The sequence below is a fragment of the Sorghum bicolor genome, chromosome 1 (genome assembly GCF_000003195.3).
Source record: "Sorghum bicolor cultivar BTx623 chromosome 1, Sorghum_bicolor_NCBIv3, whole genome shotgun sequence".
Classification (NCBI taxonomy): Eukaryota; Viridiplantae; Streptophyta; class Magnoliopsida; order Poales; family Poaceae; genus Sorghum; species Sorghum bicolor.
Genome location: NC_012870.2, coordinates 14,997,895 through 15,065,978, shown reverse-complemented (window position 1 = coordinate 15,065,978; position 68,084 = coordinate 14,997,895). Strand labels below are relative to the sequence as shown.

The 68,084-nt window shown below is 42.1% G+C and overlaps 9 protein-coding genes across 21 annotated transcripts; 4 read left to right on the top strand and 5 right to left on the bottom strand.

Moving 5' to 3' along the window:
• Positions 7,281–12,354, bottom strand: LOC8064542 (disease resistance protein RGA2). The gene is made up of 3 exons (XM_021451677.1): positions 12,003–12,354; positions 10,589–11,698; positions 7,281–10,306 (listed from the first exon to the last, which is right to left on the bottom strand). Exons 1-3 carry the CDS (start codon positions 12,279–12,281, stop codon positions 7,805–7,807), a joined length of 3,891 nt encoding a protein of 1,296 aa, XP_021307352.1. The 5' UTR covers positions 12,282–12,354; the 3' UTR covers positions 7,281–7,804.
• LOC8063005 lies at positions 12,942–25,249 on the bottom strand. The gene is made up of 19 exons (XM_002464233.2): positions 24,428–25,249; positions 23,344–23,475; positions 22,992–23,063; positions 22,419–22,489; positions 22,232–22,331; positions 22,061–22,159; positions 21,302–21,428; positions 20,928–21,061; positions 20,777–20,836; positions 20,453–20,688; positions 18,232–18,661; positions 17,438–17,761; positions 16,761–17,357; positions 16,508–16,681; positions 15,485–15,715; positions 15,134–15,417; positions 14,767–15,045; positions 14,485–14,619; positions 12,942–13,411 (listed from the first exon to the last, which is right to left on the bottom strand). Exons 1-19 carry the CDS (start codon positions 25,046–25,048, stop codon positions 13,279–13,281), a joined length of 4,239 nt encoding a protein of 1,412 aa, XP_002464278.2. The 5' UTR covers positions 25,049–25,249; the 3' UTR covers positions 12,942–13,278.
• On the top strand, positions 30,036–32,468 carry LOC8064541 (ribosomal protein S19, mitochondrial). Its single transcript, XM_002466828.2, has 4 exons — positions 30,036–30,269; positions 30,366–30,433; positions 30,563–30,866; positions 32,123–32,468. Exons 1-3 carry the CDS (start codon positions 30,186–30,188, stop codon positions 30,843–30,845), a joined length of 435 nt encoding a protein of 144 aa, XP_002466873.2. The 5' UTR covers positions 30,036–30,185; the 3' UTR covers positions 30,846–30,866; positions 32,123–32,468.
• LOC8063004 (lysine--tRNA ligase) lies at positions 34,850–42,708 on the bottom strand. Its single transcript, XM_002464232.2, has 17 exons — positions 42,456–42,708; positions 42,272–42,347; positions 41,974–42,045; positions 41,719–41,884; positions 41,540–41,633; positions 40,026–40,111; positions 39,540–39,622; positions 39,204–39,284; positions 38,254–38,379; positions 37,903–38,185; positions 37,702–37,798; positions 37,417–37,573; positions 36,953–37,096; positions 36,804–36,872; positions 36,352–36,495; positions 36,181–36,238; positions 34,850–35,104 (listed from the first exon to the last, which is right to left on the bottom strand). Exons 1-16 carry the CDS (start codon positions 42,578–42,580, stop codon positions 36,200–36,202), a joined length of 1,842 nt encoding a protein of 613 aa, XP_002464277.1. The 5' UTR covers positions 42,581–42,708; the 3' UTR covers positions 34,850–35,104; positions 36,181–36,199.
• On the top strand, positions 42,905–50,187 carry LOC8063003 (DNA-binding protein SMUBP-2). Of its 5 annotated transcripts, none has more exons than XM_002466827.2 (15): positions 42,905–43,064; positions 43,161–43,253; positions 43,391–43,459; positions 43,705–43,794; positions 43,883–43,966; positions 44,201–44,365; positions 45,695–45,882; positions 46,087–46,159; positions 46,640–46,693; positions 47,077–47,334; positions 47,695–47,901; positions 48,002–48,105; positions 48,436–48,580; positions 49,075–49,209; positions 49,686–50,187. In XM_002466827.2, exons 1-15 carry the CDS (start codon positions 42,954–42,956, stop codon positions 49,860–49,862), a joined length of 1,953 nt encoding a protein of 650 aa, XP_002466872.1. In that variant the 5' UTR covers positions 42,905–42,953; the 3' UTR covers positions 49,863–50,187. The 5 variants fall into 5 exon arrangements, with proteins under 5 accessions (XP_002466872.1, XP_021307072.1, XP_021307071.1 ...); XM_021451397.1 differs by having other exon boundaries at positions 43,386–43,459; XM_021451399.1 differs by having other exon boundaries at positions 42,923–43,064; positions 43,135–43,253.
• Positions 52,878–55,470, bottom strand: LOC110431695. Of its 9 annotated transcripts, none has more exons than XR_002449127.1 (6): positions 55,051–55,460; positions 54,869–54,935; positions 54,613–54,741; positions 54,273–54,408; positions 54,007–54,201; positions 52,878–53,576 (listed from the first exon to the last, which is right to left on the bottom strand). XR_002449127.1 is itself a non-coding variant. In XM_021451055.1 (5 exons), the coding sequence occupies exons 1-4, from the start codon at positions 55,329–55,331 to the stop codon at positions 54,298–54,300; spliced, it is 627 nt and encodes a 208-aa protein (XP_021306730.1). In that variant the 5' UTR covers positions 55,332–55,470; the 3' UTR covers positions 52,878–53,576; positions 54,273–54,297. The 9 variants fall into 9 exon arrangements, 1 of the variants encoding a protein (XP_021306730.1); XR_002449122.1 differs by having other exon boundaries at positions 54,830–54,895; positions 55,005–55,459; XR_002449125.1 differs by having other exon boundaries at positions 54,007–54,145; positions 54,830–54,895; positions 55,005–55,459.
• LOC8063002 (inositol monophosphatase 3) lies at positions 55,677–58,681 on the top strand. The gene is made up of 10 exons (XM_002466826.2): positions 55,677–55,875; positions 55,956–56,006; positions 56,161–56,348; positions 56,457–56,541; positions 56,917–56,971; positions 57,076–57,119; positions 57,784–57,852; positions 57,940–58,040; positions 58,129–58,185; positions 58,278–58,681. The coding sequence occupies exons 1-10, from the start codon at positions 55,819–55,821 to the stop codon at positions 58,372–58,374; spliced, it is 804 nt and encodes a 267-aa protein (XP_002466871.2). The 5' UTR covers positions 55,677–55,818; the 3' UTR covers positions 58,375–58,681.
• Positions 59,423–61,235, top strand: LOC8064540. Its single transcript, XM_002466825.2, has 4 exons — positions 59,423–59,851; positions 59,960–60,088; positions 60,372–60,556; positions 60,659–61,235. The coding sequence occupies exons 1-4, from the start codon at positions 59,579–59,581 to the stop codon at positions 61,059–61,061; spliced, it is 990 nt and encodes a 329-aa protein (XP_002466870.1). The 5' UTR covers positions 59,423–59,578; the 3' UTR covers positions 61,062–61,235.
• Positions 61,389–67,302, bottom strand: LOC8063001 (kinesin-like protein KIN-12C). Its single transcript, XM_002464231.2, has 15 exons — positions 66,872–67,302; positions 66,605–66,748; positions 66,426–66,509; positions 66,209–66,334; positions 65,990–66,049; positions 65,830–65,883; positions 65,655–65,747; positions 64,854–64,949; positions 64,542–64,687; positions 64,195–64,341; positions 63,989–64,118; positions 62,982–63,911; positions 62,807–62,905; positions 61,968–62,729; positions 61,389–61,873 (listed from the first exon to the last, which is right to left on the bottom strand). Exons 1-15 carry the CDS (start codon positions 67,130–67,132, stop codon positions 61,625–61,627), a joined length of 3,381 nt encoding a protein of 1,126 aa, XP_002464276.1. The 5' UTR covers positions 67,133–67,302; the 3' UTR covers positions 61,389–61,624.

Sequence of the window (68,084 nt, the reverse complement as noted above, 5' to 3'; positions counted from 1 at the left end):
ATAGGGGAATAATATTTTTTCATTAAATTAAAACTTATCATAGGATTTAGTAACATGTATGTGCACTCATGCTGGAGCATTTATATTTTTGTAATGTGTGACTTTGAGTAAAGTTCAAAAGTATTTCAAAACTGATTTTAAAAAGGGACTTGAAATAGCTTTTGAATAAAAGAAAAACAAAAGAGAAAAAAAAGAGAACCTGATCTTTGGCTAGTCTGGAGCCCAGCTCTTCCCCTTCTGCGCGGCCCAGCGCTCTCCCCTCCCCTCTCGGCCTTGGCCCAAGTCAGCAGAAGCCCAGCAAAAGCCGCTACCCATCTCCCAGCCCAGCAGCGCAGTTCCCTCTTCCTTCCTCTCACTGCCACTCTGGGCCCATATGTCAGCGTCACAATCTCCTTTCCTTCTTGTTCCCCAACTCGCGAGCAGCAGGGACTCTGCTCGGGACCGAGCCCCAACCCCGGTATTCACGGGATTTGTTGCAGGGAGCCCCAATCGGACCCCTATAAAGCATCCTGTAGCGCCCCGCATGTTCCTTTCGCATCCAAACCAACTAAAACCGTGCCCTAGCCACCTCTATCGACGTTTTCAGATCTCGCCGAGCTTCGAATCAAGCCGCCACCGTCGTGCATGCTCCATGATCCCTCTCGACCCAAGTGAAGTCCCTAGGCGGATTCGTAGTAAGCTCCTCCTCCGATTGGTGAACTTCTTTCAATTCCTAGTGCTCTGAATCGTGAATATATCAACTCCGGTGAGCTCTGTTCTTCCCCAGCCATGGCGCCGCCGGCCGGAGTACTGCTTCGGTGACCGGTCTCCTTCTCTCCCTCTCTCATAAAATCGGAGCCGTTCGTTTCAGATCCAATGGCTAAGATTAGCCCGTACCCCTTCGCCTGCGAATCTTGCTAAAGAGCCCCTGCTCTTTTTAAGAATAAACCCGCAGTCCAAAACGGATTTCAAAAATGCGCTCTCTTTCAGAAAACGGAAAAGCACCGGATTGACTCCAAAAATAAGCTTTCTGTAATTACAAGTTTGCCACCAAATTTGTTTTGGCCATAAAATATTCATTTTAACTCCGTTTTTGTCCATTCAAATTGCGTTGGATTCGTATCAATGAGCTCTACATGTTAGTAAAATTGTTTTCTCAGTTTGAAACTTTTTATTTTCGTAACCCTATTTAATTAATTATTTATCTATAGGAAATCTTAGAAAATTCATAACTTCTATGTTTTAATTCCGATTTTCGTGAACTTTACGTTTGTATGGTCGTAGCACTGCGTAGAATATTTTCATAAACTTTTATCTTTGATTTCTCACTGTTTGGTGTATTGTTCTAATTATAGCTTGTTTGCTTCGTGTATGATTGCCTACATTGGAATTGGATTGCGTGTTGTGATTGATGTTTGGGGATAGACGGTGAGCCGTACGTTGGTGAGCAAGATCGAGCTTTAGACGACCAGCAGCAGGCTCAGGAGAGCTTTGATCAAGGCAAGTATAACTGGGGACTATCCTTGTTACCTATACACAATTAATACAATATATATCATATGCATGTGTCCACCTTGATGACCCTAGTAAAATCATAGATGATTGTTATCCTGAATTCCTTGTTACCTATTTTGGATATGCATTTGGGTAGTTCTTGCTAGTGCTTGATTATAATCCATGATCTTGTGACATGAATATTTGAATATGCAATAAACAATAAAATAAGCTTTGTAGCAACTGGAATATAAAGGGTGGAAAGAACTCTGGCTTTTGCTGGATTGATCTTGACCCTCCATAAGGACTTATCCTTTGGCAAAAGCTGGGACAACTCATACAACCATGGGGGCTATATGGCTCTGGCTTTAGTCAAGTATGAGTAACTTTTATAGCTCGTTAGTGGTTACCCGTTGTGGCGTAATTGGGGAATAGCAGACCGTGGATTCCTGCGGGTGAATCACATGGTCTGACTAATGAAACCAAGCGGCCCTAACTTGTTAGACGAACCTTTGAAAGACTTCATAGTGAACCCTGCCGACCTTCCTTGGTAGTGGGTTAAGAGGTCGACGGGCCTCGGGCGAAAGGATAAATCATGACTCATGGGTAAAGATGTACAACCTCTGCAGAGTGTTAAATCTGGTATACTATTCGTGCCCACGGATACGGGCGGCCTGGAAAACTGACGGAATAGATGAACACTGTTGAACATGATTAATGATGATAAATGATGGTTTATTATGTTGTTTATATGTGTTATTCTTAATTCTTGTATACATTGATCATGTGGTTATGGGTTATGCTACCTTGATATTTGCTATCTAATGATTGAACATGCTATCCACCATTAAAAGCTAATCACAGTCAAACCAGTGTCAGCTATTTGAGCCTCATAAACCTCTGGTTATACTTGTTGAGTACGATATGTGCTCACTCTTGCAATTTCTCCCACACCTCAGGAGAAGTTTTGAGCTTGTGATCAACCAGTCAGTTGGATCCTGTAGAGAGAAGTCAATACCCGAAGTTTAGAGTTGTCTATCCGTTGTTTGCTATCAAAGGTTATCTCTTTTATACTATGTACGTTATATATTTATGCATTGTCTTTTGATATTACCCCTTATTTGTAGCTATATGTGAGATTTGACTTCTACGACTCACATATGGTGCATATCTGGTTTTATCCTTAAAATCAGGTATTACATTGGCCATGAGCACTTCATCTTACGCCATAAGGCAAAGGCCACGCTCCCCTTTTTCCTAGTTCCCACGCAGCCACGCTCCCTTCCCCGCCATGAGAGTCGTGAGGCGATGGCTCGGCTCTAGGCCTTTGTCATAGTCGTTGTGGTCGCCACAGTCCTCTCCATTGCAGACGCGGAAGCTGCTACGTCGATAGCGTGCGACGCCACCTTCCACACAACCCTCATCGTTCACGTGTGCCCGTGCCACCGCTTCCTCAGGGAGTGACTGTTGCCACGTTGTGTTGCCAGCAACTGAGCATGGAGGACTTCCATGCCTCTGCATGGTGGCCGCAACATCATTGATGCTCATGTGGCATCCGTCTAGAGGACGTCATCGCATGGCACTGGAGTTGTCAGGGCGAGGGGATGGCGACAAGGCAGCGGCGTGCTCAGTCGGATCACCATCACCAGCAATGAGAGGTACCACGTCTTCCTTGCCAGCATGCGGGTGCACACGCACACACGACACACGTTCACCACACGCACTGTGTCGCGATGAGCAGAGCACGAGCACGCACCACAACATCGTGCCCTCGAGGATCATGCGACTTCGTGGCATGGCTCGTGCTCCACGCATCATGTCGCACTGCACGTGCCAAGAAGATGTGAGACACACTGCACACACCCTACTCCAACTCCTACTTCTCGCTACAAGTTCTTCAATGAGACACTAACACGTGCCAAGTGCAATGGCGAAGCTAGAGCTAATATGAGGGGTGCAACACTTCCATACTACTTAGGGTGTGTAAGGTTGACATGAGAGGGGAGCAAATTTAGATGTCTCGTTCTAACAAGGAAAATTATGAAGAAACCTTTGTCACCACATACCCTAAGACTAGCTTGCTATCCAAACATATTTATAACCTTAGTTTCTCACTTAGTAAGGCCATGGAACCAAACACTCTTAGACTCTGTCAGCACGATAGATTTAGACTTCATTCGACACAACTCTGAATAGTTGTGCCTTCTTACTAGAGTACATGCAGAGTTGTGAAGCTAAAAATAATGTGGCTCCTTAATACAGTACACATAGGTGTTAGAGTTGTGAAGCTAAAAATAATAAAAATAATGGTTTTATTGGTGTTGGTTTTGGCCAACAAGAGTGGGAGCGAAGGGAGAGAAAGATGATGAGCTAAATAGTTGTCTAGCCTAGAAAGTCCCTTCTCCCCCTTCCCCTCTCCCCCTTTCATAGGGGAAGTGCGGGACAGGAGGTTCACTTTTATGCCCCTTGGTTGGTTTGCATTTACAAAAACACCACTATGGACTATAACTAGATCCTTGAAGAGTCGAGATGGTGGACTAGAGGGGGGATGAATAGTTTTTTCTAAAACATTAAAACTATTGGTATAGCCAAGACTATACCCCTCTATCTAAGTTCTCTAGCACCTTGTGAAAGATCCTAAACAAGAAAAAAAGGTGCTTCCTTAGCAAGATCTCACCTAACCAATTCTAGGAGCAAGGTCACACAAACCTATGCCACTAGTACTTTGAAAACCGTTGAGCTCCTACACAACTAGTAAGTAAAAGCACAAAGCTCCTAAGCTCACTAGTAATGCTCAATAATAAGGCAACCAATGCCAAATTAGAGAGCGCAAATTACTTAGTTACACAAACCAAATTAGCCACGCAAGGGAACTACTTCTAGCTACACAAGCAAGAAGGTAACTAGGAAGCTACATAAGCTAAACTAATTACAAGAGCAACTACACAAGCACAAGTATATAGAATGTACAAGCTTGTGTATGGCGAATGCAAACCACCCAGAAGAGTAGACAATGTTGACACGGTGATTTTTATCGAGGTTCACTCGGTTGCCACCAAGCTACATCCTCATTATGGCGATTCACCCACTTGATGGAACACGAGCTAATTGGCAATCCAAAGCCAAACCCTCAGCGGGTGCCGTACATCCACTCTCAAGATGGGGATCCTCCACGCCACAAGCAATCCACTAGAGTTGCTCTTCACGATCCCCGTGGGGTGAGCACCGTACCCCTCACAAATCCTCCTCTAGAGCACTGCTCAATCTTCTCGCGTGCTTCAGACGGAGTCACAATCCACCAAACCATCTAGGTGATGGAAATCACTAAGAGTAATAAGAAATCTCCAATCACAAAGGTTTCCTAGTGCCACCAAATGCAAATCCCGAATGCACACACTAGGCACTCACTCCCTCACTCAAAATAGCATCAAGCATGAGAGGGAGAGGAAGGGGAAATGGTGGATCTTCAACCTCTCATCCACACCCACAAAGGGCTCTCAATCTCTCTAAGAAATTTCACCTCAAATCCATGGGAGAGAGAGGAGAGGAGGAACCCTAACTTGCTTGCTCTCCAAATGGGGAGAGAGATAAGTAGGAAGAGGACAACAGCTCTCTCTATCACTCAGCTCATGCTCCCAACAGTATTTATAGTGTGGCACCGGAACTTTCGGTGCCTAGGACCGAAACTTCTGGTCCAAGGAGATCTGACCATTGGAGACTCAGTCCAAGCAGATCTGACCGTTGTAGACTTGGTCCAAGCAGATCTGACCATTATGGAGGCTCGGTCCCACCAGAACTTCCGATCAGATACTAGAAGTAAATCCTAATGCGCAAGGGTATGCGCAAAAGTTCCTAATCGAAACTTCTGGTCATGGACCGGAACTTCTGGTCAGAGACCAGAAGTGTTCTCTACAATGCGGGCGCACCTCTCTCAACCCAACCGGAACTTCCTGTCAGGCTGACTGAAACTTCCTGTCAGGCACCGGAACTTCCGGTCAGGCTGACCGAAACTTCCGGTCCTATATAGCACCATTTCAAGTCTTTTTAGGTTGCTAACTTCTAGCTCGAACCCTGAATTTGATGATCTTGGACATTTTGGAAAGCTTATTCAGAGGGCTACACAATCCATATGGATACTTGATACAAGTCATAATGGATCAAAGCAGTATTTCAATCCGAGAGCCATCCTAATGTCCGGAGAACACCGAAAAACCTCTCTCTCTCTTCACCAAGTTGATCAAAATCAACTCCAACACCTTCTCCTTTCCAAATGTGCCAACACCACCAAGTGTACCCCACTATGTGCATGTGTGAACATTTTTATAGGCTTTCTCGTGTAACTCACCACGTCACTAAGCGGTAGGTATATGCAAATGAGACTCACACTTAGTGGCACTAGATAACCATTGTAGTTAAAGATTTCCCCTCTTTATAATACAGTTATTCTCTACTCAACTTGGACCGGTGAAATGAAATGCCCTATAGGTTATACCTTTGCCTTGTGCATTCCATCCCATCTCGTTTGAAATGCCCTATAGGTTAAACAAGGCACTACAGTACATATAGAATTACCTTTAAAGTCTTTCTTTCCTATAAAATAGGGATTCTACAAAAATTCACCTTATCAACATCCTAGAGACCTATAAAATAGGGATTCTACAAAAAATGATTTTTTATCATGTAGCTAACAAGAAGGGGAGGATTTTGGGTGTGAACCCCCCGGATAACACATGAGGGCTTGTTTAGTTACACTCGTATCCACCTCAATCCACTGATTTAATTTTCACCCCAATCCATTCCAACACGTGGATTGAGGTGGATATGAGTGCAGCCAAACTAGGCCTAACATGGGTTATATTGTGAATTTCATGATAGTTTAGTCAGCCCACTCAACACGTGTTTAGTTATGGCTAGCTGACCGGTGGTTCTCTTGGCAACACAAGTACAGTCAAACCCTAAACTCTAAACTCTAAACCCTAAACCCTAAACCAAAGTGCTACAGTAACTAAATCTAAAAACTTTTTAGAACTAAACATGGCCTTTGTTTAACACAGATCCAGATACAACTTAACCCTTTCTCTTTGTTCGCTTTGCTTTCCTGAACGATTCATCAGTTATCAGTATGGTTCTCCTGAACACGGTCACAGCACGTGCTGATGGCGAATGCGGGTCTTGAAGGATGTGACCAATGTCAGGCATCCGTTTGACTTGCCCAAGCCATATTATTAGTTTTATTGGTTCGGCCGAGAAGCCATGGTAAAAAAAATTGTTCAAATGACTGGCAAACGAACAGGCTGATTATGTCTTTTCTTTTAGGGGAAAACAAGAACCCATCTTTTGTGTTTGATTGGCAATGCCTCGATCTCTCCTTTTGGTAATGAAGTGTGTGTTGGCGAAGTCAACTTTGCCTGTGTCCGGTTCAGTTTCAGTAGAAATGGTTCCTGTAGAAGTACATATAGAAATGGTGTTCCCAAAAAAAAAGTACATATAGAAATGGTTCTTTGGTTCACTGACACATGGACCTTGATAATACTTGTGCCAAGTTATCTCTGTACAGTGCCCTGTTTTTGTCACTATTCACTGTCGTGGATTTGTTGGTGCAATTTAGTACCTCACTTTTACACAACCTAATATTACTTATTGATAGCACAATTAAATCAAATGATCTTAGGCCTTGTTTAGTTGACGAATTTTTTTGGTACTGGTACTGTAGCACTTTCATTTGTATTCGGTAATTATTGTCCAACCATAGACTAATTAGACTCAAAAGATTCCTCTCGCAAATTATAGACAAACTGTACAATTAGTTATTTTTTTATTTATATTTAATGCTTCATGTATATGCTGCAAGATTCCATGTAACAAGAAATCTTAAAAAAATGGAAACTAAATCAGACCTTATATTGATTAAATATTACAAATGTATACAACTAATAGAGCCCCCAAGGCAATTAAACTATCCTTGAGTTGGTAGACTGTGCTGACGAACAACGGTGGCAGTGGCACGCTAGAGGGGTCTGTACTCAGCCTCAGCTCTGGACCTGGACACGATGCTCTTGTGGTTTGGACAACAAAGAAATGAGACTATCCATGAAGAAGATCGCATATCGCATAACCAGACGTGGACTTCCAGGTAACAGGGCAACCGGCCCGATCAGTGTCAGTGTAGACAGTCAATGCAGCAGGTCAGGTAACAGCCCTGAAGATATCGTGAGTCTCTTTATTGGCAGCGAGACCATAGGCAACAGCCCTGAAGATATCGTGAGTTTCTTTATTGACAGCCCTGAAGACCATAGGTACAAATCGTGAGTTTGTTTGGCTGCCATTTGAATCAGACTATTTCTTTTCCTTCTAAAAAGAATTCACACCATTGCTTCAATTCAGGGTTATGCTTGATTTGTACCTCCTTCAGCATCGCGAGGTGCTTCACGCACTGTGGCAAACTCTTGATTTTCTGGCATCCCCAGATGTCAAGTCTCTGAAGAGAAATGAGGTCACCCAACCACTCTGGCAGCTCCGACATGCCGTCACAGTGACCTAGGTGCAGCAATCTGAGGGAGGCAAGGTGCCTCATGCTCTGCTGAAAGGACTTGAGCTTCGGGCAGTAGTTGATTACCAGTTCTTGGAGTGAGGTGAGGCTGCCTAGCCATTCCGGCAGTTCTGTCAATCCATGGCATGCAAAAACAAGTAGAGAATGAAGGGAGGTGAGGCCTTCAGCACTTGCCGGTAAGCTTGTCAACTTATTGCACATGCGGATCCTCAGCTTGCGAAGGTCGGGTAGATAGTTGAGCAACCTCCAATCGTCAGGATGAACATGGCAATCTGAGATCTCCAAACAAGTTACGGCTGGACCGAAACAAATCCTCGCACGCCCTCCCACATTCCATGATGATACAATTAAGTCAGTAGCCTCTATGACCCATTCCACGGTATCAGGTGGGCATGGTTTCACCCTCAGCTTGTTGCATCCATGTATCAGCAACTTGTGAAGGTTGGGAAACATGAAGTTTCCCCTAGCATCATCATGGGGTATTGATACTGTAGTGTTCCATATTTCTAGATTGTTCATGTCCTGCAGAGTAAATTTTGTTAACTTCGAAAATGCTGGACTGCCACCGCAGAAATCCTCATCTAACTTATTGATGTTTTGCAGTGCTCGGAGGGACAATTCTTGTAAGTTAGGCAACTGACCAAGTGATGGTAGCTGTGTGCATCTTGGCAAATTTAGCAGCTCAATTCGGGAAAGATTTAAAAGATATGTAGCAGAGCCAGTCCAACTAGGAAGTCTGATACCCATGTAGCCTTGGAGAATAAACTGCTCCAAAGTGGTTGGGGGTACAAGCTCCCCGAGCAAAGATTCGTCATCCAAAAGATGGTCGTTAACACTGCCAGTCCAAGATAGAAACAATTTGGAGAGCCTTGACTTAAATGCCAAGTTAACTTTCTTCACTTCTTCTAAACTTGCGACATTTTCAAGAAATTTTATCTCAAGCTCTCCAGGATTTACTCCCTCAAGTTGCACGATGTTGCTAGACAAACCACCAGGCATGGTACATACGAAAAATTTTGGCAGTGACAGCAAACCATTGGCCAATGATGATTCCTTGATTTGCTCTTCAATGCGTGGAAAGCAGCCTCTCACAACTAAAGACTCAAGATTTGGTAACTTGAGAATGGTTTGAGGTAATTTTCTTAGAGAAATGCAACGCGAGATGTCTAATGTGCGGAGCATTTTGAGATTGCCAAGAGATTCAGCAAGAGTAGAAACAGGACATGCTGACAAGTTTAAGTATTCAAGGTTGGATAGTTTACATACGACTCGAAATAGCATGTTAAAGTAGGAGATTAGGTCGCTGGGGTGCAAGGATGTGGAACACATGAAGCCTTCTAAGTTCAGATGCTGCAATTTTTTGAGATTACCAACTGAATTAGGTAATCTTACAAGACTTGAACAGTGTGATAATTCCAAAAACCTTAGTTCCTCAAGGTCGCCAAAGGATTTTGGTAGCTCTTGCAGAACAGAACAATACGAGAGGTCTAACTTGTCTAAGGACACAAGATTACTGATGGAATCAGGCAACAAGCGAAGCTTTGAACATCTGGATAGGTGCAGTAGCCGTAGCTTGTGCAGATTTCCCATAATTTGAGGTAATTCTTCCAGGACACAACCTGAAAGATTTAGGATCTCTAAATTCACAAGGTCACATATGGAATTAGGTAATGCAGAAAGGCTAGTACAATCTGCTAGGTTCAATAAAGAGAGATTTGTAAGGTTGGAGAAACTATCTGGTAAGTAGGCAAGGTTTCCACAACATGATAAGTCCAGATGTGTCAATTCTTTGAGCTTGCTGATTGACTCAGGCAACTTCGAAATTTTAGAAGAACCATGGATGCTCAAATAGTGTACTTTCAGGAGACTAGTAATCCACATGGGAAGATCTTTGTCAGACAATAGTGAAGCATCAAGGTACCTCAAATGGGCTAACTGACGAATTGGATCTGACAACTTCCTCAAATCACATCCCGTTATATCCAAGACATTTAAGTTTTTCGTTGATGAGAATGCATCACCAGGGACAGGGAGGCAGGGAGTTTTCTTCCACATTCCACCAGAGTCTCTGAAATGTAGTGACCTTACTTGAGCTGGCAAGGACTTGGAAAGCCTTTTATCATATCTCACCACAACAACATGATGGCAGCTGTCGGTGAGTATGTTGTTTGGCTTTGTACAATCAAGAAAAAGTGTTTCATCACCAGCAACTGATCGTGCCAAGTCATGCACTAAGTCATGCATGATGAAATGTTGTGAAGTTTTGGCATACACATGAGTAACCTATAGAGTAGTAACATTTGTGTTAGTGTAAGCAATCTCCCGCGTATATGCATGAAAAAATGAACAAGCACGTTTGCTTTAGTGTATGATCTACTAGCCATGGATTTCGCACATTACATAAATTGTCCTCGACATTTTAAAATAGCTGATAATTTATGTACCACTATGGATGAGTATATGTACTATTTCAATATTATCTCATCAATCATCATTAATTTACTAAAACATTAAAGGTATGCAAAAAATGCTCTAAATACTATATATTAGTATACTCAAACTCACCAAGGAAGATGCTAACTTTTGAAGAAGAGATGTTGCCAAAATCTCTCTCAAATATTCCTCAGCCTGAACTCTGTAAGACAAATCTGGTAGGGATGGCTTAATAAAGCCAAGAGCAATCCATTGTTGAATTAATTTGTTCTTGTCTATGGCGGAACCTTTTTGGAAGACGGCACAGTAGGCAAAGCATGGTTTTAAATAAGATGGCATATGGTCATAACTCAACCTCAATGATGGCAAGACATCTTCTTGAGATGAGTATTGATCCCAAGCATTGTTATCTCTAGTAGCTTTCCAGAAATCAACAGTTCTATTGCGAAGCATGGATCCAACAGCATGAGCTGCCAAGGGTAAACCTTTGCATTTTTTAGCAATGTCCCTTCCAACGGCCTCTAGTGCATGCAAATTTTCTTCATATGTCTGTTGGAAAGCAACTTGTCTGAATATAGTCCAGCAGCTATCATCGGACAAAGGTCCCAATTTATATGAGCCAAACGTCGACATTTCCTGAGAAATTTCTTCATTACGTGTTGTCACAATGACCTTAACCAAACTCCCATTCTTTCCACATCTTAGCAACAGTTTCAGTTTGCGCAACATCTCAATGTTACTCTCCCACAGGTCATCCAACACAACTAAGCACCTTTTGCCGCTACAAAGGTTTTCTATATGATTATACAGAGACTGCAGATTATCAAAGGTAGCAGCAGTACCTTCAAATTGTGATATAATAGCTTTTCCTATTCTTCCCAAATCAAACCTTTGGGAGACATGGATCCATGCCTTCCTGTCAAAATCTTGCATTCTGCTGTCATTGAAGACCAATTTCGCTAAAGTGGTCTTACCTATGCCTCCAAGTCCAACAATACAAATAATAGACAGGTTTTCTTCAGACCCTAATAGAAGCCTTATTATCTCATCATTCTCTCCTGATCGTCCAATGGCAATGAATCCATCGTCCAAACATGCTACTGTTTCCCTCTTCGCTATCACGTTCTCAATGGTTGCGTCATTATGCAAATTGAACCCCAACATACAGCGGTTCTCTTCCAGTGACTTTAACTTCTTCTTAAGCTCGTCTATCTTGTTAACAATACTAAGTTTTGCAAAAACCTGTTGCAAATTCAAATGATCACTATCAGCACAACGTAAGTTGTATTTCCTGGAAACATCAGGTACAACACAGAGGTACGGAACAGAACAGAGCACAAGGAGTCAAGGAGCAACCATTTTCACTGCCTATGGATACAATAAATGACATCTACACAGATCTTAGCAATTTTGCTTCTAGTTCATATGTGAAGTGAGTTCTTTTTCTGAATTAATCGGGATGTTTAACCCGTTTTTCGGAATTATACCATTCCGAATTCAGAAAGAATAATGAATACGACGGTGTTATCGCACAGCAACACCTCACCTTCCACGGCGACGGCGGGGCTTTGTCGAGAGCTGAGGAGATTTCGCGCGCGACGGCCTTGAGCTGGCGCAGCCACACGCGCGCCGCCTCCTCGGCCCCGGACCGTCGCTCGGCGTCCCTTAGGGCGGCCTCAAGCAGAGTAAGGGTGCCCCGCATCTCCTCCAGGTCTTTCTTGCAGCTCCCCCACAGCTTTGCCATCGGGCTCCCGGCGGCCGCCGCGAGACCCCGGATGGCCTGCTTCACGACCGCCGAGATGACCATCCCTTCTATGCCAGCCATGGGCAGCTGCTGATGCTTCTTCGCCTCAACAAGTCAACAACTCAACAGGGCGCACCACTGCTTTCTTGCTTTTTTTTTTTTGGCCTTTGCCGTTTGACCTTTTTGGTTTTTAGTCCCGGTTACATATGATTTTTTTTATCACCCATCATATTCAACACATGCATAAAGTACTAAATATATACTATTTACAAAACTAAAATAACAACTAGAGGATAATTTATGAGACGAATCTTTTAAGTCTAATTAGTCTATAATTAGACACTAATTGTTAAATAAAATAAAATACTACAGTATCTAATAAATTTTATCACCCCAAACCAAACATCCCCTTATGCAGACATATAAACCCTCCATCTTATTTTTTTTATAAAAAACTTATGTCTTATAGATTTTTAGAACAGATTAGTGACCAACAAAAATTACCCATATATCTCTATTTTTTTTGTTGAAGGTGGATCTTACTCATTACGAAACAAAAATGTATTAAGGTATGCGACTCAACCGCCGTAGGATTTAGATGAATCTAAGGTTTCACAAGAAAAGCCAGAGCTTCATCCTAGCTTAATAATAAAGGCTGCGGCCACATATCGACGGCCAGAGAATTCATAAATCAAAGCTCTGGAAGAAGCTTCTGTTTTTTATTTTTAAAAAAAACAGTGCTGAAAAAGCAAGCATATTAGATACATACATGAGAATGAACTTCATAAAATGATCTTTTATAAAAAAAGATGAGAGAGAAAATACAACAAAAATATCTAATATGTTCATCTACAATAAGCCTGACAATATATACATGCTTGTCGGTATCAATTAACACCGACAAGTATAGTACAATGCCCTACTTTCAGACAGTCTAAGCCGCTCTTTCATTGTCCACAACTCCCATAACCACTGCTTCCTCTCTACTCGCTCTTTTAGTCTCCTTCCTTTTTGAAGCTCTGGGTGAATTTGTCCAAGGAAGAGACAAAACTACATAATCACACCACATGAAGATAACCTATTTGTCCAGCTTTAGATTGTCACAAAGGTGGCCAAGCTCAGGCCTTGCCTTCATCCATGATGTAAATGTTGCTTCACATGATCTTTTGCTGTATAGGTAGGACCTAAAGGTGATCAGAAAGAAGTAACGCCTGCGACACAAGAATTTGATATGAATCAATACCAGGTGAAAAAACTAATAAATGTATTGAAGCGGTTATTTGTGCATTTGGGAATATGTAGGTAAGACATTGATTAACATACAATACCTAGCATGGTGCCAGAGTTAAACAAGGCACTACAGTACATATAGAATTACCTTTAAAGACTTTCTTTCCTATAAAATAGGGATTCTACAAAAATTCACCTTATCAACATCCTAGAGACCTATAAAAAATAGGGATTCTACAAAAATTGATTTGTTATCATGTAGCTAACAGGAAGGGAAGGATTTTGGGTGTGACCTGGATAAACGTGAGGGCTTGTTTAGTTACACTCTCATCCACCTCAATCCACTGATCTAATTTTCACCCCAATCCATTCCAACACATGGGTTGAGGTGGATATGAGTGCAGCCAAACAAGGCCTAACATGGGTTATATTGTGAATTTTCATACGTGTTTAGTTATGGCTAGCTGACCGGTGGTTCTCTTGGCAACACAAGTACCGCATGTGTGGCATGGACGTATGGTTATGAGCATAATGTGGCTGGAATGTTGCTAGCTAACATTAATTGTTGGGATTCCTAATAGATCAAAATGATCTACGTACCTGGATATAACTCCTCTAGTTCAAAAAAGGAAAAAGGACCAATATTTCTAGTTGCAGTCAATTGTATGTTTTCTGTGGCACTTCTCAAAATCACTGATTTTCCAGAAGTATATATCAAAATTAGGCCCTATTTCATGGCAGTGTATTGCGCCACAAAATGATTGAACACTATCGTTGTATGATTCCTTGAGGTACTGACTAACATATAACGGAGACATGTATGTTGAAGTGTTTGTGCTAAATAACAAGAATCATAATTGTTGGAAGAAAAATCATTTTACCACGAATTTAAGGTAAAGGAACACTTTTTTTTTTCATCAGGTGATACTAATGTGAATACTTTATCTTGAGAATTATCTATCAAGTGTGAACAAATAGAATACATGGTGAATAAGAGAGAGGACATTATGCATTTAAAAATGAACATCCTCAAGTTAAAACAAATTAAACACACCTCAAAGCTTTTGTACCCATATCAGTGAGATAAGAGTGTTCCTCATCATCGTCGTCGTCGTCGTCATGTGAACAATCTTGCAGTACTTTCCTGTAATGCATAATATCTTCCCGCAAATGACCAGCACCAGAACACCTTAAAGCAGGCAAATGGGAAATTAAGAAAAATGTTAAGATGAATCACATCAATGATGAAACTCATCAAACTTGCAGTTAGTACACAACTGTATTTAATTCATTCATATAAAATCATATCTCAAGTAGCAGAATAACTCCACAATACCTGTCAATAACGGTGTCAACCTCTTCTTTGCTCTTGGGCCCATGTACCAACACTCTAGTAAGGTTTAATATGTCACGGTAATCACCCTGCCTAAGTGCTATGTCTGTTTTAGTTTTGATGGACACATTTTTTGCAAGAGATGTTGATACAAAGTGTGTTTCTGCTGTTTCTTCCATTACAAACTTTGCATCTGCACCCAGTCCCAGGCAGGTAATGGCCATTGCATAAGCAACACCACCATATCCGGTGTGTGAAATAAAGAGATAGTACCTAGCAGATCTGTGGAGAAGCAATAGTGAGTCTTGGATCCTGCAGCTGAGCAATGCAACTCGTAAAATTAGATAAATGTAAGAATCAGTGTACGTACTCTTCGATTAATGATTGTATAGCATCTACATCAGCAGCCAATGCTTCTCTTTCCCTGGTTAAAGGTATTCTTTTGTAGTCGATACAATAGCCCTTGTCTCTCAATGTGCTGTAGACTTCAGCTGGTGTCATCACGTCCTCCAGATCTATGTGTTCCCAGTAACCTACCACACTACATTGATTTGTGGCTGCATTAAATTCTTCTTTATGAAGCAGTAACCGGCCACCTAGTTGTTTAATTTCAGAGAGTATATCCTCCTTTAGCCTTGTCTCTATGTTCTCTACCTGCACAGAAGATAGTTTAAGGATTGCCCTGAAAAGAACAACTGATTATTGGAAGAAAGCCTCTCACCATTGGACCACTAATGCCAACATGCTTCAAAGTATCAACAGGTTGATCTAGTTCTCTCAAAACAAATGGCGATCCCTTGATGTAAACAACCACTTCCTCTCTAAGATCTGTGACAACCACCTTCTGTGCAATGCTTCTTCCGGTTGTGTCTTTAGAGCCCAGATATGACAGAACATCACTTGCTCCATCAATAGTGGGTGTTGCCATGCTATACACAGGGTATCCATCCACCTGAAGTAGATATTCTAAAATTTATCATTATCCATTCCATTAATTATCTAAAATGAGATTTAATTGGCAATCCCGGTAATTGGATCTCGTAATTTGGTTATTTGGTTGTAATGACCATCAATTTATGCTTTCAAATGCTGCAAGCAGAGAGGCAAAAAAGAGGACCAGGCTAACCATATCCCCATAATAGAAAACGTCAGAGTGGTTACAGCTATAGTGCAGTTTTACTGAAAAGGAAACATTTAGTAGTTAACTGGCACATTGAATGCACTATGGATATGAATTTTTCCCCTTTACTACGACTACATGGCATGGATAAAAAAAAATGCTTCTGCACTAGGGTTCAACAACCTAAGTGTCATAAAAGAACAACAAACTAACAAATACTAACACAGAAGCTAAGCTGAATTCCATCTAAACAAATTACAAGTTATGTATCAGCCACCAAGTGTTATTATAACACCCAACATGTTAATTTAATATGAAACCTAACATCGATTCTAGGTTCTCAATTCGGAATTTAGCAATGAGCCAGCTGAAAGACTAATATTAGCATTCCATTAATTGTAATAAAATACTACGAACGGTTAACTGGTTTGAAATATATGTCCATCTGAAATTTCATGCCAAAGATATCAGCTAATATAACTCTAAATATAATGGGTAAGGAAGTTTAATAAATAACAAAAAAAACTCAGTTGGTACAACTGACTAGGATAGGAATAACTACACAATATCATAAACATCCAATGATCAAAGATCGAATGCAACTTTTAGATAACACAGCAGTACCTTAAAAACATGTGGTGCACCCCGGAAATTCACACTGCTTGACCTCTTCTGTCCAGGAAAGAAGTACATTTTGAGTATTGATCCCTTTCCCAGAACAGAACCACTACGAGCTTTGACAATGGTTTCCATTGTTACATCACCTTGTGGAGGTGGATATGTTGTTTTCTGCTCGTGCTGAAAATAGAAAATATGTTCTAGTTCCATCAAAGGTGCAAAAAAATAAGTTTTTATGAGAATCAAGGAGTGTATTTACCGGCACAGTGAAAAAACGGCCAGGTCGCAGTCTTATGCTCCATTTCATGGTTTGGATCTCCGGCCGCTGTTGCAGCCATCCTTTAAATGAGATCTTTGTTTCTCCTTGTCCACAGAAACCATCAAATGCTTCACTACCAAGGTATGCTGAAAATGCAATTAATTTGAGGTATCTCTCCAAATATTCAGCGCCACGATTTAATGCAACCCTCCTAACTCTAGGCTCAACATGTTGTTGATTAATTACTCTTGTGTACTTCAAAACAGCTTGTCGAATATTCTGCAAAGCTGAACATCTGTCAATAACAGTATCCAAAGTTTGCCTACACTCAATTCCGTTATCAAATAATCTTGTAATTTTTCGCAGCAATAGGATGTCATTAATTCCAAATCCAGAATTTAGCTTTGTCAAAGTGCGAGGTTTCCATGATTCTGAATTCAAGTGACCGTTGTGATCTGCTGTATCTCCTCCAGTTGAGTAAATAGTATCTTCATGGCCATATTGACAAACTGGGATTCTAATAGGCCTGCCATGATCGATTCGGAGTTTCAGCAAGCAAGCAATCACAGTTCCTGTAGTTGTTCTGCCCCTGCCCATCTATAGTCACCACAAAATAAACGTTTAAGTTTTTGAAAACTCACGTAACTCAAGAGTCAATCCAGTAAAGATATGCTTACCTGGCAATTGAATACAAAAGCAGTGCTCTTGCTAGCAGAAGTAACATTGAAGGCTATTGTGTCAAAGTCTGAACTTTTGGGAGCTTTACCATCAGTAATGGGCACTCGTGCATATTTGATTGGAAGGCCTTCACTCTCCAAATTTTTGTATACCTCCAACGGAGTCAGAACAGCTTCATTATCTACATTTTCCCATGTGTCGAAGATCTCTCCATCGTCAGTTTCATGAATAACCATTATTGCTCCACCATATCGTTCTGCCTCGCGTAAAATGTCCTCCTTCAGCCGAGCCTCCATGCGTTCCACCCTAGCACGATCAATCCCCTGATAACGTGTATCAGTTAGAGCACTAAACCATTTCCCAGAACATATGACATCATATTAAGAAATAGTTCTCTTAAGCATGTTTAGATGTAATTATTAATAGTACACAAAACTAACAATATGAATAAACAAGTAAAATTCTTTTCATAGGACCAGAATATGCAGAAGTCCTTTGGAAAATTTTAAGACCAGTAGTTATATGAACACCTTTGCAGAATGAGGATAAAGAGCTTAGGTGTGTATCACATATGCATGCTGTCATAACAAGAGAAAAACAAAGAAATACTCATGCAATATAAACTTTTGAAAAAAAATGATCTTATTAGCCCAAAAAAGTTACTCCCACCAGTCAACAGTAGTTAATGTTTTATGTTCTTTATACTAAACGCTAACTACAGTTGGCTAGATGTAGTACAGGCAACATATTATTTGTCAAAAAATCCATTGAGGAAACTGAAGTTGGAACTTACCGTGTACTCGAGCATATTCTTGCAAGGTCTTTCCACTTCACGTAGCACAAATGGTTTTCCATTTATGTAGATAACTGGTTCTTCTCTCATATTATGCCACAGTACAGGTCGCCCTCCCTTGCTTGTACTGATGCACTGGATAACAGCTCGAATACCATCAACAGTAGGATTTGCAACACCGTAGACTGGAAACCCAGGTATTTCCCGAAAATTTGGTGCACCCTCCACCCTCTCAGGTAAATTAAGGCTGTGGTTGCCTGGGCAGTGATCGCTTTTTAAAACAGTTAAACGCCCAAGAACTTCGCCATTCCTCATGGCAGCAACAACATCCATATCTTGTGGACGCCCATTAGCAGACTCAACAATTTTGGTAAGAGGGGGTTTTGAACTTGAATAACCAAGAGCACCCATTGGATCTCTTCTCAATAGCCTGAACAAATTTAAATGTCAAGAAATGAGCTTCCTTGTTATGTGGAATGATCATGGAACATGAGGCCAGAAGCAGAGAATAAAATTAGGTGATAGCATTAGATATAGTTTTCCTTTTCAATATAACATTCTTGAAGGCTTCCTTGTTACGTCAAACAATCATGTAGCAAGATATTAGAAATAGGAAATAAAATTGATGGTAATATTAGAAACAAAATTATCTATATGGCACTCTTCACTATCATCACAATACATCTTTGTCGGTGCCCATGTTTTAATCAGCAAGCAATGGAATAAATAGACTTTATAAACTGGACAATATCTAGAGAGCAATATATGAGCACGTTAAGCAAGTAATTGTGTGAAACAAAAGTGGATTGCAATGTGTTCATAGTGATCCTACAGCCACTTGTGCTTTTGTACCTAAAGTGTCCTATTGTGGCTATATCAAGCAGTTGCAGACCCTGCACAAATACACCATGCAAACTGCCATAAGCAGCTGTGTACAGTGTTACCATGAGATGGGTGCAGGTGTTGAGGTCCAACTTGGGTACAGGAGTCCAATTCAGCAAACAAAATTTTGGACATGCCAAACACCACTAGGAGTCCAACACAGATGCATAACATAACTCTGCAACAACTATATGACTCAAGTGTCCAGGTAACACTCCTGTCACATCTTGCCCATCATACTGCACCGGTTAAAACAGCGGTCCCGCCCTTGAAATTGTAAAGTACCACTTCCATTTGTAGCTAAATATGCTGATGTTATGACAATACATCAAGGTTTCAGAGGCATTATCTTTAGTGTATGCATGTTAAGTCTAATCCAAAAACAACCAAGCTAAGCATATCCACAGAAAAGATCAAATGAAAAAGAAACTGATGTAGATGCTATAATACCAAAAATTGAGCAAAGAGATAAGGTAAACAGATGGAAGTGAATAGTGATATCACTAAAATTATTATTTGTAAGCTCTCATGTGCAGATGAGCATTATCTACATTTTAAATAGTACCGCTGAAAATATTGGTCCGTAAGATGCAAAGTAGCTCTTCCGCAATTTAGCACATAGCATATCTTGTGGCTTAGAAAGTAATGCAATTTGAAATGGCAAACATACATGTCGAAAAAAAGAACTAGTATATTTACAGTCATTGAAGAGTTTCTGGAGTGCCCTTACTACACAAGATTGACCCAGACTTTCACACATTCATTTTCCAAAACCCAGTGCACTGAATAATGGTTTAACATGTTTAGTTCATTTAACAATTACCTGCTTAAATCTGATAAGTGTACCAACTTTCTGAAGCAGGCAACAAGCAAAAGAATTATTACGTTTGGAGCCACAGATACAGATTAAGATTTTTGAGAAATATGTTAATTCTACAGATTTAGGCCATGAACTAAAGATTTATGCAACCAAAATCCACGGCGCTGCTTGTGTTAATGATCATCATGACACTCATGTTTGAAATATGTAACTTTTTACACAATCTCACTGCCATCAAGAATAAAATCTGGCACAAAGATCTATGGGTCATCAGGTGGAGGCTAGAGAACCTTCAAGACAAAATGTCTTGGTTGAAATACGCAAAGTCTAGGAGGATAAATGGGCAAGGTCAGAGCAGAATAAATTATGAGCATTCCACCTATGTGAAGCACCACAAAATAGGATACGGTGTTGATTTTCAAGAATTAATCTCAGGAAGGAAACATTATTTGGACTGCATACACTCTTACAAGCTGTATATACGGCTGACATTTGTACAGTCAAGTTGCCATATCTCACCTTCGAAGAATGCTGTACAGTTCAGGCCTCGCTCTCATCCAATCAGAAAAACTAACTTCTACTGATAATGTTGTTTGGTGAGCAGAGCTCACCGAATGCACATAGACAGCAAAGCATATAAGGAAGTAATAACGTTCCAAGTACTCCACAAAGAAGGAAAGTGATGCCTCCCGTTTCATCTCATCAGGTTGCCGAAGAATGTTATTGCGGTAAGTAGCAATAGCTTCTCTTAGGTTCTGTTCACAATGAAAGGCAAACATAAGCAGGAAATAAATTGCTAGTATTTCTCTAAATTGCTAGCATTCAGAGCGTAAAATGATCTACCTGCATGGAGTCGCATTTGTCAATAACTTTGTCAACTTGCCTTTTGCCTTCAACACCACCCTGCACAAAAAAAAAGGTAGCCATGCTCAGTCAGAAAATTAAGAGAAAAAAGGGAAAATAAAATAAAGAAATAACATATTAAGGTTATTACTTCAAGAACTCGGACTAAGCTCCTAATGACAGCATATTCTCCTCTGAGTATTGCTTCTTCTGAGCTAGGCATATAATCATCTACATCATTTCCAGCATAGAAGACCTTCCCTATGGAGCCTGTCCTTGGGATACCTGCAGCACACAGAAAAGCCCAAACATCTCAGAAGTCCAAGTACAGGCGTGATTATGAGCACATAATGCAGCAAGCATATATTAAGATACAATGTGCTTTACATAGAATCAGTTGCCATCAGTTTGTAATACTAAAAGACCACATGACAGTTCCCAACACGACTGTCTGTGGTCATGCTACTGTTTCTCAATCAGATCTACCCAGATAAAAGCAGGAACCAGAGTAAATTCTGTTCTCACCTGAAGCTCCTATTCGATTTAGGTAAACCAATGTAGCTATAACCATACCAGTAGTTGTCCGCCCCCTCCCCATTTGGCAGTTAAACACAATTTCTGTTTCTATATCAACTTGAGAGATTCGACGTACCTGTTAAAGGCAATGAAATTCTATGTTATGTAATGACCCACTACAACAAGACAGCTTTGATGTCTTGCAAAAAAAAAAAAAGAGACAGCTTTGATGTAAAATCAAATTTGTGAACATTTCATAAATTGCAATATCTGAGTGTCTGCATAAAATGGCAACAGATTAACATGAGATAAGGATTTATCGCCCATCGAGAAGAGGCTCTTATCATAGCCAAGTTATTTGGGAAAGCCATTTGCTAGATTATTTCTTGGTTGATCCATAAACATGAGTAGGGCTACCTTTACATGGGAGTCATCTAAATAATTTAGGAAACAGGAAGTTAACTAAGGTATACACAAGGACTCAGCTAAAAAAATAGGACTTTGTCAATCTAACAAACTAGGTAAGTGCTAATAAGGTTTCCATAATGCTGCAGATATTTTCAACCTGCAAAATGTGTTCCATATGGTGGAAAAACAGTCCAGACCATTTTCAACTTATAAGGATAGCTAAATACATAGAAATAGCGTGACTTACATGCATATCTCAAAGCATCGAGGCATCATGGACTTAAGTCTAATTTTTCCATAAAAGGAGTAAGAAGGTATTAGGAGCGGTGGGCAAGTTCAGCAGTAAATTGTAAAACTAACCAGGTTGTCAAAATCTCCTTCCTTTGGTGCTTTTTCATCAGTAATTGGAACACGTTCGTAGTCAACTAGGTACCCTTGTTGTTGCAACTCCTCATAGACCTACAGAGGCATTTTTTCCTGATTAGGACTACATATGATAAAAGAATGATACCTTAATAAATATGCCATTACCTCAAGTGGAGTCTTAACTGTATCATACTCAACTGATTCCCACTGATCCACCATCTGACCACTTGGCAGCTCATCAGTGACTAGTATCTTATTCCCATACCTGCCATCAAATATTCCAGTACAATACACCTCCTAATAGTAACAAGGGAATTAAATACTTTGCATTGTAAGTTTGCAATTAATGTACCTTGAAGCTTCCTGAAGAATATCTTCCTTAAGGCGAAACTCCATTTGTTCCACTCTCTCCCGGTTAATTCCCTATATTAAAGAGATTCAGGGTCACTAGTAGTTAAGACAAAAAATTAAAAGAAAATGAGCAGTGAACTATGATAGCTTGTGGGAGAAAAGTTTTGTCCCATGTTTCACTTTCCTAGGCTGAAAAACATACTTAGAATAGTCAATGTTTTCAAGTTCAGACTTGATAACAAGAACATGGCAATATTTTGCAAAAGAAAATTAAACTAATTTATCTGAATACAGACGTATCATGGATATAAGTTGAACATTTGACAAAACATCAGTTATAGGAGAACTCACAGGAAATCAATCTACGTAGCTCATAGCAAGTGTGCTGATATATCATGATTCCTCTAAAACATAGCAATATATTTGATTTGGTCCGAGTATTAGCATCATAATTTCCATGGTAGAGGTTTGACAGGACCAGTACCTTGTGGTTTATGAGCTTTGCGTATTTCTAAAAAAATCAGTAACAACAATGTACGAGAAATAACTATGGAAGCCAGGAATCTAAGCTAACCGTGTATTCAAGATTTGAGAAGGGCCTTTCAACATCTCGCAAAACAAAGGGTCGACCATTGATGTAGATAACCTGCATAGTATAGTGGAGAAAACAGACGTTATTGGATGCCATGCCATGAGACAGAGACAGAACACCCTGTTCCAGGGAGATGCTGATCTGCTCAGGAAAAAGGAAAGACAAAAGTCACTTGAAAACAAAATGCATATTTCTAGAGAGACTCAATCGCTTTTCTAATTGTTTGTTGATTTGCTTCTAACAAATGATAATGGTAACTTGATATTCTATATATTTTCAAAGGTTTTGAAGCTGTCAACATAATGTAGTCTAGCCTAGAAATCAGCGTTCTTACTGGTTCCTCCCGAAGACTATGCCATAGAATCCGGGTTTGCTTTCCTTTCTTGTGTGCTCCGATATGATTTAGCACATTAGCAATCCCTTCCATTGTGGGCATTGCAACACCATGAACACGCAGCGACCCAGCCTGAAAAAAATCGTCTTTGTTAACCTTTAAGAAATTGTATGATAAGGAAGAAATTTTTAAGAATGGTAGGAAACCAAGGCTAGACAGCTTATTGAATTTGATTGGTCCCCATGGAAAAGGTAATTAGAGAAGTGCAAAAGAGATGATCATGCTTATTTAAAGTTTATGCATTCAGGCCAACATTATGGCAACAAGTGCTTCACCAAATTCAGCATGAAACTTTTATTTGTGCATGTCTGCATTTTTAACTCTAAAAATATTGCGCCACCACAGTACTGGTGAGACTTTACTGCAACAAGGGATGCAATGTGGTAATGTGTTATCATTATCTGATTGAAATAAACCATTAAATTTAACACTGGATATTACTAGTAGTGCTGGAACCACAATCATTTTGCCTTGAATTTTACATCAAATCACGTACTAATACAATTTTATGCCAAGTAGTGTGTGTTTTTAAGTAACTGAGAAAAAATGTGATATGGAGGCGAATGAAAATTAGCCAAGGTGGTCTATAATCATAATGAGCACGAAGACCCAAAAACTAAAGCATGCTCCACGAGTGAGAAGCAAAAGCAATGTTTAGATGCTTATTAGACAGATTGCGATTAGGGGTTACAAAAAAAAGGCCACGCCTGAAAATCAAACAGTTAATGCAGACGCGGCGCCAAACACCGCAGGGAAAACATGCGCGAGGTAGAGACAAGGCGAGCAAATCGTTTCTCTTAGCCAGAGCAGGGAATGCCGGCGGGGCGGGGGATTGGAGAAGTTTCCCCGCGGCGCGCAACAGGAGAGTGGCTACTGATTCGGCGTCCCCCCGGTACCACCCCATCCCATCCGGAGGAGAGGTGACCGTGAGGCGAAGCGTTCGGAAACGCGAGAGACGTACTACGCAGGGCAGTACCAGGAGAATCCTCCGTCGAAGAGAGGCAAAAAAAAAAAAGCAGCGGACCTGGCGGTAATTGGGCGCGCCGTCGATTTGCGGGGTGAGGCGCTTGTTCTGGCAGCCCGGGAAGTGGTCGCTCTTGAGGATGGTCTTCTTCCCGAGCACGGAGCCGCCCCTGCTGCTGATGACCTCCTCGGCGGCCGCGGCGGCCCGCACGTCCTCCATCTCCCCGGCGTCCATCCTCGCGGCGGCGGCGGCAGGCGACACCCACCACCACAGCAGCGGCCTGCTCCGTCCCCTGAACAATTCCGCGCGGGTGCGCGGCCTGCCTCTGGCCGCGGCGCGGTGGCAGGGCCGAGCGCGTGCGACGGCGGCCCAGGCGCGGAGTCGCGACGGCGAGGCGGTGGCGAGGAGCAGCAGGAGGAGGAGCGAGCGCGAGGCCGAGGCCGAGGTCGAGGCGGGCAGGGGCCGCGGAGGGGTGGAAGCGGAAGCGGAGGCCAATAGGCGGAAGGGATGGGGCTGAGGCGGGGGCGAAGAAGCGAAAGCGGGCAGGCGGAGCGGCCAGGCAGGCCTTATAGCAGGCAGGCGCAGGCGCAGGCGCAGGCGCGACGGGATAGGCGTAGGCGGCACCGTCCGGTGGCCCCGCCGTAGGAGGAGCAGGAGGGCCCAGGGCGCTGCACTAGGCATCGGTCGCCGCCACTCTGAGTCACTGACACCTCCGTCCCTTTTCTCTGACTGTGCGGTGGGTGTTCTCGATCTGGGATGGACAACGATGGCGACGTCGTCGGTCTCTGTGTCTCTGACAGTGTGCCCCCGTGGTGCGACTCCAGTTCCTTTCTTCTCGAGACGAAGAAGATGATGATGATGCGTCGTGCTCGTGCTACGGAGTCACGCCGCTCCAATTATCACAGGCCACAGTCAGCACACGCGACAGGCGTGTGTGCCCGTTTCCTGGGGGAGTTTTTGGTCTGTTCCGGCGTGCCGCTGCCGGTTTTGTTTTTTTAACCCGCCCACTGTTCGTGTTGGTCGAGTCGACACGCAGGGGCCAGGGGCTGGGCTAGTCATCGGTGGTTATAGTCGTGGCATGGCATGACCTGGCCACCTGGGCCAGTTATTAGTTAATTACTTAATTAACAACTCTATCTATCTGCTGAATGTGTGTGTTAGTTCTCGTGTGTCGAGATGGGTGATTATAACAAACTCCATAGTTGGTCATATATTAGGTAATGGGTAATCCTAGCGCTAACCGATCGAGGTCGGTCGGCGTCGCTAGCTGTCACACAAGCGCTTGCTTGCTTATTATTCTGATCTGATGGTGGTGGGTGGGGGTGGCCATCAGGATCTCGCGTGCATGTGTGAGTGTGATCTCGACGGCAGGGGTCTAATAAAAACCGGCTTCGCCCTCCAACCAAGTATAATATCGGGCGGGCTGGAACGAGACGGGTGACGCCTTTTGTCGTCGTACGTCCCACGCCTTTTGTCGTCGTCGCAACTTCGCAAGTAATAAAAGAAGGAAAATCGACCAAGGGCGCGTTCGTTCCCGGTCGCGGTCCGCCTGGCCCTGCTGCGGCACGGCCATCGCATACGGGCCACGCGCCCGCGCCCGAGCACAACACGAGAGCGAAAAAGCAGCAAACGAGGAACACGCACGACGGCAGCCGCGTCTTCTGGGCCACGGCATCCGCGTCGGTTTCCACTTCTTCCGGCGCGCTCCCGCGGCACAACAAGCACACAAGCGCCGGCATATTCCCCGCCACGCTTCCTCGCCTTTCCGCTCGCTTTTCCCCATGTGGCGCGCGCGTCCCTCGCGGCTCCGTCGTCTCCGCTTGCGGCTTTGCCTCGCCGAATGCGTGCGCGCGCCCCGCCAGCCCGGGAACCCGCATATCCGACGGACGGACGGAAGCCGGGGGATGCCGTGGCGTGCGCGAGGCATATTCGGCTACGCGCTCGGCAGTCTTATCCGACATGCCGGCGCAGGTGCGCCTCCCCGTTGCCCGGCGCCAAGCACGGGAAGTCCAGCCAGCGCTGGCAGTGGCAGGCCCCTGTGGCGTGCCCGTGCGTGCGGCACATGAAGCAAAGCTCCCGGCGATCCAAAAGAAAGCCGGCTCGATCTGATTTTGCTGATCCGGGGCGTCCCGACGCGTCAGGGCCGCCACGGAAAGGGCGCCCCGACACTACTGTAGTCATCTACTACTACTACTCCTACACCTACGTAGGGACTAGCTAACGAGTAGGCTTATACAATCCAATAATCTGAGCTGTACGTATGTCTGACCAGCGCTCAGTCAGACGTGTAAAGGTTGTGTTGTTGGATTGGGATGTGCCGTGCGTGCGCCCGTGGTGCCACTGATGCATTGCACTGCGATCCCCGCGCCCCGAGTGTTGCTTGTACCGTACGCGACAACGCAACCAAACAAACCCCCACGGGCAGCAGCAAGTGCGATCGCAAAAACAGGTGTACGTATGTGCATCATCAGTACATGCCTGTCCAAGTACACACTACTACCAGCCATGTCCACGTACGTATACGTCTACTGCTGGTTGTGCTTGGATTAATCATGGCGAGATATAGGACCAAACAATGCTGCGTCAAGACCTACCAGCTTCCTCAGGCACGACAACGAAAATTGAAAGGGCGTGCGTGGGCAGGGCACTGCGTCCCTCCATCGTAAGGCATTGTTGGGTCTGTCTACACCCCCACCCAAGTATTTTAGAGCCTTCCACCACTCGATTTTTTCCCCTCAAAATCAAATTAACAAAAATAAGATTATCAAATTAAGCAGATATTTTCTATCAATTGCAGATGAAAAGATATACATATAGATTCAAAATTAGGCATACATACAAATTTAAAAAAAAACAAATGAACAGAACAAAGAATTTTCAAATAGTTATATACTTACACCAATTCTATCTAAAAGTTACACCAAAATAGTCACTGTAAATTTAATATAAATATACTATAAATTCAATATAAATTCATAGTAACTACAATTCAGATGTGGGAAAGAAAGTTTTGCTTGAAAGGAAAAACGTGAGTGAGATGAAGAGATTGATTTGCATGCAGGAGTTTCAGATAGAAAGAGATATTGAATGATTTGCGTGCGGGAGAGATTCACGGAGACACCTGCTTTTGCAGCGCATGGTCTCGTACGTACTAGCGCGTGGTCTCGTATACGTACTCCTACACGGACAGGGCTTGGTGACGGTCGAAAAAGATCCGAGTGACAAGAGCCGGAGAATTGCTCGAGTGATATATAGATCTAGTGTTGTTTAGTTCGTGAAAATTTTTGAGTTTGACTGCTGCAACACTTTTGTTTATATTTGACAATCTAATCATAAACTAACTAAGTTTAAAAGATTTGTCTCGCAAATTACAGATAAATTATGCAATTAGTTATTTCTTATCTATATTTAATGCTCCGTACATGCGTTCAAAGATTCAATATGACGAAAAATCTTGAAACTTTTTGAGATTTTGGGGTGAACTAAACAGGATCTAAGTGTACTAAGCTACTGTAGGTAGTAGTGTGGAGACTGAAAAAAAAGGCGTCACGAACGTTTGTCGGGTCCCATGCAGATGATGTGTTGGGAACTTGGGATCGATCGATCGAGTGGACTTGGATGGATTGTGTAGGCCGGCTTTCTCCGTGCCGGTCGGAGAGCTTCCACCACAAGTTCTCACCGACAAATTAAAGCTAGTGGCTTTCTTAATTAATTTGCTTTTTTGTTAGGCTCCTGCGCGCGTCAAGCAAACGCAATCTGTCTTTTCTAAAAAAAAAATCAAATCAAATGTCCTTAACATGCATGGCTTGGCATAAGCTAAAAATCACCGCATACTTTCTATATGTCGTGATTCATCCGTCTAGGTGTCAAGCATTTCGATCGATGTCAGGACATAGTGATGAAATCGCTTATATGCGACTTATGGTGGCGGTGGCAAGCGGCATCCACACCTTTTGGGAGGAGAATAATATTGTGAGTCACAGATCTTGACTTTGATTAAGGTCTTGTTTAGTTCACCCCAAAAACCAAAAAGTTTTCAAAATATCCCGTCACATGACACATGCATGGAACATTAAATATAAATAAAAATAAAAACTAATTACACAGTTTAACTGTAAATCGTAAGACGAATCTTTTGATCTTAGTTAGTCTATAATTTGATAATATTTATCACAAACAAATAAAAATGCTACACATTCTAAACAAGACCTAATTTGTCACGACTCACGAACACACTGACAGCTAGCTATAAATCTGCAGCGGCAAAACATCACTTTGGCACTATGCATGAGGTGATGACGATTGAGTATTGACGAAGTAGTGTTATATATGTTGTTGAGGACATGGATTACTTCATATACAACGATCGTCAGCTGTTTGTAACTCATTCACTTCATGGCGTACGTCGCCCTCCTTGGCCAAGCTGACGGAAAAAGGCAACTGTTTTTTTCTCTCTCTTGAGAATAAAAGGTGTCAGTTACCTTTTTTTTCCAACAATAATGTCAATACTATATGTGGGGAATGGGCCGGGTCTAGCTATGATATTGACAGAGTTTATCATTCGGCCCAGCAAAAATTCCAGGTGATATTGTATTGATGAATGAGGCTCCAACTGGGCTGTTCATTTATGTATTGATGAATGATGACGGGGGTTATTCGTTAAACAACCGAGGATTACTGTACTTGTCAAACATCGGAATGGTACGTACGGTGGTGAGATTGTGCCACCAAACTTGTCGGTGACCCGGATCGACATGCCAACAATAATTTTGAAAAAGCAAGGTGGCAAATCAGCACGTGTTCAGCAGTCATTAGCGCGCTAGAAGTACGTAAACTCGATCGGGATGACGACCAAAGGTGTTCCGCACATCACATGTTTTTGTTTCATTCACTCATGTTCGAAGCGCGCATATATTAGGGTGTTCCTGCTCTCAGCCACAGGCCCTCTGCATGCGAGCAGAACAGAACAGAACAGGCGATGGCTTGGTTGGGGCAGCTGTTAAACTTGGCTCACGCATTGCAAAAGAAGCACGCAAACGGCTAACCTGCCCCCTAGAGATACGATTTCTTCCTTTGTATTTTTACACATATGTGTGCATGTGCCGGCACCAAATATGCCGTCACATGCACACACAACCTGCCATAGTATACGGGAACCTAGCCACCGTGGGCTTGTATGACGTCCACGGTGCCATTTCCCCTATTAGGGTGTTAGTTGATTTTTTTCTGTGCATTATTAAAAATCTTATCACGTGTTTACCAAACCTATTTAATTTAATTAATTAAAAAGTATGAAGCTGCAAAAAAAACTCTTTTAGTTATAGTAGGGAAGTAATTTAAATACTGTTGAGAGTCAACAAAGACAATTTCTTGATGCCAGCAAACATTTAGGGCACACTTGGGAACTTCGCCTTTTGTTTTTCATATTTTTCAAAAAAAAAAATACAACTCCGTAAACTCTACTCTAAGAAAAAGGATTAAGTTACGAGAGCACTTAAAGGGACACTTAAACTCTACTACTATATGTTTTTTTAGAGTACAGTTGATAGAACAGTTCTAAACAGGCCGGACGATTTTTTTTTTGACCCGAATACAAAATAACCTAAACCCTGGGCTCCATTTTCTTTCTTCTTTCGCAGCCCATGCCGGGCCCAACTCAACGGACTGCGAGAACAGCAGGCCCGCCGCCGCGCCGCCCACTAGGTAGGTTTTGTTTGGGATCTCACCATTTCTTCCTCGTCTCCGTCTCTACACGGCGCCGCCGCCGCCGCTGCCGCCAGCTGCTGCCGGGAGCCAAGCCCAAGCCTGAACGTAAGCCATGGCGATTGGTTCTCTCATCGCCTCGAGGTTCGCCAGGTCTAGCCATGCCCTCCTCCCCGCCGCCGCCGCGGCCATCTCTCAGGTGCCACCTCCCCCTCCCCCTCCTTCGTGTTGTTCGTTGTTCGTGTGTCGATGTTGATCTGATCAATTTGTATGTTCCACCGCGTGATCTGATCAGGCTCCCAGGGCCCAGAACGTCGCATCTCCTCTACTTTCTGGCCTTGGAGCCGCAGCGCGTGCTTTCAGGTAAATATAACCAGTACAAGCTTGTTATGTATGCGAATCATCACCAACGCTAGCTTGTGCTTCTATGTCAGTCTATCTCTGGCATTGCTGTTTGATTGTTCAATTGTATGTATCTACTGCTGTGTGCAGCTCAAGGGCTCTATGGAAGGGAGCATTCGTTGATGCTTTCCTGGCTAGAATAAAGAAGAACAGAGAAAACATGAATGGCAAGAAGATTTGGTCTCGTAGATCTTCTATTTTGCCGGAATTCGTCGGTTCCTCTGTGCTCATTTACAATGGAAAAACTCATGTCCGGTGCAAGATCACGGAAGGGAAGGTTGGCCATAAATTTGGAGAGTTTGCTTTTACACGGAGACGAAGGCCCCATCGAGCAATAATTGCAAAGGGAAATCAAGGAAAGGGCAGAAAGTAAAAGGAGAAATGTGCATGAAAGGTGAGGTGATAAATATCATTCGAAATGAATTTAGATGTCAGCTGATACTACATAAAGTTTACCTGCATTTTAAGGTTTTTTTTAGTAATATCTGAACTTTCAAATAGTTGCTGGTAGGAAAAAACATTCAGCTAGCACTAATTTGGGTTCTGTCACGATAATCTGGGTTGTTTGTATTTAGCTTTGAGCCTAACGGGCGTGAAATTATGGAACACAGGGGGAAAAAACCACGTTGCCCACATCCTGCTTGTGGTATTCTTCTTGATCTGATTGGTAGATTTGATCAATGTCTGATCAATGTTTTGAAAATTGATGTATTAGCTGAGTAGATTCCACTCTATATTAAAAAATTGATGCATTAATATATTGTAGATAATTTCATTACCTTCCCAGAAAGATAATGGATCCAAAGATTTGTTAGGTAGATCAGAAGTTATGGCAATCTGAATTGGACCTGTTTTCTTGCACATTACTCTGTTCTGCTGTACAATATTCTTGTCTGTTTATCTTGTAGCACAATTTTAACCTCTGGAGATGATTGAATTATATTTTTGTTAGTTTTAGTCATTCTTGGGTAGTAGCAGATACAAAATTGTGAAGTGAATGTTTGTTATAAGAGGGGTGATGTATCTAAGTATAGGAGCATGTCTTTTACTTATGTGTTTGGTAAATGTATTAGTTAGCTGTGCCTCACGTCAGGGTTGATCATTGCCGGCAAATCTTTGTCACATGTTTAAGAGATGCTAGCCCAAATTTTTGCTGCTTGTGTCTGGGTTAGATTGATCTGTCCTTCCTGTGCAATTGAGCTATGAATAGAGCTACGTCCCTTGCTAAAGTTAGTGTGTGATCTGTGGCTCTGTGTAGACAAAGGCTGGAACCATCCTTTCCACATGTGTTATCGGCATGCTTTTAGTGTGCATTATGCATATATAGAGTGGTAGCTGTCAAAAGATCGCTACACCTAAAGCCACAATCTGTACCAGTACCTTTTGATATGCAGTGGGCAATAGTGCGCCTATGAAGCAAGCATGAAATGCAATCGTGTTATGACATCTTATGCCAGCTAGAAGTGAACACAGTTGAGATATGTGGCCATAAATGAGTAACTGTGTTCTCAATTGCTTATGAGATAATTACAGAAGCTTGGTTCACTAACTGTGTTTTCACTATGATTGCAAAGACCATTGAGCTTACAGGGCAGTGCTAACTTCTTGTCATTTGCTCAGATATTTACCACTGTGTTTATCACTTTTCAGGTGGGTTTAAGGGCGGTGGGATGAGGGCATAGTTGACGAACAAGCACTTGAATCACCAGAGTTTATGATCTGGACTGCTTTTTTCTCAGACCAAATAATTTCAGGAGAATGTTAGCTCATCTTACTTAAAGATTTGCCCATGGACTCTGTTCCTCTGTTAATTAGGGCTTACTATTGGTGTTATGGGTGAACATTAAACTGATTGTAAGTCATGCCTTAGAGATTGCTTTTTTGGCCAGAATTAGCTACACTGGTAGAATATTTCTTGTCCAAACTGACTGCTGCTAGCAGATTTGAGTGCCTCAAGTAGCCGTTTGATAGATGTGAACTCTTGCTTCTTTGCTCTGCCACATTTGCTGAAGCATACCAGTTTTGCCTTGCATCATTTGCCAAAGAACCCCACGAGGTTCGTTTGGTAGCCATTTAAATAGCAGAAGCGTTTCCTGTTCGCTTGGCTGAAAAGCCATAGCTAAAAATACTTCGCTAATTTGTCGTGAGAGAAAAACACTACTGAATGACTAGTAAATTTGACAGATAAGATAGTCTGCGTATGTTTGAACGAAACCGAGAATTTCATCACGTCAAAGATCAATACATCCTAATATATACAATTAACTAGTATAGTATCTCTGCTAACGTCACGGCTTTATTTTCAGTCTTATTTCAAGGATGCACATGAAAACAATTATGTGCAGTTCTAACCATACGAAGTGTGCTGTCAAAAAAAAAAAAAAACCCATACGAAGTGATGAAGAATATGATTTGCTTCTTGCAATCGCACATAGTAGCAGGTAGTTCGGTTGCTAATTCACATCATCAGCCAAATCTGTGCAAAACCTGGCACCAGGAGGCGAAGAGACTGACAAATCCTGGCCTCTACGCCTTCCCTGCGGTGACCTTGGGAGCCGAATGCGGCCGCGATGTGGAGCATCGCGCCCACGGCGAGCGGGCAGCACTGGAGTGCTTGCTCACCGTCGAGTCGAGCAAATGCGTCCAACTGCGTTCAGTGAAAACATTGATAAGGCATTAGTGCTTGGGATTAGTGTCAAGTCCTGTTCCCTTGATCTGCCTCTATTGCGGCAGTTGAACAAATAACATTAGGCCAGTCTCAATGCATAGTTTCATGACACAGTTATCAAGACTATAAACGAGATAACCGAGCCACAAGAGTTTCATGGGGATGGAATTCCTCTCTCATCTCATAAAACTTCTTCATTTAATGGCCCTGCCAAGTCAGCAATTTTGCTTATGTGGCACCATATTTAATGTGCATGACACTCTCATGAAACATGCATCGAGACTGGCCTTAGGGCAACCACAATGTTCAGAGAAAGTAGTCCATAGGGAATAAAATACTCTCTATCAAGCCAGTCTCAGTGGAGGTTTCACCAGGATGTCATGCACATTTATTAGAGCGCCATGTCAGCAAAACTGCACTTTTTGCATGAAACGAAGAGGAGAGAGAAGGAAGTAGTTTCACCATGGTGAAACTCCGCTGGCGTTGTTTCCCACGCGGTGAAATAGGATGAAATCCCCACTGAGGACTAAATCGTTTCACCATCTTGCATGTGGTCCAATCATTTTGCAGTAATTAAATGCTTTGCCCAGTCTAGGAAACATCAAGGTGAAACTCATGCATTGTGGAGGTTGTTTCATTGTTCGTTTCATTGATGCTCTGTCAGCAGATTTGTTTTGGAAACAGTGCATTGAAACGGGCCATTGAGACTGGCCTCAGCTAACTGAAACATTGTGGAGGTAGTCCATATAGCAGTCTATAACAAAAGCTACCCGTAGCCCTATGGACTACCCATAAGCAATAAAAAAATGTTATTTTCTCTCTCCATGCTCTCTCTCTTGTGTCATGAAAGATGAGATGGTTGGAAAGAATAATTTTTAATCTCTAGTGGACCTTACCTTGTGGACTACTTTGTTGGCTGAACATTGTGAGCAAAAAAATAATAACTATGGACTACTTATGTAGGTCTCATGTATATGGACTACTTGGTCCATATACATTGAGGTTGCTCGATTGTACTGCTTGCGACCTGAGGCAGTGGAGAAGTGCAGATATCACGACTGGATTTTGGTGAACTGAATTATGTGAACTGAATTCTGGTGAATTGGATCCAGAAGTTGATGAAAAATGGATGAATTCTGGTGAACTCGGATCCAGAAGTTGATGAAAAATGGAGATGCTGGTTACGTGCAGCAAAGCCGTAGGTGATGACGATCCAAAGAGGCAACGAGTCAGACAATTCCAAAGCCATTTGGAAAGATTTACACAGGTTTAGTTTACAATGCCACAAATATACGCCATATAATTATTAAATTCAGCGAAAGAAACAAATATGTGTGTAAATTTGCTGCCGAAAAAAAAGGAAATTGTACCTTTCTACATGAAAATGACAGTCTATTCTCTTAAATTTATCTACCGAATCTGTCAGCCATTTAGCAATATTTTTTTAATACTTGTTATGACTTGTCAACCCTCTTTAAGCTTATTTACCGAATCTGCCAGCCATTTAGCAATGTTTTTTTAATACTTGTTATGACTTGTCAACCAAACGAACATGCTGGTTAAGGTTTCTATATATCCTGTTCTTTTTTTTTTTGGCAAAATCACATATCCTGTTCAAAAAAGATCGTTTTGCACATTCCAGTGGCAGTTTAGCCTGAATAATGGCTAAACACTAGCTTCAAGTAGACAACGATCACACATTTTGCACATGCTTGTCTCACCAATCTAATTTGAGCGCACACATTGCACAGAACCAGAGTATTTGCAAAATTTCATGTTTGAAGTTAAACTGAACTTTCTTACATTTTCTGGTTAATAACTGGCGACCGGCCAATACACAATGGTTTAGAAAAATAATGAAAAATGGAAACCTTGCACACACACGGGCAAAAAGATGTATAAGTCACAACAGATGCAAGGACTTCGCTATCCTCCAGGCTATGTAGCATCATGTTTGCTTTGAACTGTGAGACAAAAATCTGAGTTAGTGTAACCAAAAAATTAGATGCGGTGCATCTAATGTAAAAATCAACAATGAGCGCGTCAGAATTATACAACACAATCAGCATCGAGCACTAGAAAACTGAAAATGCAGCATCTCAAATAAAGCTTCCAATAAAAAGTAGAACAGTGCACTAAGTCGTCCAGGGAATCTAGAATCAGACAGATTTCTTGAAATGTCTCCATTGTGTAGGGTTTAAAATTTTAAATCTTAACCCTACCAAAAGCAGGTGTGTAACTATGTATTTCCTAAAACACATGGCATCAGTCCTCTCCTTTTAAGGCAGCACAAATGACTGAAGCGACTCATAACTCAGTGTCAACGTGAGTTTCCCACAAAGTTAAATTCAGAGCTTCACCTCAAGCTCAGCACAAGGCAATAGGCAATCATCATTCTTTGCTGGTGCCAAGTCATGACGTGTAAAATATATATGTCATTAGTCCCTTTTCAGGGCTATACTGGTGGAAATGGTAATGTAGCTTTCAATGCACTCTCATTTGGGCTCAGCTAATTGTGGGTTGCTAGCAGTTATTGCTGACTGCATAGAATATAACAAAATAGAATATTCTACATGTTCATAATTTCTGTGGAGAAAGTTATAATTCCGTACTATCTTTGAAAACTCTAACTCAAGACAACAAAAACAAAACCTTGGATCATCCTGAACTGTAGTGCACATGTAACTAGATGGCTGTGTATCAAACACTGCAGCTAGTGATAAACAATTGTAAACGCTTTATCCAGAGGTGAGCAAAGATCAGTCTCTAGACACCCTTCAAGAAAGCATTCAAATAAATTGCAAGTTTAAACCTACAAGTGCAACAAAAAGCAAAAAATAATGTAGAGAGGTGACTTGGCCTAAAAAGTTGTTGACTTAGACATCCTAATTCTAAATAATACCTCAGAAAGGTGCATTATTAATTGCTCTTTCAACTTGAAAAATACGTTGAAAAAAATGCCTTGCATGCTTGAAAATTAACATTTACTGTTCTCAATCAAGCAAACAAAGAGTCCTAAAAGTTCGACTCATAAGCATACCCTTTGGCTCTGTGGATAGCTACTCTTGAGGCTTCATAGCCGGGAATAGAAGAACTTCCTGAGTTTGCATTGAAAGATAATATCTTAGTCAATAATATCCCAGTGAACGTCAAGAATGTCAAGAAAGCATTGGACATTCCTATTGAAAAGAACTGATGGAAATACTCGAACCTTAATGTTCTGAGAATCTGTTAGCAACATCGTTAGGCGATCAATTCCCAAGCCCCAACCGCCTGTTGGTGGTAGACCATACTCAAGGGCAGTACAGAATGTTTCATCCAAGGCCATAGCTTCATCATCACCAGATTGACGATCCTGGACATGATACAATGTTAAAGACAACACAACTCACCACTCCTAATAAAGAATAGAGAACAGCAAATGCAAGTCCCAGTTAATGCCCAATTGAAAACATAACAGGAAAAGGTTAATGAACTTTTGTGTTCTTCTTGACATCCTATCCCTACCAACATACATTCCTTTTTGGTTCTATATTCTTAGGCGCACATGTGCACATGCATGCTTGGACTCAGAAATCCAAAACATAGTGATGACTTAGGTTACTTCTTAAAGGAATATACAATCTGCAAGGTTACTTGAGTGTTCATTAAGTTAAAAATTACCTTTAGTTGTTCCTCAAACCGTTGCCTCTGCACAACAGGATCGTTTAACTCTGTGTATGCATTGCACACCTACAGGCATTTGAAGGTCATACTGTGAAACATCAAGGAAGCAAAACATGGAAGTAGTGCCAACAAAGAACAGTCTATACCTCATGCTTGTTAACAAATAGCTCGAACCTCTCAGTCAATCCAGGTCGGGACCTATGCCACTTTGCCAATGGACTCATTATCTCTGGATGATTGATGATAAATGTTGGATTCACACACATCTCCTCCAAGAAATGGCCAACTAACTATCCAATAGCAACAGAACACATCAGTATTATAGCAAATATATTTTAATGGATACACTGCAACAGAAATGATTGACCCAAACTCCAAAAGGCCAAAACCTTGACATGTAAACAAATGAATTCAAGCTAAGCAAATGTGTTTTTTCTCAATAGAATGGAACAGTATTAAAATCAACACCAATAAAGACCTAAACAAATCAGGGGATGGACAATGCATGCTTCTTCAAGTAAAGTATATTATCAGTACTAAAATCTAACTGCCAAAATGAAATACAAGTATACAACAGCATGCTGCAGTTTCATTAAGTCAAAATAGAAACCTTGTCAAGCAACCGTGATGTCGTTTGGGGAGGTGGACATTTCACATCATACTTCGCACATGCTTCTATCAAGTAACGATTTGCTTCATCACTAGATAGATCTTTTGGTATATTGAGATTGGCCACAACCTCCAAATCTTTAATCATATCTATCCTTCTGCAATAAGACAAAATAAAAAAAAATGTATCAGAGTTTGTAGCAACTGCAGATTGAAGAACATGTAAAAGGCACACCTAGGGAAAATATAAGTTATATTGATGCTTTGAAGAGCATCTGTTGATTACCTGAAGGGAGGCGTGAAATCAATTTCTATTGGGGGGTTCATAACTCCATTTGCATGATATTTTATCTTATAGCCACCTGTCAGCTCCTTAACCATGCCTATTAACCATAAAATAAAAATGTATAGGTGTAAATTTTCCATTTTTAAAAGATGTGATGAAGAAGTTACAATGGTGCAGCATTATTTAGTCAACACATGTTACCTGACAACATGGTTTCAGTAAGCTCCATCAAATCATTGTAATCGGCATAAGCCATATAAAATTCACAAGTTGTGAATTCAGGATTGTGTGTTAAATCAATTCCTTCATTCCTGAATTGTTTTCCAATTTCATAGACACGGTCCAATCCACCGACAACCAATTCCTTCAGATATAATTCAGGAGCAATACGCATAAAAAGCCTCATGTTTAATTCATTGTGGTGTGTAACAAAAGGCCTCGCAGCTGCTCCACCAGCAATCATGTTCATCATCGGAGTCTCCACCTATAATACACAAAACATCAGATATTGAGGTGTCAACTGGAAAGAAACTGCACAAATCTTGTGCTTACCTCCAAAAATTCACGTTCATCAAGGAACTTCCGGATAAATGAGACAACTTTAGATCGTGTCTTGAAGATATGCCTCACTTCATGGTTTACCATAAGATCAAGATACCTTTGACGATACCGAGTTTCCTGACATCAGAAAACAAACAGTTAAAAACCAAATAATTCTTTCTAGTTATTATCAACATTTGAACATAGGCAAAAGTGAAAGTGAAACCATTCATTGTTCACAATTAACTTGCTAAAGAAACAATAGATGTATTTGGTTTCAGGAATCAACCCATATGATCAGTAGGATAACGCCATCCCTCACTTCTGTTAATATAATAACGTGCTAACTGGTGAGTGCCCAGCCCATATAGAATTCTTATGCCCGAAAAAATTGTGGGTCAGGTTCGAGATCAGGATTGGATGTGTCATACGCATCCCATTTCTCAAAATAAACATAACATAGAGGTGACTTGAGACAGCAAAGTTAGAAAAAATGATTAACCCCCTAAGCATGCAAGTATTGTCTGTCTGCACAGTAAGTCCTTATTTGTATTCTACAAAGGGTGGTCCAACATCGGGCCAGGATACTACACCATCCTAGCGCATAGAAACAAAGCCTAAGTGTGTAGGCATATTTTCTATTGTTTCAACAGGCTCACTAAACCTTACAAGTGTCCTCACAACAATGGCCTAACCACATGAACCCAAAAAAGCTGACTGCATTGCATAGTTTTGAGCTCCGGGATTAGATTACAGTGGTCCATTATGATCAGAAATGTTCCCTAGTTGTTTGTTACATATTCAGGATGCCAGAGGAAAGCACTTTATTCTTGCAACATGCTTCAAATGTTTGCAACCACAGAATGTCAGGAAATAAAACGATATTGCTTGCCTGAAGAAATGGTAAATAACCAGTGTTTATGTTTAAGAAGAGTAAGACATAATGAAGAATGATGACAAACCTGATCCCTCAAAACATAATTTTCGATGTTCCTACCCATTCCTGGAGTCCACGGTACAGGCACCGCACTTCCTTCACCTTTCTGTAATAAATAAATATTTGATATGTAAAGATTGCAACTAATATTATAGGAAAATGGGGATAGCTTAATAACACTAAATATGTAAACATTTCAACTATATAATAGGGCCTTCTTGAAAGCATAAAGTTTGCCAAAGCCAGTCCCCCACAATATCCAGAGGGTCCAAAAATTGCAAGTTATTGGTCAACTTCCTTCTATGTTTTATTAAACAATAAAAAGAGAAATACTTTTTTTGAATTAAATTTTGATTCTCACCTGCCGAGGCATCATATGAAGACATGGAGAGAGCACGACAAATTTCTTTGGGAATACACTAAGCTCCCCTCTGTTGCTTTTTCCTGATGTTCAACATATTGATTAACTTATCAAACATAGAAAAAATACAATAAAATAGCAAGAAATCTTATGATTTTGTAATTGCTCAGACAAACAGCATGCACTACTATCACTTGTGTAACTGGATTGTATTTTCCTGATGCTCAACAATTGAAACATCAAGTCTATAAAAGATAGCAAGAAAAACATTACAATCATCAAATCATTGAGTGCTTGATCGGGCAAACAATAGAACTGATGAGTTAACCAGGGACAAACTACATAACAGTACAGTTTTTTCAAGAAAACATACTACTTGAATCATGCAATGAAAGTTTGAAACCAGCTAAATACAAATAGTAATATTTCAACTAATCATAGAAGTCCCTACTTATAGTTCTAAACTTTGAACTGAACACTACAAACCTGGATAGCCAGCTATGCCAACAATATCACCTCGCTTCACACCTGAGTGATACTTAGAAAATTCAGCTTCGTCCAACTCTGAGGTCCTATAAAAAATAAAAAAGGTAAAAAAAAAATTCAGTTCAGTGTAAATAATTGATCTTTTAAATCACACTTTTACATGATAAAAATTATTTATAATTGAGAAAATAGGTTATCAAGGAAATATCTGCAAGCAGAACTATTAAGTATGCAGTGTCCACTAAAAAACATAACCTAATGTTTGGTCCTGCGATATAAATAAAAGCACAAGGAAAACAAGACCTTTTGGCACAAATGAGATACTTCATCATGTCACCACATGAGGCTTAACTATTCTACAAAATAGGCCACCTATCTCTAGAGCTGACAAATATTGTAGATCTATGAGACTATCTTTTGCTGATCAAGAAATTAAAAGTTAAACTAGCTAAGCCATATTATATGCCATTAGTATAGTTCATGGAGTATTTCCATCACAAACTACTACTACATAAGCAGCCAAGTAGGATAAGTAGTCTATGTATACTGTGACTTGGTTTAACTACTGATGCTTGAATCTACCATGAATATGCATAGTTAAAGCATGAATTCTACCACCAGGGAGCTAGTTAGCGCAGAACAGGGGATGAGTGAGGCCTGGTTTGGAACAGCTTAAACTTCTGTATAAGGTGCTTTGTTCTAACTGCGCAGAGAAGCCACTTCCAAGACAAGCTGCTGAATAAAACGTTCGGATGTTCGTATTCTCTTTCAACTTTTTTGTAAGGATTCAGAGATGAACAAGGTTGCCTCCAGTGCTCTCATCGTAGAAGAGCAAATCGATGGCCTGTCCTGGATGGCCTTCTGTGGAAACACAACTGCTGGCGTGGGTGAGCAAATGTGCACCCCCCTGGCTGGATCTCGTCACACAGGAACAGGGAGGTTGCGCACCACTTAGTCTGGCAGGAATGGTGAGGAGGGAAAGGGACTTGTGTGCGGATCCGCCGCTAGCGAGCTTCATGACCTTCCAGGGCAGAGAGCCAGATGCTGGAGGGGTGGCATAGCCTCAAGCTCGGGTGACAAATGCAGAGAGCAGCGTGGCAAAGGAATGGCACAACCGCAGGGGCACTGGTGGAGGAGTGGAGGTCTTCTGGCAGAGGAGGGAGGTGAAAGCGCCACTGCTGCTTGCTGTGGGAGAGAAGCGAAAAGTAGCATGCATGGGAAGGGAGCACAAGTATCAGGCAGTCATGCAGGGGAGGCGTGGTTGTAAAAGCTGGTCCCCTGCCACCGCAGGAAAAATTGCATGCTAGTTCATTTCGCACAAGCGCTTGATTTTAGGCTACCTGAAAAGTTTCGCATTTGGCATCTGTGGCAGCTGAAAAAGAAGCAGAAGCTCGAAAGCCGATGCACCAAAAAGGGCCATAATCCAGTGCATAAAAAAAATATAAACCCCATGCAGTGGTTGACAATTGAAGAAATATGACAATCGAACACCATAATAGACGTGAAAGTTTTACCTGGCATCAGCCATCACTTGAACCTTCATGCCCCCACCATAAAGATCATAAAAGAATAGCTTAGATGATGATGTTCTCTTGTTCATGATCCTCCCTTTGATAAAAGAAAAATACAAATGAGACCTATATGAATCTCCAACTTAAGACTACAACCCTAGGAGGAAAACAAAAGGAGTTACCAGCTAAACACTCTGTCACATCTGTAAGCTTCTCCCCATTGCTCAAGGTGTTGAACTTCTCAATGTATTCGGCTACAGAGATGCCAACTGGGAACTTATGGGGATAGGGGTTTACACCTGTGGCCTTGAGCGAATCAAGAGTCTTGAGCCTATTCTCATAGTATTGCTGCAGCAGGAAACACATCCATCCAATAAGAGTAAGAATAAGGAACAGAATTTAAAAAGCAAGACAGGAAAAGCAAAGATGCAACATACAGTGGGATCCATGTCATCATCGTCAGCAGCAGATGCCTTCTGAGGCTTTCCACTGGCAGCAGCTGCCGCAGCCTACAACAACAGAAGGCACACATCAATTTTGAGCTTGGCACTAACATTGTGAAAATTTAACTTCCAACTGCAAAACTACAGTCAACTTCTATAAGCTAACCAAGCGAACAATACTTAGTGGAAGGAATGGCATGTTCTAACCAAATTAATCCAGGACTCGCTGATTTAGCACATAATAACAAGAATTGCAGTAACAGGAAGAAACAACAACAAAAATGTTCCTCACCTTGTTCTTCTTCTCTTCCTCCTTGAGCCTCCGCTCCTCTTCCAGCTTCTTCCTCTTCTCCTCTCTCTTCTTCGCGCTGTACACATCAAACATCAAACACGGAACAACCAATCCCCCCCCTAATCAGAAAACAGAAATACCAAATAAAACCAAAATGGGAGAGGAAGGCTCGGATGTCCCATACTTCTTCGAGAGCTGCGGCTCCTCTCCGCCCTCACCCGCCGGCGGAGGATTCTGCGCGTCGCCGCCCGTTGAGAGCCCCGCGAGCTTCTCCTCCAGACCAGACGCCGATCCCGCGCCGTCCGCCATGTCGCGCGCGGACCTCTAGGGTTTCGCTGTGACTTGTGCTGCGGCCGGGCGGGAGGAGAACGGCGAACGAGATGAGACGCGGTTGCGGTTGGAATGTGGAGGCGCAGGTGGTGGTAGGGTTTTAGGGCAGCGCAGCGAGTGGCGGCGCGGAGGAAAGGAAAACCTTCGTAGCCGCCAAGTCATCTGATACCCACGGGCCACGGCATTGACATGGGCCGCCAAGTCATCTGATGGGCCATTTTGAACAACGTGGGTTCAGCCCAACACGGGACACGGCCCTGGTAATGATTTTTCTCCTTTTTGGCGAAGGCTGCTAATGATTTTCTCGACAAGGCCAATCGTGTATTCGTGTCCGATTCCAGTGGGCAAGGCAATGGCGGGGAGAGGCGGAGGCGGAGGCGGCGGCGGCAAGGGCGCGGCGGGGAGGATGATGTCGCTGCAGGAGTTCGTGTCCTCCATGGCCCCGCTCATCGATCTCGAGAAGGTTTTTTTTCTCTCTCTCTCTCTCCTATTTCAAGTTTGCGGTTGACTCGGCTGGTGACAGAAATGGATAGTGAGAGCGTCTGGGGTGGGTGCGCAGGCGGCGGAGATAACGGCGGAGTCCGAGACGAGCGCCAAGAGCCTGGAGAGGCGGGGCTGCGTCATTGCAAACCTCAAGTGCACCGATGCCCAGGTTGCTGCTTCAGTTCTCTACTTCTGTTGCTGCTTCTGCTGCTTGGTGTGATAGGAATAGGAATGCTGCAGTTCAGTCTTCAGTGCTAGACTTCTAATGGCCTTTGACTTGCTTATGCTGCTTGGCGCGTAGAGTAGACGGGACTGATGGGGAAGACGCTCCTGGAGTTCCAGCCCAACAAAGGCGACGTTCTCCCGGCTCACAAGGTGAGGCTGCTGTCTCTCGCCCTCTCTTTTCGTTGCTTGCTGTTGTGGCATTAGGGTTAGGAATTCAGATTGTTTTGCAAATGAGCTTTGTGTCACTTTCCGTTGTATACATAATCATGATATACTGTGTGGTGACAGTGTGACATAGGAAAGGCACACAAGTTCCTTTATATTCACAGGATGTTGATTGAAAACATGTTCACTGAGACTGATAATGCTAACTTCACTTTTCCATTCTACTGCAGTTTGGAACGCATGATGTGGTTGCCCTGAAGCCAAATAAGGCAGATGCCGGATCTGCTTCGCTTGGTCAAGGTGTGGTTTATCGCTTAAAGGTACATGTCATCTAATGCTGCCAGCAATTTAAGGCTTGCTCTGTGTGTAGGAGTAATAATAATATCAATTTTGTTTCTTAACCAACAGGATTCTTCCATTACTGTTGCTTTTGATGATATTCCTGAAGATGGTTTAAATAGCCCTCTGCGTCTTGAGAAGCTTGCAAATGAGGTACTTTGCCATTGTGCAGCATTCCATGCTTTCTCCTGATAATCACAGCCTTTTAAGCTCATAATTGCACTTCTTTGTTTGTAATGTCATATTGTCCATGTTTGTTAATTGCTGGTTACATTGACCTACAGTTTAAATATACCTCTTTCATTGTCGATTTTCTCCTTGTGTAGTTTAGATTTTACTGGCTTGCCAGACCACCCAGACATCAAATTATGATAATCCCTATTCTAGGTCACTTATCGGAGGATGAAGGATGCACTAATTGAACTTAGCAAGGCTGTCCAAACAGGACCTTGTGCAAACCTTGTTCCTGTTTTATTTGGAGAGAAGGCACCCATGCGCTCCAAGGATACTATGAAATTCAGTCCATTCAATAAGAACTTGGATGATTCACAGGTTACCATTTGAAATACTTCCTTTGTTGGTTGCATTCAGCTCTTGATTGTGTGATGCAGCATCGTTAAGTTCCATTTATCCTCTGATCCACATGGTATGAGTTAAAGAAAAGCCATATACAAATGCAACTTATTATTTTCCTGGGATAATAGGGTTTACTATATTATTTTAAAGACGATTTACCATAGAATTTTTTAGTAAATTGTTTTGTTCTGTAATCCCTCTTTCCTTGTAAATTGTTAATTACAATTGCATGAAGTTGAGTCATGTATGAATTTATAGTTTGATTTTTCAACCTGCCGTAGTGCCGTGTTAACTTAAAGTATATAATTATTATTATTATGGGAGCCAGAATTGCAATTCAATTCACCAGGATGTCTGCCATTAATTAAATGCTGCAATGCTAGAAAGGATTTTGTTAGTGTCTGTTGCCTGCCATATTTAAATGGCTACTCTAAAGATGATGCAGTTGCAGTTCTAGTTGCTTTTATCAGTTTTATCACCATATGGAGAGATGCTGTCACTATTTGAAAGTATTTCAAGCCGAGGTTAAAACTAAGATACCTAATTCCTTCATGACTGGTTAAACTTGAGTACATTTAACATTTTAGTACTATGGTTGTACTATGAAGAAGCACATTCATAGATTGTACTATGAAGAAGCACATCCACAGAATGATTCACTGTGTGGCTACCACCATGTAATGCAGCAAAATATGCAACAGTTTACACTCTGAATTAAGTTTGAGTCTTTCAAAAGAAAGATATAACAGCTGTTGATAGTTTGTTTTATTCATTACAACTGCAGATTTTTATTCAATTGCAAGTATTTCTTGAATTTAAATCGGTAATAGAAGTAGCAACTGAAACCAGCCCAGCAGGCATCAGCAACTTGTGGGTGTGCCATCACATTTTGCATTATGGCTGCATCTATATTTCGCCCTCTTACCTCTCAATATTATACTACTAGTTAGTCGGCCTTGTTTGCATAGCAGTAGAGCCAGCAGTCTACTATCGTAGCACCCTCTTAAATGTTGATGGTTTACCTTGGCATTAGGTTGTTTCTGTGTCATTTGTAACTTGTGATTGTTTTGATGTTTTAGTGTTTTACAAAGTTTCAGAGTAGAGGTTTCTATTAGAAAGTTATTATTGTTTGAAAAAATCAGGAGCTGCACAAATACTGTTTTGATCTTTGGCCTTGTACACCATATATGTTTTTCAATTTCTTTTGTATAAACATCCAAGACACAGCATATTATTTAAACTGCAGGGCATAAACTGGATGCTTTTTTACCACTTTATAATAAATGTTGTATGTGTCTTCTGTAGAAAGAGGCTATTTCAAAGGCTCTTGGATCAAGGGATGTTTTCTTGCTTCATGGACCTCCTGGAACTGGGAAAACAACAACTATTATTGAGATAATATTGCAGGAGGTCAAGCGTGGATCAAAGATTCTTGCCTGTGCTGCTTCTAATATTGCTGTGGATAATATTGTTGAACGACTTGCACGATACAGGTTTGCTGAAACAAAGTTATGAAATATGTTGATCACTGAATTTTTTTGCTTTGAGATTTCTGTTGGAAAGAAACGACAAGCATATACTGCATCTATTTTGGAGAAGATGGGATGTGAATAATCTCATTGTCCCATAAGTGACACAATATATGCCGTTTTTCACCAATTTGCTAAATGTTATATGAGCCTGTTAAACTTCTGCAGGACAAAATTGGTGAGGTTAGGGCACCCTGCTCGTTTACTGCCCCAAGTGCTCGACAGCGCTCTTGATGCACAGGTATTTCACTATTTTTAGTGGCTTATCAGTTTGCTTCTATGCTTTGCAAGTTGGAACTAGAATTTCTAGATGCATGAAGTTTGCTATTTACTTCGTAAGTGGCGATTGACTATTTTCTAACTATTGGCTTATCCAAATACATTGTAAAGTGTAATCATCATTTACCTTTATTGGATATTTATGAAAATTCAGATTATGAATCTTTGCATTCCCTTTGGGCAGATCAGTTTTTGCCTCTGTTATTGCAGTGTGATCATTTCTTTTCCCAACGTCAAGAAATGAGTTAGTTTTATATTGTCTTTTCCTTTTGTTATCAACCATATCACTATACATGCACTTTATTTAAATCAATTTAAATAACTGTAAATGATATCCAGTTTAAAATTACTGTAAGATATCTCGTTTGAGTATATAAACAAAAGTCATATGATCTTTGACCTGTGATACCTCTATGTGTTCACATGACTTCTGGGGGACCAGGTATTACGAGCTGATAATAGCAGCTTGGCAGGAGACATTCGCAAGGAAATGAAGGTAAACAGCTATTCATTCACTTCCAAATTCTTGCTTTTATTTACACCATGACTGCTTAGAATTCATGGTGCCAGGCTTTCAAAACTTGAACATGAATATGTTTTAAGTATTAATGTTCTGATATGCAAAAACTACATCACCAGATTTATCACAATATATACGTTAAGTTTTACGAATCGAGTGATGTAACTACAAAATGAGGTCAGGGGGTCATATCAGGGACCCCAAAAAAATCAAATAGAAGATAATGCAGTGTGTACATTTTTTTGGACACTACCAACAGCTATCAAAGAACAAATTACTGACAAGCCTCTTATAATTTTGTTTTCAGTTACTTTATCATCTGCGGTTAGGTTTTTCTTGATATATCCTGTCTCCTGTAGGTGCTTAATAGCAAATTGCTGAAGGCTAAAGATAGGAACACTAAACGGGACATCAGGAAAGAGCTCAGAGCCCTTGCAAAAGAGGAGAGAAAAAGACAGCAGCTTGCAGTCACTGATGTACTGAAAAACGCTGATGTTGTGCTGACAACTTTGACTGGCGCATCTTCAAAAAAGCTAAACGGAATTACATTTGATTTGGTTGTTATTGATGAAGCTGCTCAGGCACTTGAGGTGGCATGCTGGATAGCCTTGTTGAAAGTAAGTATAAGATTGAAGCACAAATCAAAGTTTGTGGTGTGCTCTGTAGTGATGTAATTTGAATCTATTGACAGCATCGCAAATATTGCTCACTTGGTAAATCTTATAACATTTATGAAGTAATTTTTAACATAAATTCACTTAAAGCATCCTGCTAAAAGGGCAGACCCAGTGCTGGAGGCTCCCACATGAGTGGGGTCTGGGGAAGGGAAAACCGAGGCAAGCCATTAGCTAAGTAATTGCCTTTATGTTTAGTATAAATCAGCATGCACAATAGTGTGGTTGTAATAATGTAGAACTGTAGTTTCAGTGATTGGCATTATGATTTGGCGCTTCTTAATCTACTTTCTTGGCATCCAGGGGCCAAGATGTATTCTTGCTGGAGACCATCTTCAACTTCCTCCAACAATTCAAAGTGTTGAGGCTGAAAAGAAGGGGATGGGAAAGACACTCTTTGAACGCCTTACTGAAGCATATGGAGAGGAAATCACATCCATGCTCACTGTCCAGTACAGAATGCACGAGCACATTATGAGCTGGTCATCTAAAGAACTTTACAATAATAAGGTGTGAATTTACCCTATGCTATTATGCTACCAGTTCCGTCCTTGTTTTGATTGTTTTTCTGTCACTTTCTTCATCTTATGGTTCCCTTGTTTCTTCTCAGATCAAAGCACATTCTAGTGTTGCTGGGCATATGCTCTATGATCTTGAAGAAGTCACTAGATCTTCTTCAACAGAACCAACTATTATACTCATTGACACTACAGGGTGATTGTTATCTGATGTTTCTCGCTGTTTCAGAACATGAGAACACTATTGTAATTATATTTGTTGACTGTTCATACATAGAGATTCCACTATTTTCTCTTTATTTTTTTCCTTTTTGCTCTGTATGCCATGCAAATAGTATTGCTAAGTACCTTTACAAAAGAAAATAGGATTAATATTTTCTCTGTAGAAATATGCTTCGCATTCGAAGAAGATAATTAGGATGCGTGGGGCCATCCTTTTGTTGGTTGAAAAAGATGCTTTTTGGCTAAGAGATGAATCCTCTGGATGCTTTTCACATAATGTTCTAACATTTTCGAATACTCTTAGGTGTGATATGGAAGAAGTAAAAGACGAAGAGGAGAGCACCATGAATGAAGGCGAGGCAGCAGTATCCATCGCCCATGCCAAGTTGCTTGTTGAGAGTGGCGTTAATGCTTCTGATATTGGAATAATTACTCCTTACTCTGCACAGGTTTTTGGTCCCTTAGTCACCCTATGCATATTCAAGTTAATATCTAATCTTACCAGTCATCCACTGATGGCTGCGGTACATGGTCTTCTGGTTAATAACCATGCTTTATACTTCTCTGTCCTATCGTCATGACCTAATATATGTATGCATGTAACACGGCCTTCTGTTGTGTGTGTGTGTGGGGGGGGGGGGGGGGGGGCATTATACAGGTTCTTATTGTTTCATGTCTTTTGTGCTCACACTGTTAAGGTTCAATATATAAGATGCCTATCTACAGTATATCTTTTTTTTTCCCTCTCATTTACACCATTGTTGGTGGTTGGCAGATTTTACATGGCCGATAGCCTCGGTCTTTTACTTGCTTTATTACATTGTAAACATTTTCTTGCAACTCTCAGCTTTTAATTCATCTGGCTGTTATGAATTTATGGTGTCTTCTTGAGGGCTTCACCTAGTTCTGAAGGCCTGAATTATTGAATGGTTTAATATCACAGGTAACCTGCCTGAAGATGATGAGAAACAAAGATGCTAAATTGAAAGATTTAGAGATATCGACAGTTGATGGGTTTCAGGGCCGGGAGAAAGAAGCCATCATCATTTCAATGGTCCGGTCTAACTCAAAGAAAGAGGTAAAACCCCTCCTGCGAACCTCTTAGATGAAAATTCTGTACTTATTTTCACTTGTACATATACAGGAATACTAGACCCTGATGCATATACAACATTACGTGGTATATCCAGAAAAACAGGATTTAGGTGTGCTTGTTTTTTTATGAAAAAATGTAGGGAAAAAAAATGGTCTATGGACTATAAGCATTGCTAGCATGTTCTGCATTTTTTTTTTTTTGATGCAAGATGATCTGCAGATGTTTTGTTGTGATTCTACAGTTCGTAATTTTTGTCATGAGAATGAATGAAATCTACTTGCGAAAAAAATGGTAACCTGACTTAACAACTGAAATGAGATGTTCCTACTTCCTAGTTATGTTTGATCATATAAGGTGGGAAACTTCACCTCATAATCCAAACACAATAGTTGTCTTTGTCTCCGGGTTTTCTGTAGCCATTGCTGAGTAAACCTTGTGGCCTTTGGTTCTTTTATTAGGTGGGGTTCTTGAGTGATCACAGGCGGATGAACGTGGCGGTGACACGCGCCAGGAGGCAGTGCTGTCTGGTGTGTGACGTGGAGACCGTGAGCAACGACAGGTTCCTGAAACGCTTGGTCGAATACTTCGAGGAGAACGGGGAGTACTTGAGTGCTTCAGAATACCAGAGCAGCTGACTGGCGTCAATCAAATTAAATCCAACTACTCTAGTGGTTCGTGCAACTGATGCTTTTTCCATCCAGCCTTGCGTACGACGTCTGGCGTGATGGCATCTGGCATATCCGTGGAGCAAGTGGATAGGATCTGCAATTCTGCATGGAGATTAGAGTGCTGGAGAGCACACACAACAGTATGATTGTATGAAAGCTATGGTTCCTAGCTACCTATCTTTGCTTTTTCTTTTCCTTGTGAACACATAAATGATGATGTTTTGTACTGCCGTTGCCAATGCCATGGGAATGAAAATCTTACAAAAGCAAGAGGTCAGTGGAGAATTTGCTATGGAACAGTGTACTTTTGTTCTCCTTTACCTTTTGGTCCCGGTGACGCGACTCCTGCTAGGCGGGCTGTGTGGACTGTCACACTGCTTGTGGGAATATCCGCCACAATATGCTGAATTGCTGTCGCTGATGCAGCGCACGGTGTAGTCCCGTGTCTGGTAGTGGTAGGAAAAGGACGGAGGAACACGTGGTGCTCGGCCAGCTGCTTATCGTTTTGTCGGTTTTCTCTAGGCTCTAGTAATTTTTTGACGGGAGGAGGTGGGCTGCAAGTTCTACAAAGTTCTGTGAACAACTACAGCTGAGTTCACAGCATTCGTCTGTCTCGTCTTCGTCTGTACGTGAAGGTGAAGAAGGTGCGAGTAAACGGAAGAATTGGTAGAAGTAGAAGAATGTCTCAAAAGCCCTATTTGATCAGCTAGACGTCGTTAAACGCTGTCTTTGTAGAACGTGCCAAAAGCTGCAAAATTTTAGGGGGTGGATTGTGTGATTGTCACAATTCGGTTAAAGCTTGTTAAAAGTTGCTTTACACAGAATTTGTGGAAGAATGTCTTAGACGGCCGTATTTGATCGGCTAGAGATCGTTGAAAGTTGTCTTTTTGTATATCGTGTTAAGAGCGATGGATTATGTTATTGTCGTAATTTAGGTAGACATTGTTAAAAACTGCTTTTCATATTTTGTGGGATAGCTAGAACTTTTAAAAGTCATAGTCTATGAGCTTGTGCTGATTCAAGTGTGATTTAAAATTATGTATACCGTTTTTTTTCTCCTCTAAATTTTCATCGCTTACTCTCCCGAGTCCGTTTCCGTTCACTCTGCATAAAAGTTACTATCTGATTTTACTATTTTACTAGGAACAGTAGTATGCAATGTGAAATCTGGACATTTAAGTACATGAAATTTTTACCTCATACAAGTCCTCGTTCAATTATTTTGAATATATCACTTTTCTCATTCCAAAGTCTCCGCCCATCTTCCACTCTGCCCTGAAGACTAACTAAGACCAATTAAGTCACGTTTTCATATTTTAATTGGACACTTTCCATTTATGATTAGGGTTTCTATTTATTTTGTTGTTTCATCCATAATCTGATCTCAACGGCTTGTGCTCAGACGAATTAAAATAGGATGTCTCCTATTCACAGTATAAAGCATAGTTCTATAGGTGTACATAGATCCATATAACTAAGAGTCCGTTTGCTTCCTTTAGTCTCTGGGACTAAACTTTAGTCCCTACATTGTTTTGTTTCGGAGACTAAAAGAAAGTAGATGAAAAAAAGACCAAAACTTTCCTATCAATAATGAGGGGCAAAGGGCTATCCTTTTAGGCCTTTAGTCCCCTTTAGTCATCCTAAGGGAGTGAAGAACTAACCATATAGTCCCTGTGTGTTAGTCACTTTGTTTGACAATTTAGGGATTATAAAAGGGATTAAAATGGAAAGACTAAACTTTAGTCCCATGGAACTAAAGACCCTAACAATTAGATGAATCATATTTAATTTGTAACTAACAAGCCAGCTAATATCTTATCTGTCACCCAACTTAAAATTAATTATTAGTTAGTTTTTTCCAGCTAACATAGTTAATATTGTCGTCAACTAATAAGTCAACTAATGTCTTACCTACCATCCTACTAACAAATAATTATTAGCCATTTTTCCCGCTAACAGAGTTAATAGTTAACTAGATGAGGATACGTTTAGATCCTTAGTAATAAGTTTGCTAATGTCTTTGCTTACCTATTATCTAGTTAATAGTTAGTTATCACTCCCCTTCATTTTAAATTTGATTTCTTTAGATACCTATTTTTTTACAATGTACTTAGTTACACTATAGTAGAAGCAATGTATTTAGAAAAAATAAAATGTCCTAACTTAATACAGAAGAAATAGTTTAGCTGTTTCAGATAACAACATAGCTAATAGTTAGTTAGGGGTGTTTGAGATTGTTGCTCTATGTTTTTAGCTTCACTTCATATTTTTTAGCTAAACGGTTTCAACTCCACGTACTCTATTTAATATAAAAAAGTGAACTCTAGGTTTTTGTAGAACAGTCTCAGACAATTTAGTCCATATTTTGGATACTAAATTGAAGGTCTAAATATTAACTAATTATGATATATAACAAAAGCTAATAGAGGTTAACTTATATGTAGAACTAGCAAAAGTGCCCGTGCGTTGCAACGGGATTTGATATGCTCAATAATTAAATGTTCGTATTAGCAGCATCCATGAAAATGGATGGGGGTAGACATCTTCCTTGAGACCTCATCCCCATGTCATGGAAGCTGATTGTGTGGTGGCACCAGATGGAGACCTTCGGCTTGTTTGTGTCATCCACGTTGCATGACCATTGCTCCTCCTTGCAGTCAAGGTAACTGAATGAGTCCAAGCTTTTGCTAGTGCCTTCCCGTGCAATGGAGGCGAGGACGAGCCTGAGGTGGCCAGCGCCTACTCGGCCAACGCTACGACGGTAGCACTCCGGCTAGAATGAGTGCAAGCGCAGGTCGCTTGAGCACGCGAGGGAGTCGAGCACAATTCACAAACTTAATTAGCTCCTGAGTGTGTCGAGGGCAAGGAGCACGCCAGGCCTCATCGTCCTGCGCGTCGGGATCGGGACAGTGGATGTGCGTGTGTGGGGTGCAAGGGATCTTGAGAATTGTGGGCTGAAGGATATCATCAACATAACTAAAAAAGATGAACTAAATAAATAATTTATATATTCGAGTCCAATACATATCACCGAAAAAGGGGGCAGGTTATCATCCTGCATAACTGAAAAAGAGTACTAATAATTTATAGGAACAATAGAAAGCTAATCTTCTGAAAAGAATATGCACTCAGTTATGCTTAATTCTAGAGTAAATGTTCTTCACATATATCACAGGCATCTAAAGATGTACCAGACACCTTAATAACATGGTTTATGCATAAGAGATCTAACAGTTAAAAAAAACCTGAATGAACTGTTAAATCAAAACCAATATCACACTTCATAAAAGCAGTATAGCATCCATAATAAAACTGGAATAGCAGGAAAATGAATGTCAATGCAAAATGCAATTCTCATATGACATGCGTAACTGTACTTTGCGTACCAATATCACACTTCATCAAGGTCAGGAGAATGAACACTGTTAATCCAACAATCAACTTCTTACAGGGCCATTCCTATTCCAGTTCTGAGGGAGAAAGGGGAACCTCCTCCGCCCACCCCTTGCACATGTGGATCGTGGATTTCTCGCCTTGTGAAATTATCCTGGCCATCCACCTTGCCCCGTTCACCTGCTCCACTACTTAGGAAGCGAGCTTCTGGTGACGGTGCATGAAGGGCCCGACCCTTGGTCCAAAGGCACGTGCAGGGGTGGTGTTGGGTCTAAAAATTTCTTGTACCTGTGTGGAAGAGTAAGTTCAGCACCTAAGAGATATATTTCTTTAAACCCGAAACAAAAGGTTCAATCCTAAAAATTATTCAGCTAATAGTTGCAGTACATGTTATCTATATTCAGATCGAATCAGGGAGCTCATGAATCAATAAGTACATCTTGTTTACATGTCCACCTCACCACGTCGCTTGTTGGCAAAAATATTTGTACAGAGTATCTAATTTCAAACTTCCTTATAAAGTGTTGATAATGTTCTGACTACAATCCCAACCTCTAAAAATACAATGAACAATGCGGCTACTATAAAAGTTGAATCAACGCGGCAATGTTCTAAAAACAGGCCTACTGGGTGATATAAAAACTCCCAATTTATTGTGATGTGATTATGTGAAGAAACAAAATCTGCAAACATTTTATCAACAAGATTATTTGCTCACCAGTCTTGATGACCTTTGTTTTTTACACCGATAGGAAGGAGATAATGCTTCAATATATGCAGCTATGTTTAATATTCCTCAGCAGTACTCTTCTCCGTATCAAGACTGGTGAGTACCAATATTCAAGTAACCCCTAGTGCTACTCTTGTCAGTACGTGAGTAACATAAGAATCAGTGGCGTTACTTTTCTTCAGACTGCAGTTTAAAGAAGAGGAAGAAATAACATATGAAAAAAAAAACTGGAGTAATAGCAATAGGAACCATACCTTGTTCGAGATAGGAAATTCACATTCACATTTTGTCAAACTCAGAATCCATCAGCTCTGAACATTTAAGTCTCTTTAAAGGTTGGTCCTCTAAAGTATCACCATTGTCTGATTTAATATTGAAAGAATCCATATTCTGTAAGACAAAAAAAAAGGATCTGCACATTAAACAATAAGCTCTATGTCCTACTGTAACAAGCACATTGCATCTGGAACTGACGAAGTTCCTTTCACAACAATCGAATCAATATATGATCTAATCTGAAGGTCCTTTCACAACAATCCATCGAACAAAAATATGTACAATGATTAAATAAGAACAATTAGTGAGCAAGCTAACCTTGTTGATCGTGTGTACAACGAATCTTTGGTTCTTGTTCAGAGTTGTACTTGCTCTTCTCATCGAGAGCAGAATTCGAGATTCAAGGATATAGTTTTGTACTTTGCTCAGTGAAATCAGGAAATTCTCCTGCACGTCGAGGAAATTTATGAGGATAACCCAACCAAATCTGTAGTATATAAAGAAGCCAAAAAAGCAGATGAAATTCGTGTCGAACTTGGATTTGAATTCGAGATTCAAGGATATAGGTTTGTACTTTGCCCAGTGAAATCAGAAAATTCTCCTGCACGTCGAGGAAATTTATGAGGATAACCCAACCAAATCTGTAATATATAAGAAGCCAAAAAAGCAGATGAAATTCGTGTCGAACTTGGATTTGAGGTCAAACATACCTTGCATTTGATTTATTTTTTTTTTCAATCCAATTCCAATTAAGACCTGTTCAGACAAAATCGCGTCGGTCTGCGCCGCTCCGCCCGACTCCGAGTCTGTTCCGACGTCCCTGTGCCTCGATAGCCTTGGCGTCTGCGTAGCCAATGCACAACACGCTGAGGATTGCTAGTGGTCACGGCGTGGTCATGGCCTGCGGCGTTTGCGGCGTTGAAGCGGCGAGCGAGGGCGATGAGACAGAGAACCAGAGTGGGCGAGCGGGTGGCAGCGAGCGCACGTGGCCGCAGCCGTGACGACGATGCGTCTCGGTGGCCTTCGCTACCTTCCATCCGGCGTCCGCGTAGGCGGCGTCCAGTGGTGGCGGCGGCGACCGGCGACGCAAAACTTTTTTTTTTCTTTTTTTGACAGAAAACAACATCCACACGAGGGGGAGGGAAACAGAGAGGGCATGAAGGCCAGTCGTCCACGCGAGGGAGAGGCAAGCTGCGCCGCGAGCAGGCCGTGCCGGAAGAATGGGCCAAAATACAACGAGTGGGATAGTTGGTTGGTAAAATGGGCCAGACGAAAAACGGTCCAGACGAAAAAGGCCTTTTTATTATTAGGGATAGATTTACTAAAAAAAATCAATTACTTTACGTTTAGCCTAATATCCTACGACTGCCAGATCGCGAAGGAATTGTGATACGGCCCAACCGAAGTCTATACTACCCAGGACCAGGAGGAAGGCTGAAGCGAGAGGCCAGAATTGCTGCTGGGTGCTGGCCGTAGCGGGCGAACCAAGATCACGGTCACGGGCGCGAGAGATCGGAGCACGGCATGTCGGAGGAGCAGTTCCTCACCGTGGCGGTGGAAGCCGCCAAAAGCGCCGGCGAGGTTCTTCTCCTGCAATCTCTGCCTTTTCTGGCCCTTCTTATGGGCTCGTCTCCTCACTGGTTTGCTGATTTCCTGAGCAGGTTATTCGCAAGGGATTTTACCAGACCAAGAACGTCGAGCACAAGGGCCAGGTATGCTCTCCGTCTCCTTCGCACTCATCCATCTGGGGATTTTGGTTCCCCATGTCGGTGTTGATGCATGCGCCACACCATTGCGGTTGCGTCCCATCGATTGGATTGGGATTTTGGTACTCACGCTGCTGCGCACATTGCTCGCCGGTGACAGGTGGATTTGGTGACGGAGACGGACAAGGCCTGCGAGGACCTAGTCTTCGACCACCTACGGAAGCACTTCCCGGACCACAAGTTCATCGGGGAGGAGACGTCCGCGGCGCTCGGGGCCACCGCCGACCTCACCGACGACCCCACCTGGATCGTCGACCCCCTCGACGGGACCACTAATTTTGTCCATGGGTACAATGGCGTCCTACCCTGCACTGCACTTTTTTTTTTGTTCAAATCTGCCCTCTAATTATGTTTCCTCTTCTCATCCCAATATTGTGCGGGTCTCTTGCATTGCAGTTTCCCATTTGTATGCGTCTCGATTGGCCTCACCATTGGGAAAATTCCCACTGTCGGTGTCGTCTTCAACCCCATCATGAACGAGGTATTATAAGTGATTCAGAATCCAGCATAATGTTCACATATGTAGTGTTGATTCAGAATCCAACATAATGTTCACATATTTAGTGTTGCAATGAGTGGGAGTAAGCTATATAATCTGTCCCCTAATTCTGTCTGATATATTTTGCTACTGAATTTTGTAAAGATGTTAGTCTAATCTCAAGCTGCATTTTCCATTTATCCCATCATGAATGAGGTATTAAATGATTCAGCATGCAGCATAATGTTCACATATGTGGTGTTGCATTGAGTGGAAGAACGCTATATAATCTGTCCCCTAATTCTAATTGTCTGATATATTTTGCCACTGAATTTTGTAAAGGTATTAGTCTAATCTCAAGCTGCTTGTTCCGTTTAGCTTTTCACGGCGGTCCGTGGAAAAGGGGCTTTCCTGAATGGCTCTCCAATTAAAGGTATACCCTGATTTAGCGACAATCATTTGAACAGGTTGCTCCCTGCACACTTTTCTCCTCAAGCTGCTAATGCTAGTTTGAATATGTGCATCTTTCTTATGCAGCATCATCTCAAGATGAGTTAGTGAAGGCTCTTCTGGTAACAGAGGTAACTGGTGCTCTCAAGAATTAAATTAAACCATGCAGTCAAGTTTGTTTTCACTAGAGGATGATAGTATATGCAGGAACTCTATTGCTGCTTCTTCCTCTTAAAATTTCAATAATCTCATAACAATCTAGTTTGAAAAGAAAATCAGTAGGAACTATTATCTAAATAATTGGGCGCGCAACCTGCATTTGTTTCCTGATTTTAGTCAAACATCCTTCTAAAAGATTGAATTAGAGGACTAACTAGCCGGGTGCAAACATGTTACATGGATAAGAAATGCATATTGAAGAAAGTTAATTCTTGTATGCTCTTTTATTTCATCACCTGGCATACTTTTTTTTTCCATATCTTCACGTGGCATGCTTTATTTTGATAGCTGTGACTTGATTTTGGTTTGGAGGGCAGTGCTCCCATGTAATGCATCTTGTAAACTGTGGATGACAATGTACATCCTAGGACCTCTTGTATAATCCTTTTATTTTGTCTCCTGACATTCTTGAATACCTTGATAGCTGTGACTTGATTTTTGGCTTGAATGGCAAATGCTCCTGTGTAACTGCATGTAGTACATCTTCTTGACTGTGGTGGCAATTTACATCTTAGAACCTCTTACTCAAAAGAACCTACTGGAAATACTGAACTGATAATTATACTGATTGATCAGGTTGGAACCAAAAGAGACAAGGCCACTTTGGATGATACAACCAACAGAATCAACAAGCTACTATACAAGGTAAATTCTGTGAAGTAACATCAGTTGCCTCGAATATAAATACAGTTTAACATATCAATATTCCTAACCGCAGTTCCTTTTTTCCAGATTCGATCCATACGGATGTGTGGCTCATTGGCGTTAAACATGTGTGGAGTTGCCTGTGGTAGACTTGATTTGTGTTATGAGATGGGATTTGGTGGCCCCTGGTACGGTTCAACCAAATTAATAACAGTGGTTTGAACAAAAAAATACCAAAGTGCATGTGTTCATCTCAAATAGCTAATTTTCCTCCAGGGATGTTGCTGCTGGAGCTGTAATTCTTCAGGAAGCTGGGGGCCTTGTTTTTGACCCGTAAGTCAGCGAGTTTGGCCAAAAAGCTTTTGTGACCACAATTTGATTGAGTGTCTCTGAATGTCTGTGACTTTATTTCTTCTGATTGGCAGAAGCGGTGGAGAGTTTGATTTGATGTCGCGAAGAATGGCGGGATCAAACAGCTTGCTGAAGGATAAGTTTGTCAAGGAACTGGGGGACACCAATTGAAACAAATGCTACCATTATTCCTGGAGCAGAATAAGACAATAAGATTGCCTTTGCTGCATGGTGGTTAACAATATTTTTCGGCAAAAAATTTCCATGTAATACACAAGGAACACTGTCTTGCACAACTATGTTGGATGCAAAACATTTTATTGAGTTTTTGTGATTACATGGGGATGCATAGGTTGAAGCAACGGGCCCAACTTTATATATCATATGTTTGGATGCAAGGGGTTTTGCCCAATTTAATGTGCTGGAAGGGAAAAACGGGTATTCTGGAGAACATATATCAAATTACTGTTTATCTTTATGCATTTGTTGATAATACGGTTGCTACGCTGCAAACAATTGCGGTTGCATATTTTAGGCAGTGGAGTGCCCTTTTTTTTTAAGCAACACCACTCTCCTTTATTTGATATAGAAGAGCTGTAAGAGTTACATACACCATCTTGGGGACTCGAAAATCAAACATGCTGGCGACGTTAGCATGGATAGCGTTACGAGCGATGTTATGACTTATGAGCATCGATATTGGACTCCCTCGCGTTGTTCTCTTGAAAGTTTTGCCTGAAGGCTGCCTTCCTCGCGTTGATCTCCTGAAAGATTTGCTCATAAACTCCAAGGTTGCCTTGTAGAATATTCTTCATAAACTCCAAGGCTGTCTTGTGGAATATTCTTCTTGACGAAGGTAGTGGAGTGTTTGTTCGCTTTGAGTTTGGCACCATAGCAATGGGCCGAAGTTATCTTGGGCCTTGTTTAGTTCCAAAATATTTTGCAAAATCGACATTGTAGCTTTTTCGTTTGTATTTGACAAATATTGTCCAATCATGGACTAACTAGGCTCAAAAGATTCGTCTCGTCAATTTCGACCAAACTGTGCAATTAGTTTTTATTTTTGTCTATATTTAATACTTCATGCATGTGTCTAAAGATTCGATGTGACGGGGAATCTGAAAAATTTTGCAAAATTTTTTGGGAACTAAACCAGGCCTTGATGCGCCACTACACCTACACCTAAAATTCGATATTCGCAGTCGATTTGGCAGTGTGCTGCCGCCATTGGGCCATTTGGGCAGCAACGTGCCAATGTGCCGCCATTGGGCCATTGGGCAGCAATCAGCAAGCCGCGCATAGCACTGCCTGCTGTCTGGACTCTGGAGCCTGGACTGAGGTATCCAAGGCAAGGACACTCACCAATTCACCATCCATGTCCATGGAAGCGGCGGCGGCGAGCTCGGTTGGGGCTGAATTCGGTCCCGCCCTCGGGTTCAGGAACATCCACCGCCGCACCCTTCCTTATTGTTGGCGCCCGCGTTCGCCCCGGCCGGCCTCGCTTAGCCTCTGCGGAGGCTGGGGAGCCCGTCCCCGCGGCGCCATCGCCGCGGCGTCCGGCGACCAGCGGCGGCGGCAGCTGGGAGAGCTCGAGGCGGAGGCAGAAGCTGGCTCGGCCTTGGGTCCTACGAGGAGCAGCCCCCGCGAGGTGACGACCCCTTTGCTAGCTATCCGCGGCCCGTCTCTCGCTCGTCGTTCCTGGCTGCCAATCCCAGCTCCGTGGACTCACTCTTGCCCTCCTGGTTTGCCTGTGCAGGTGAGGGAGGAGATGGCGCGGTGCTTCGACCTCGTCCGCCGCCTCGGCAGGGGCGCCGTCTACCTCGGCTCCTCCAGGGTCCCGCCCACGCACCCGCACTTCCTCCAAACCACCGAGCTCGCCAGAGAGGCAAGCAGTACTTACTATTAGCAATCCACTAGCATTCACAACATGTTGCTAGTTTCAGCAGGCAGTGCAGTGCAGGCATATTGTTGGCCTAACTAACATAGTTCCTTCAAGAGTTAGACTGTTAGAAGAACGCCGTAAACAATCTATTCAGACATGAGCCATTAAATCGAATTCGACATTTCCACTGGAAGTAGCTGTAGAGTGTAGATATCAGAGCCGCGCCATTGCCATTGTGCACCATATCTTTCTGCATTTGCTCAGCTAGCTGACTGCGCATCAACAGATAGCTCGGCTGCTCGACTGCACCACATGGACCGGAGCTGGCCCTGGGCTGATGGATGCTGCCATCCAAGGCGCCCTTGAGGCGGGCAAGCCGGTCGGCGGCTTGAAGATTGCAAAGGAGGCAGGTGAATGGACAAGCTCAGGCTTCCATCCTTACCTGCCACCAGAGACCTACCTCACATGCAGGTACCTGAATTTTTTTTTCTGAGGATGCAAAAATAAGATTCACCTAGTGGATGCGCAACTTATGGGGCATGGCGATCGCTGTGGGCTAAGCTGAATTTTCAGGTTCTTCTCAGCGAGGAAGCATGGCCTTGTGGATGCTGCGGTGCGGAGCAGCCCTACCGACAGAACCGCCGTGGTTGCACTGCCAGGAGGGGTCGGGACGCTGGACGAGTTGTTTGAGATCATGGCGCTGATTCAACTAGAGAGGATTGGATCAGCGCTCCCGGTCCCGTTCTTGCTCCTCAACTACGATTCTTATTACTCCAAGCTGCTGGACTTTCTGAATGACTGCCAGGAGTGGGGCACGGTTGCTCCGGGGGAAGTGGAGTCACTTTGGAAGGTCTGTGATGGGAATCATGAAGCTTTGGAGTACCTTGCAGAGTTCTACAATGTTCCTGCTGACCAAAGAAATTACCAAATATCACCACAGTTGAAGCAGCACAGGACTTCGTACGCTGCAAGCTGATCACAGGACCTCATTTGTCGTTCCTCTAGCTTTAGCAAGTTTTTCGAGTGAATTACATCAAATAGGCTTTTAGCCCTTGGAAGCAACATTCTGAGAACAGTCGCTGTACATCTGAATTTTAGTTATTGATTGACAACGGTTGTGATGAAGCGACTTATGTTGAAGTTAGCATCAGATGATTGTTTGACCATGAAGCATCTAATTATGTTTGACTATTAAGATTTTCAATCCATGATTGCTGCAGCTCCATTGCAGTAATATGTTACCCACAACAAAACAGAAAAACTGAAATATTTGCAATACAAGTTTAATCAGAGGCTCAAGACATATCTGCAAACTCAGACAAATACATTGTAATACATTTTACTACAGTATAAACCGAAATTTTGCCCAGACAGATGGCAGATGAATCAGTTACATGTTCTTGTCCATATTATAATTAAACGTCATGTAGAAAGGGGAAAAAAAAAAGAGAAAGGTCCAAGAAATCCCCATTTCCCCATTGTCAACCAGGCTCAGTTGACGAGTCTCAACTCCCAAGCAATCCAATCAAGAAACTCCATTCACTCGTAGGCAGATGCAAAGGCTGCCCGCCAAGACTGATCGTCGTCGTGCGTCAATGGAGCATCGCACGAGTACTCCGGTGTCCTCTCATTCTCGTGGTGGTAGAAGGCACCCAAAGCCGACTCTGGCAGCCGGCTCTCCGCAAGGTGCACCTTCATCGTCTCCAGCTCCATCTCGTGCTTCTTCCTAAGCTTCTCCAGCTGCTTCTTCAGCTTCTCGTTCTCTTGCAACAACGCAGCAGTCCTTTCCTGCAAAACAGTGGAAGCACACAATTAAGTTGTCTTTCACCTTGTATGATAACTAGAGAAGAACACCAATGACGAGTTTTAAGTTTGAACTGACCTTTTCTAGTGTAGATGCTTCCTCAGCTTCTCTCAATCTGACGAGCAGTTCTCCAGCAGCATGAACAGCTTCAGCGGTGTCTCGCAGCTGAATGCGGAGCCTTCTGTTCTGTTCTTTCAGCTGACCCCTCTCCTTTTCTCGGTCGATTCGCACTGTGGAAAGCTCTGCGGCAAGGGCCGCAGCAAAGGCCGTCCCGCAGCCCTTCCTGCCTGCTTTGGCAGCCGCCCTCTTCACCTCAGAGATTGCTTCCATAACTCGGCGGTGCTTCTCGAGAAGATCATTATACAGCTCCTGGAGCTCAACATAATGCTCAACCATCCTGGCGTGGCCGTACATCGCCCGTTGAAGAGCATCATCTAGCTCTGCTGTGCACTTCTTCTCATTGCAGAGCTCCATCTCGGTCTTCTCTGCATGCATCCTGTTTGATTCTAGATCGACCCTCAGCTCCTCGGTGAGTGAGATCCACTTGCTCTCAGACTCCATCCATTTCTGTCTTTCTTTGTCAAGTTCATACTCCTGGTCTGTGCTGCCGTTCCTTAACTGGTCAAGAAGGCTACCAGTTGTTGATACAATAGTCTGGTTTTTGAGTTGCTCCTTCAGACTCTCGATTTCAGCAAGAAGTGCCTCCCTCTCACTCACACCAAGTGACACCTTACTATCATGACATTGTTCAGAAACCATGCCTTCGCTAGTTAGTTCTTCTGCAGGTGCCATACCATTTGAACCTGGGCCATCTTCTGACCTGTTCTTATATTGGTCAATCTGCGACACAACAGATGAAAATGTAAATGAAAGGGAAATAACTGTCTGAAGTATATTTGATTCATCTCAGTACATACCAAAGTGCTCAGCTCCTTGATCTTTGCTGCTTGTTCTTCACATAAAGCTTCAAGCTCAGTTTCTCTCTTGGAAGCAATTTCCTTGGTTATGCTGCCATCCTGCTCAATTTAAACAGTTAAGTAAATGATACGAATCAAATAAAAATAGTCCAATCATATAGCTTGAAAGACAAACCTTAATTGAAGCGCTAGCTGATTCATTAGATGTGGCCCCCAAGGCTAACACAATCTGTTTGTCTGAGTTTACATTTTCTGCCTGATTTTCATTTGTGTCCATTGGCTTCTTGCAGGATGAACAAAGATTGCTTCCTTGGTCCTCAGGTAGAGCCTGAGCAACTGTACTGAATTTTGCTGTTGACTGACGAGGATTCACCGCAAAATGGTCAAATGAAAGGCCAATAAATGATTTTCGTGGGGCTGGATTCTGTTGATGATACTCTATAATGTGCAAACCACGTTGGAGACTTGCAGCCAGTGAGTCAGTAGGACTAAGCTTGCTTGATTGTAGAGAGGAACGAACTGCACTATTTCTGCACACTTCAACATTTCTATCACCTGGGCTGTCAGATACTCTAAGCTTGCTTGGTGATAATCCCGGTGAAGTGATGCTTTTTCTTGCCTTGTTGTGGATCTTTGGAGAAGAGCACAATGTAGGATCCTGAATAGGTGACAACCGTGGGGAGGCACTAATTGATAGACTAGATTTTCTGTCAGAACCGAGCTCTTCATTAGCATTTGTATTGTTAGATACTTCTTTGTGCTCTTCCTGTTGTGGACCATCAAAATCATCTATGATAACTTGATCATCTTCTCCACTTCTTCCCATAGAACAAGGAGTGTTTTCATCTCCACTCTCCGCATCCATGAAGTCATCAAAGGTATCTTCAGATGAAGAGTGAAGCTTGCTAATTTGATCACGCAGTTCTTGCACATCTTCTTCATCAACATCCATTTCTTCCTCTGAATCAACTTCTATGTGAGGCAAGATAAGAGAGCGGTTGAGGCTCACTCGCAAAGTATGCAAGCTTTCACGGGCACTTTGTGCACTGAAGTATCTAGCCTTGCAAGTTGTAGTATCCCCAGACTTCGTTCTTATGAGTTCATCCTGCAAGAAATTAAATAATTAGCAAGTCTGTGTAGATGGTAGGTACTTCTACATGCTTTTGAGTTCTGAGGTAATACCTTTAACTGACGTATCTGATCACTCAAACCATTAACATCATCTTCTGATATCTCATTTATCACAGGTTTGTTTGGCATTAGCTTTGCTCGCTCACCAAATCTTAGTGTACTTAAGGTTCCAGATCTGCATCTGCAGTTTCCAATGTACTGATCAACACAAGAATATGTAATAAAAGGCATAAAAGGAACACAAGAACAGAAAATACCTGTGCTCTGAAGAAATTGAACACAGAAATATAACCCTGGAGTTGCCACCTAGTGTATCCTTCAGCACATGTGTCAAACGGGATTGCTCATATGGTAAATCAACCTTATGGGACTCTGGAGTTTCTGAAAGAACGTTGACTAGTTTCCTGAAATGACAGCATGCAGGTGTGAGGCTTTGGATTTTCTAAATATTTTGTTCACAGTGGAGTATCTCAATCATACATTTTTTTTCTTTTAAAAAAGGGTAATTTGGCATATTGCATTTGGAGCCCATAGGACATCAAGACAAATATCAAGTTGATAGTCAAAAAAAATATATCAAAGAAGCAATTACAGATTTACATACCCAAGCCTTGAAAGAGACTTCTTAAGATGTCTTTCCTCCTTTGTGGAATGCTTTGCTGCACCATCAAGTTCATCAGTGTCAGGACCAGCAAGGTCAACAAAGGTAATTCTGCTTGTTCTTGAACTGCTAAACCCATGTGATGAACCCTGTGAAGAGAGCAAATCCAAAAGATAAATCAGCAGATGTACATCCTATATATTTATTATAATAAGACAGAATATGAAGGTGAAATCCTGAGATTTAGAAAGGCTGACAGTTATTACAATATGCAACAAAGAACCTGGAGCTAGCAAAAAAAAAAGTAGCATGTACCTTGCTCCATGCTTCAATAATGCAGGTGAATATCACATGAGAGCGGGAACTTTTCAAGTTCATACTGGTGGTGCCGACTTTTCTGTTTGACAATCCCTGTAAAGGAAAATAAACTCGGTTATCATGAGAACACTAATCTAAAGAACTATCCTACTAATCAAAAGAAGCATTCTTACAAAACAGACTAATCAACAATAGCCACAGTAACACTACAACTATGGTAAACAAAACACTGATGCAGTAGCTGCTGCTGTTGTTACAGAAATTTTAGAGATGTGCATACAATAAATACGAGTCTTGATATCAAGCAAGCTTTTATATTCCGGATGGTGTTGCATGCTGATTACACCAGCGTGATATATTGGTTTCGTTCCACAACAGTATAGAGATGATCAGATGATAAGATTACAGTTCAAAAATATAGAAGAGAAACTAAATGACAAACTTTTGTGTTACTCTAATTGGTGAAATTTGTTCTTATAAGAACATAATCATTACTTGAAATCGTAATATTGGATTTGTTCTATTCTCCAACTATAACCTTGACGGAAGCATAAAAATGTTTATCTAGAACACATGATGAGCGATCAAAAGCCTGTTCCAGATAAATATATATCTTTAAAAAAAATCAACCACTCCAATAATTTAGAAAGTTCTTTAATCTTTTCTATATTGCCAACTTGCGAATTCAGTAGCAACAATTGTCAGATAAACTTGCAAATTCATTGTTCATGCCTGGACCAGAGCATCCACTGTCCAGGAACATAGAGAAAACAACATGAATCGGAAGTAATCTTATACCTTCATCAAGATCTGATTGATATCCTCTACTGTTGACACGTACTCATCAGTCAAGTTCTCAACATGGATACCATTGCCAGCATTCTCTTTTATCTAAAGAGAGTGAAGTTGGATGAGATATCTGCATAAACCAATAGCAACTGCAATAGGATAATTTTCTTGTCGAATAATCTACCTGTAGGTCACGCTGAGATGGTTCCAACAGATCATTGATCTGCTCGTTATGTACCTGCAACAAGTTGGAAAAGCAAATCATATTATATGTTATTTTTATTCAGCTCTAGAAACCATTTCCAAGACACAATTGAGTTGAAAACAACCAAATTACTGCACACCTCGAGGAACGAGCAACGGCATTGGTAGCTCGTCTGCTTGTCAGGAGAACTCTCTCGCATCTACACAGTGAAGGAGCAACGTCAAGTCAACAAGATCACTCACAATTTACCAAAAAATGAAAGGACGGGTGAAGAATCTCAGTGAAGGAGCAACGTCAAGTCAACAAGATCACTCACAATTTACCAAAAAATGAAAGGACGGGTGAAGAATCTCCTTACTCTTTGGATTCGAGAGAACAGGTTCTGGAAAACCCGAGGAACGACGCCCCGGTCAGCATGGTCAGAGCCACTGTCAACCATGGCGCCGAGAGGGCCCCACATGGTGTATGTCTTTCCTGTGCCACTCTAGTAGCATGGCACACATACAAGCATCAGCAACAGGAACCGAGGAGCAGAGAACACGATACGGACTGCTTGGATTAGCAGCAGTTAGTACCTGGCCATAGCAGACGAGGGATGTGTTGAATCCGGCAAGAGCGTTCTCGATCATGGGCAATCCTACCAGATCGAACGCATCGGCCTGCGAACAATCACCAATTGGCAGAATTCGTTCAGACTCGCGCACGATTGGGCATGCTACTCGGCGTAAATGGGTTTTAAGCTTTGCTTGTATACCTGAGAGGCCCTGTCTTCGAGGACGCCATCCACTGGGAAGAACCGGTCGCCGACAGCGACTGAGTCTGGGGCGGTCTTGCGGACGAACCACAGATCCTTGCCGTCCACCGGGCGGGTCACCGTCGGCCGCACCCTCACCACCACCTGCGCGCATCCCCCACACACATCAGGAAAACAAGCTCGCAAGTCGCAACTCTTCCGAGATCTCAAATTGCCATGGTAGGAACCTGCATCGGGTGAACCGATGCATGGCACGGTAGACGGTACCTTGACGGAGGGCTCGTCGTCGGCTGGCGCGGTGGTAGCAGCCGTGGAGTGATCCTCCACGACGGTGGCCGCCGGCGGAGCCGCAGCTGCTGGTTGCTTGGGGCGCGGCGAGGATGCGCCCTTGGCGGGCGACGCCGGCGGCGAGGAGGCGAGGTTGGGGTGGAGGTTCTCCTGGTCGACGGCGCGCGGGGATGCGGCGCCGGCGAAGGCGGAGAGCGAGCGCGACGCTTGCCGCTTCAGGTTCCGCCGCAGCATCTCCATGGCCGCTTACTGCTGCTGCTTCGTATTACTCCGGCGAGACGCCGATCAGCTAGCAGAATCGAGGGGATCGAGAGCGGGGAGGAGAGGGGAAGGGAGGAGGAGGAGGGGACGAGGGAGGGATGCTTCTCGCTTGCTTGGAAGATTGAGATGCGAGGCGGATGCGCGTGACTGTCCCGTCCGTTGGAATTTAATTCGAAAACTTTTGAAACGGGGGAGGCGGCGTGGGGTGGAAAACGATAGCGTGGCGGTCGGCTCGATCCGACCGGTTGATCCGTGATGGACGGTCGTGCGCGTGGGCTGGTGGGTGGTGTGGTGTCGTGCGCTGCCCCGCGGGGTTACCGGACCGCAACTAGCCGTTGGGGAGCGGTGTGTCCGTGCTAGAGGCCAGAGCCAATGCGTCGGATGCGTCGTGGAAAGCTGGCGGGCCAGATCATCTGTGATTTTTATTTCAACGCGATTTATGTAGGTCCTGTTCCCTCACTAGCCTGTTGGATTTATTTTAGCTACTATTAAATTATTGAAGAAAAATAATTAATTACATATTATTTATGGTATTTTGCTGATGTGACAGCATATTTATTGAAGAAAGAGGTAGAAAAAATAAGACTCTAAGTCTTATTTAAACTCTAAATCCATATTGTTCAAGGTAATAAATAACCTATGATACAGTCTGCATTATGAGTGCCTTTAGAGTAACTCCAACAGTTTGCTAAAAGTACTTGGCATACTAGGATTTTTGCCAAAACCACGAAAAACAGCCTCCAACAAGTTGGCAAAACTACTTGCCAATTTTGTGAGCTTGGCAAAATTCCCCCTTCACTTGGCAAATATGTCAAGTCCTCCATCGTTTGGCATCACGTGTATCCCAATTTGTCAACTAGTTTTGCCAACTTGTTGGAGGCTCAATTTTATGATTTTGTCAAAAATTCTAGGATGCCAAGTTATTTTGTCA

Bases quoted from the DNA above. Each gene is read 5' to 3' on its own strand.
- LOC8064542 (XM_021451677.1), bottom strand. From the start codon at position 12,281: ATGGCTGGCATAGAAGGGATGGTCATCTCGGCGGTCGTGAAGCAGGCC. The intron at 11,699-12,002 runs GTGAGGTGTTGC...AATTTGCAACAG, and splicing joins CCCCGCCGTCGCCGTGGAAG to GTTTTTGCAAAACTTAGTAT. The intron at 10,307-10,588 runs GTGAGTTTGAGT...ACTACTCTATAG, and splicing joins AAAAGTTAGCATCTTCCTTG to GTTACTCATGTGTATGCCAA.
- LOC8063005 (XM_002464233.2), bottom strand. From the start codon at position 25,048: ATGCCTAGTGCAGCGCCCTGGGCCCTCCTGCTCCTCCTACGGCGGGGC. The intron at 22,332-22,418 runs GTACATTAATTG...ATTTGATGGCAG, and splicing joins ATTCTTCAGGAAGCTTCAAG to GTATGGGAATAAGATACTAG. The intron at 17,762-18,231 runs GTAAGTTCCAAC...ACACGTTATCAG, and splicing joins AGAATATGCTCGAGTACACG to GGGATTGATCGTGCTAGGGT.
- LOC8064541 (XM_002466828.2), top strand. From the start codon at position 30,186: ATGGCGATTGGTTCTCTCATCGCCTCGAGGTTCGCCAGGTCTAGCCAT. The intron at 30,270-30,365 runs GTGCCACCTCCC...TGATCTGATCAG, and splicing joins CCGCCGCGGCCATCTCTCAG to GCTCCCAGGGCCCAGAACGT. The intron at 30,434-30,562 runs GTAAATATAACC...TGCTGTGTGCAG, and splicing joins GCCGCAGCGCGTGCTTTCAG to CTCAAGGGCTCTATGGAAGG.
- LOC8063004 (XM_002464232.2), bottom strand. From the start codon at position 42,580: ATGGCGGACGGCGCGGGATCGGCGTCTGGTCTGGAGGAGAAGCTCGCG. The intron at 41,634-41,718 runs GTAACTCCTTTT...CTTTTATCAAAG, and splicing joins TGTGACAGAGTGTTTAGCTG to GGAGGATCATGAACAAGAGA. The intron at 36,496-36,803 runs GTAATTTTTAAC...TATCATGTCCAG, and splicing joins GGTTTGAGGAACAACTAAAG to GATCGTCAATCTGGTGATGA.
- LOC8063003 (XM_002466827.2), top strand. From the start codon at position 42,954: ATGGCGGGGAGAGGCGGAGGCGGAGGCGGCGGCGGCAAGGGCGCGGCG. The intron at 44,366-45,694 runs GTTACCATTTGA...TGTCTTCTGTAG, and splicing joins AGAACTTGGATGATTCACAG to AAAGAGGCTATTTCAAAGGC. The intron at 46,694-47,076 runs GTAAACAGCTAT...TGTCTCCTGTAG, and splicing joins ACATTCGCAAGGAAATGAAG to GTGCTTAATAGCAAATTGCT.
- LOC110431695 (XM_021451055.1), bottom strand. From the start codon at position 55,331: ATGGAAGGTAGCGAAGGCCACCGAGACGCATCGTCGTCACGGCTGCGG. The intron at 54,742-54,829 runs GTTCGACACGAA...CTCGACGTGCAG, and splicing joins AATCTCGAATTCAAATCCAA to GAGAATTTCCTGATTTCACT. The intron at 54,409-54,612 runs GTTAGCTTGCTC...TTTGTCTTACAG, and splicing joins TTGTACACACGATCAACAAG to AATATGGATTCTTTCAATAT.
- LOC8063002 (XM_002466826.2), top strand. From the start codon at position 55,819: ATGTCGGAGGAGCAGTTCCTCACCGTGGCGGTGGAAGCCGCCAAAAGC. The intron at 56,349-56,456 runs GTACAATGGCGT...CTTGCATTGCAG, and splicing joins ACCACTAATTTTGTCCATGG to TTTCCCATTTGTATGCGTCT. The intron at 58,041-58,128 runs GTACGGTTCAAC...ATTTTCCTCCAG, and splicing joins ATGGGATTTGGTGGCCCCTG to GGATGTTGCTGCTGGAGCTG.
- LOC8064540 (XM_002466825.2), top strand. From the start codon at position 59,579: ATGTCCATGGAAGCGGCGGCGGCGAGCTCGGTTGGGGCTGAATTCGGT. The intron at 60,089-60,371 runs GCAAGCAGTACT...GCGCATCAACAG, and splicing joins CCACCGAGCTCGCCAGAGAG to ATAGCTCGGCTGCTCGACTG. The intron at 60,557-60,658 runs GTACCTGAATTT...CTGAATTTTCAG, and splicing joins GAGACCTACCTCACATGCAG to GTTCTTCTCAGCGAGGAAGC.
- LOC8063001 (XM_002464231.2), bottom strand. From the start codon at position 67,132: ATGGAGATGCTGCGGCGGAACCTGAAGCGGCAAGCGTCGCGCTCGCTC. The intron at 66,335-66,425 runs GTACTAACTGCT...CCATGCTACTAG, and splicing joins CCCTCGTCTGCTATGGCCAG to AGTGGCACAGGAAAGACATA. The intron at 62,906-62,981 runs GTTTGTCTTTCA...TAAATTGAGCAG, and splicing joins CAGCTAGCGCTTCAATTAAG to GATGGCAGCATAACCAAGGA.